General features: G+C 44.0%; 1 protein-coding gene across 2 annotated transcripts; it reads left to right on the forward strand.

Annotated features, from left to right (window-relative positions):
* The first annotated feature begins 11,418 nt into the window (after positions 1–11,418).
* LOC132823776 (signal-regulatory protein beta-1-like) lies at positions 11,419–33,062 on the forward strand. 2 transcript variants are annotated; one of them, XM_060837793.1, is made up of 6 exons: positions 11,419–11,448; positions 16,904–17,221; positions 20,485–20,790; positions 26,752–26,868; positions 29,564–29,598; positions 30,841–33,062. In XM_060837793.1, the coding sequence occupies exons 1-5, from the start codon at positions 11,427–11,429 to the stop codon at positions 29,596–29,598; spliced, it is 798 nt and encodes a 265-aa protein (XP_060693776.1). In that variant the 5' UTR covers positions 11,419–11,426; the 3' UTR covers positions 30,841–33,062. The 2 variants fall into 2 exon arrangements, with proteins under 2 accessions (XP_060693776.1, XP_060693775.1); XM_060837792.1 differs by lacking the exon at positions 11,419–11,448 and adding an exon at positions 16,602–16,704.
* Positions 33,063–72,089: the final 39,027 nt, after the last annotated feature.

Raw genomic sequence — 72,089 nt, forward strand, 5'->3', positions numbered from 1 at the left:
GTGTGAGACACATTGTTACCACTTGCAATCTCCACTTACAGACGTTCAATATTTTCTAAGAGGAGAGCCTGCCCAAGAACCACACCACAAGCTGGTAAGTTTTGAACAATAAACTGGGCCAGTGTGTTTTGAACCCATTTTGTGGGCAGCGATTGGGTTGTTTTGATGTCATGTTCATCCAAATCCTACCGTGGAGGGAATTCTGTTCTGATATGGATGGGACACCAGAGTTTATTATTTGTTCCCGGGATGTGGGTGACTCTGACTCGGTCAGCAGTTATCTGTAAATGTTCTGGGGAAGCTAGATGGTGAACTGCCTTTCTGACCGGCTGTTTGTACTGGGTTAGGTACACCACACAGCTCTGTGAGTGAGGGTGGTTAACCCAGCGACGCCGCAGGAACCGCAACGTATTTCCAATAAGAACAGAAATTGCTGGAGAAACTCAGCAGGTCTGGCAGCATTTCGCAGAGAAAGCAGACTTAAGATTTTGAGCCCTGTAACTCTTCATCAGAACGATATTATCGCGATATATTCTAACAGTGAAGTTGGTGTATAATTTAGGAGCTCATTACTACAGATGCTGGAATCCTCATAGAATCCCAACAGTATGGAAACAGGCCATTCGGCCCAACCAGTCCACACTGACCCTCCGGAGAGTATCCCATCCAGACCCATTCCCCTACCCTATTACTTGACATTTCCCCTTATCGATGCATCTAACCTACCCATCCCTGAACACTAGGGGCAATTTAGCATGGGCAATTCACCTAACCGGCATACCTTTGGGCTGTATCTGTACTGAAAACAAAAATAATACAATGTCCTCTCAGCGGACATCCATGAAGAGAGAGCAAGGTAACATTTCAAATCTAGATGACTCTTCAGAGATGACAGTGAGTGTGGAGTGGATAGCATTTATGCAGTGGTGCTGGTGCTGGGGGGTAAGGGTGCTGATGGTGCAGATTAAGTGATGGGAATGTGAGGATGGTAGAACAATGGGATCTCACTGTCAGATAGAAAGGAGAGTTGGTCCCGCTGGAGGGAAGGGGAAGGGAGAGAGGACATGGTGACAGCGAATGCAAAAGGATGGGAAGGAATAGGAGTGGGTTCACAATCTGAAAGTGTTTAATTCAATATCAAGACCAGAGAATGACCTGCTGTTTTACTGAGAGAATTAGGGAGTGGGACAAGACTGTAAATTCAGAAGCACTGAGAGACTCGTGAACACAACGTGGGGTTAAATGGTAATTACCTCAACTGGGGTTAATGATGCAAACTTGTTAACCAAGTGGATGGGAGTTAACTTTCCACTCAATCAAGCGAAGAGTTGATTTCTTTTTGAACATCAGCCAATTGAAATAATCATTTTGGGGACTTTTAAGAAGATTTTGCCTCAATGTTATTTCTGGGCCACGGAAAGGTGGTTCTGTCCCTGACAGCGCCGGTGTATTGAGACTCACTGCGGGGTGGGGGTGGTACCTGGTGTGAATTTGTGAAGCGCCTTTATTTAACCGTTTGTGACACTGTGCTTGGTGTAGGATTAAAGCAAGGAGGGTGTGTGAAGTTTGGATGAATGTTAGTGAGTTAAAAAACTATGAGGATACATTAGGTGTCAGTTCTTCCTGCAGCTGGTCCCTTACACCGACCGCACAGAACAGTGATGGGAAATAACATGGTGAGTCTGAGAGTGAAACACAGGGCTCTCCGTCTGGGGACAGAGAGAGACAGAGACAGAGGCGGGGGGCAGAGAGACCCTTTCAGGTTGGTACTGTCTGTCTGAACACAACCCGGATTGAATAATTCTGCTTCGAGCTGCTGTTCGGACAGAGCCCTGTCCCCACTGCACTCCCGGTGGAACCCCATTCCTTCACATTGTTTCGGGTGGCAGTTGTTTTTGTGTGGGCTCTCAGTTATTGTTAAAGTGTTTGATCAGCTCTCACCAGCTCTCTCGCCCTGTTTGAATTTAGGGCTGTGACATGACAGGGCAAGAGTCTAGTACAGGAGAAAGTGAGGACTGCAGATGCTGGAGATCAGAGCTGAAAATGTGTTGCTGGAAAAGCGCAGCAGGTCAGGCAGCATCCAAGGAGCAGGAGAGTCGACGTTCAGGAGTCTGGGACACCTTGTTTGTAACATGATACGGCAGGCAGCTTCAATAAAGACGGGGAGATTAGATTCCTTACAGTGTGGAAACAGGCCCTTCGGCCCAACAAGTCCACACCGACCCGCCCCCACCCCGACCCATTCCCCTACATATAATTGGCACAGCATCTCCACAGGCAGGACCGCAGCTACAGACTGAGACAGCTACCTGCCTGTTAATCCCGCTCTGAGCAATATTAATTATTTCCATTTGTTATCTCAATGGGAATATATACCATCTCTATTTATTAACAGTCTGTATTATGGGCCAATTTCCCTGAAACATTTATCCATACATTTAAATCCAGCCTCGCGTGCCTTACTCCGATCCTGAGCATCAATACAGAACAGTAGTGTTTGTATGTCCGCCTCCCTGTAAAACAAGGAGCAGAAATCCACTCACTCACATAGTTCCCCCATTGCCTTTTCGAAGGGGTGTCTCAGGCGTGGGTTCCGAGCGGCCAGCCCGCTGTTCAGCAAGAACACGGTGAATGCTCCCTCCCCGTGGGTGCTGCCTGAGCCGCTGTGATCTCCAGCACTTGTTGTGTTCAGTGAAAACTAGTCCATTCCCTGACTGCGGTTCAGCGGCGCTGCTAATGTGTATTGTACACCTCAACCGGATTGTGTTCAACCATTCCCCAGAGGAACATGGTGTGGAATACAGAGGAATTCTACTGCACTGTAATTGTCGATTTGAAATGTTTTACCCTCCGGCTCATTTTTGACATTACCGCAGCGAATATTTAAAGTTAAAAATCACCCAACACCAGGTTACAGTCCGACAGGTTTATTTGGAAGCACTAACTTTCGGGGCGCTGCTCCTTCATCAGGTGGTTGTGAAACAGGATCATAAGACACAGAACTTATAGCAAAAGGATTATTTAAATTTGTTTAATATATCATTTCCGTTGACACTCACCAGTTTGTTATAAATCCTGTGTCTATGATCCTGTTCCACAACCTCCTGGTGAAGGAGCAGCGCAAGGAAAGCTAGTGCTTCCAAATAAACCTGTTGGACTATAACCTGGTGTTGGGTGGTTTTTCACTTTGTCCACCCCAGTCCAACCCCGGCTCCTCCAAACAGTGAATGTTCAGACCGCGACAACTCTGACATCTGGGACATGTTATGAATCAAGTTGAATTTGATTGCAAATTCTGTCAGTTCCAAGTGGAAATGTTTTGTGATGCATGTTTGCAAATTTTGTTCATAAAATATATTTTATCTATAATTCTTCCACCCCTCACTTCCCAACTTCGAAATGAGAACCTACGGGATTGGAGATCTTGCGATTACCGAATAGGATTGACTGTTTTAACACATCCCATCGCCAGAGAAAAACAGCTTCCAATCAATCATTTTAATATTTATGAAGGAATAAGTTTTCATTTTAAGAAAGGTATAAATGGTTTTCATGGAAACACAAACATGCAATGTTGCAGATATGATTTTAAGAATAATAGTTTATTATGCAAAAGAAATGAAGATAAAATAGAAGAACACAAACACAAATTTGACATTTAGAAATAGCCAGTAAAATAGAATCCAATTAATCCCAAATGTTTCAGTGGGAGAGTAATTTGTGCACAGTGACCCCAATTTTGTGAATGTTCAGTTACTTATGGATAAGGATAAGAGTAGTCCTCAGGTGAAAACATTAAATTCTGGGATGGCCAACTCCACAATGTTAAGCAGGAACTAATAGATTGGGAGGCAGCAGTTTGAGGCTTTGGGAATCATCTGACCTGTGGAACTCTTTTAAAAGCCAGTTGATTCGAATTCAGGATCATCTTGTGTTTGTGAAAATAAAGGATAAGGATAGCAAGTTTGCAAACCTTGGATGTCAGGGAAATGGTAAGATGGAGCAGAAATCGAATGTGAGAAAGGTGCAATAAAGGGGTGACAGGTAAAGGAAAAGGAGGTATACGTAATGTTTAGGAAACTGAAGACAGACAGAGCCTTTGAAGAACATTAAGAAAGCAGGAAAGAACTTAAACAAGGAATTAGGAGGGATATAAGGGGCCATAAAATATCCTTGGCAAACAGGGTTAATCCCAAGGTATTTTAAACGTACAAAAGGAGCGAGAGGGAAAGGGTATGTTCACTCATGGACAAAGAAGGGAATTTACATGTCAGGCTGGAAGAAGTGGATAAGGTCCTTAACAAATACTTTGCTTTAGTATTCACAAAGGAAAAGGACATGGTGGATGGTGTGTCTCAGGAGGGGTATATTGATATTCTGGGACATGCCCTAGAAGCTGTTGGGTGTTTAGAAAAGCACTAAGGCTGCAAAGTTCCCAGGACCTGATGGAATCTATCTCAGAATGCTGAGGGAGGAAAGTGAGGAAATTGCTGGGACCCTGTATGAAATCTTTGTATTCTCTTTTGTCATTAGAGGTCTCAGAGGCCTGGAGAATAGTCAATGTTGTTTCTTTGTTTAAAAAGGGCAACAGGGATAATCCGAGAAATTACAGGCTGGTGAGCCTTACATTAGCAGTAGGGAAATTATTATTGAAAATTCTGAGAGACAGGATTTACTCACATTTAGAAAAATATGGGCTTATTAGCAATATGCAGCATAACTTTGAGCGAGGAAGATCGTGAGTCACAAACTTGAGGGAGTGACAAAGATGATTGCTGAAGGGCAGGGCAATAGATATTATCTACAAAGACTTTAGTAAAGCCTTTGACAAGGTCTCTCATGGCAAACTGATTCAGAAGGTGAAGTTACGTGGGATTGGCGATGAGCTGGTAAGATGGATGCACAACTGGCATAGTCATAGAAAGCAGCTGTGGAAGGGTGTTGTTCAGTTTGGAGATCTGTGACCAGGGCTGTTCCACAGGGATCAGTGCCGGGACCCCTGTTGTTTGGAATATATATAAATAATGTGAAAGAGAATGCAAGTGGTCCAGTTTGTAAGTTTGAGGATAACACAAAAACTGGATGAGCTGCAGCTACTGAGGAAGATTGCCAGAGGATGCAACAGTATATAGATAGACTGGTGACTTGAATGGAGAAATGGCAGATGGAATTTAATCCTGACAAATGTGAGGTAATGCATTTTGCAAAATCTAATGCAGGAAGAAGTATCCAGTAAATGGAGAATCCTTAGAACCATTAACACACAAAGAGATCTAGTCAACAGGCCCACAGTTCCCTGAAAGTGGCAATTGAAATGGGTACGGCATGTAACATCTTTGCCTTCATTGGTCAGAGCATCTGGGTATAAACAACTGATGAGCGATGTTTAGAATTTTATTTGGTCACACTTAGAATATTGCATATACTCTGATTGCTATGGAGAGGTACAGAAAAGGTTGAACAGGATATTGCCTGGTTTGGAGGATATTAGCTAAGAGGCAAGATGGGAGAAACTTGGTATGCTTTTACTTGAATGTTGGAGATTGAGGGGCGACCCGATAGAAGTTCACAAAATTATGAGAAACATGGAGAGAAAGAAGAGTCAGGGTCTATTTCCCAGGGTAGGAATGTCAATCACTAGGGGACCTGGGTTTAGAGTGAAAGGAGAAAATTTAAGGAAGATGTGAGAGGTATGTTTCTGACAGAGGGTGGTATGGGCCTGGAATGCATTGCCAGAAAAGGTGGTAAAAGCAGATACAATAGTAATGTTTAAGAGACATCTTGGCCAATACATGAATAGGCAGGGAATAGAGGTAAAAGGCTTTTTCTTTTAGTAAGGTGTCATGTGTCAGCAAAGACATGTTGGGCCGAAGGGCCTGTTGCTGTATTATACTGTTCTGTTATTCCTTTACAGTAGTCTTGTCAGAAAGAATTCCCGTAGAGTTGTAGAGATGTACAGCGTGGAAACAGACCCTTCAGTCCAACTTGTCCATGCCAACCAGATATTCCAACGTAATCTAGTCCCATTTGCCAGCACTGGGGCCATATTTCTCTAAACCCTTTCTATTCATATACCCATCCAGATGCCTTTTAAATGTTGTAATTGTACCAGCCTCCACCACTTCCTTGGGCAGCTCATTCCATACACACACGACCCTCTGCATGAAAATATTATCCCTTAGGTCTCTTTTAAATACTTTTCCCTCTCATCCTAAACCTATGCCCTCTAGTTATGGACTCCCCCACCCCAGGGAAAAGACTTTGTCAATTTATCCTATCCATGCCCCTCATGATTTTATAAACCTCTATCAGGTCACCCCTCAGCGTCTGATGCTCCAGGGAAAACAGCTCCAGCCTGTTCAGCCTCTCCTTATAGCTCTAATCCACCAACCCTGGCAACATCCTTGTAAATCTTTTCTGAACCCTTTCAAGTTTCACAACAACATTCCTAAAGGAAGGAGACCAGAATTGCATACAATATTCCAAAAGTAACTTAACCAGTGTCCTGTATAGTTGTAATATAACTTCCCAATTCCAATACTCAATTCTCTGACCAATAAAAAAATGCAGATCAAATGCCTTCTTCACTATTCTATCTAACTGAGACTCCACTTTCAAGGAACCTGCACTCCAAGGCCTTTTGGTTTAGCAGCACTGCCCAGGACCTTACCATTAAGTGTATAAGTCCTGCTCTGATTTGCCTTCCCACAGTGCAGCATCTCATATTTAGTTGAATTAAACTCCACCTGCCAGTCCTCAGCCCATTGGCCCATTTGATCAAGATCCCGTTGTAATCTGAGGTAACCTTCCTCGCTGTCCACTACACCTCCAATTTTGGTGTCATCTGCAAACTAACTATACTTCCTATGTTCACAATGAAATCATTTATATAAATGACAAAAAGCAGTGGACATAGCACTGATCCTTGTGACACATCACTAGGCACAGGCCTCCCGTCTGAAAAACAACCCTCCACCACCACCCTCTGGCTTCTGCTTTTGAGCCAGTTCTGTATCCAAATGGCTCGTTCTCCCTGTATTCCATATGATCTAACCTTGCTCATCAGTCAACCAGTAGGAACCTTGTTGAATGCCTTACTTAAGTCTGTATAGATCACATCCACTGCTCTGCCCTCATCAATCCCCTTTGTTACTACTTCAAAAACTCAAGTTCGTGAGATATGATTTCTCACACACAAAGGCATGGTGACTATCCCTAATCAGTCCTTGCCTTTCCAAATACATATACATCCTGTCCCTCAGGATTCCCTCCAACAACTTGCCCACCATCGATGTCAAGTACATTAGTCTATAGTTCCCTACCTTGTTCTTTCCACCTTTCTTAAATACTGGCACGTGTTAGCCAAGCTCTAGTCTTCTGGTACCTTACCTGTGACTATTGACGATACAGATATCTCAGCAAGAGGCCCAGCAATCATTTCCCTAGGTCCTGGGGATTTATCCACTTTTATGCATTTCAAGACATTCAGCACCTCCTCCTCTGCAATATGGACATTTTTCAAGATGTCACCATCTAATTGACCCCATTCTATATCTTCCATGTCCTTCTCCATAGTAAACATTGATGTAAAATAATCGTTAAGTATCACCCGCATCTCCTGCGGCTCCACACAAAGGCCGCCTTGTTGATTTTTGAGGGGCCTTACTCCTTCCATGGTTACCCTTTCATCCTTAATGTATTTGTAAAAACCCTTTGGAGTCTCCTTAATTCTATTTGCCAATGCTATCTCATGTCCCCCTTTTGCCTCCTGATTTCCCTTTTAAGTATACACCTACTGCCTTTATATTCTTCTAAGGATTCACTCGATCTATCCTGCCTCTCCCTGACATATGCTTCCTTCTTTTTCTTAAACAAACCCTCAATTTCTTTAGCCATCCACCATTCCCTATACCTGCCAACCTTCCCATTTACCCTAACAGGAATATATTGTCTCTGGACTCTTGTTAACTCATTGCTGAAGGCTTCCCATTTTCCAGCTGTCCCAGATGCGAACATCTGTGCCCAATCAGCTTTTGAAAGTTCTTGCCTAATACCGTCAACATTAGCCTTCCTTCAATTTAGAACTTCAAATTTTAGATCCAGTCTACCCTTTTCCATCACTGTTTTAAATCTAATAGAATTAATTATAGTTGCTGGCCCGACAGTGCTCCCCCACTGACACCTCAATCACCTGCCCTGTCTTATTTCCCAAGAGTAGGTCAAGTTTTACATCTTCTCTAGTAGGTACATCCACATCCTGAATCAGAAAGTTTTCTTGTACACTCTTAACAAATTCCTTTCCATCTAATCCCATAACATTGTGGCAGTCCCAGTCTGCCACAAATTAAAATCACCTGCCATAGCCACTCTATTGTTCTTAGAAATAATTGAAATCTTCTTACAAATTTGTTTCTCAATTTCCTGCTGATGATTCAGGGGTCTATAATACAATCCCAATAAGGTGACCATCCCTTTCTTATTTCTCAGTTCCACCCAGACTGCTTCCCGGGATGTATTCCCAGGAATATCCTCCCTAAGTAATGATACCTTTTATCAAAAATGCCACTCCCTCTCCTCTCTTGCCCCCCTTTCTATCCTTCCTATAGCATTTGTATCCTGGAACTTTAAGCTGTCAGTTCTGTCCATCCCTGAGCCATGCCTCTGTAATTGTTATGTTTCTAACCATGCCCCAAGTTCATCTGCCTTCCCTGTTAAGCCTCTTGCATTGAAGTAAATGCAATTTAATTTATCAGTCCTACCTTGTCCTCTGCCTTGTCCCTGCCTGCCCTGACTGGTTGACTCGCCTTCTGTTCTCAACTGTACCACTCTCAAATTGATCGCTTTCCTCACTATCTCCCTGGGGTCCCAGCCCCTACCTTATTAGTTTAAATCCTCCGAGCAGCTCTAACAAATCTCCCTGCCTGTATATTAGTCCTCTTTCAATTCAGGTGCAACCCATTCTTCTTGTACAGGTCACTTCTACCCCAGAAGAGCTTCCAATGATCCAAAAATGTGAATCCTTCTCCCATCCACCAGCTCCTCAGCCATGCATTCATCTGCTCTATCCTCCTATTCCTGCTCTCATGAGCTCATAGCTTCAGTAGCATTAGGGCGGCTCAGTGGTTAGCACTGCTGCCTCACAGCGCGAGGGTCCCAGGCTTGATTCCAATCTTGGGCGACTGTGTGGAGTTTGCATATTCTCCCCGTGTCTGCGTGGGTTTCCTCTGAGTGCTCCAGTTTCTTCCCACAGTCCAAAGACGTGCAGGACAGATGAATTGGCCATACTAAATTGCCCATAGTATTAGGTGCATCAGTCAGAGGGAAGTGGGTCTGGGTGGGTTACTCTTTGGAGGATCAGTGTGGACTGGTTGGGCCGAAGGGCCTGTTTCCACACTTAGGGAATCTAATCTAATCTAGTCCAGATATTATTATCCTTGAGGACCTCCTTCTTAAATTTGTGCCTAACTTTCTATATTCCCCCTTCAGAATCTCATCCTTTCCTCTTCCTATGTCATTAGTTCCAACATGTACACTGACCTCCTGCTGGTCCCTCTCCCCTTTGAGAATATTCTGTACTCTCCCCGAGATATCCTTGCTCCTGGCACCAGAGAGGCAACACACCACTCTGACATTTTATTGCCGGCCGCAGAAATGTCTGTCTGTGCCTCTGACTAGAGAGTCCCCTATTACAATCAATTGTTTGGAACCTGACATGCCCCTCATTACATTAGAGCCATTCTCAGTACCAGAAATTTGGCTGTTCATGCTACATTCCCCTGAGAGTCTATCACCTTCTACATTTTCCTAAACAGCATACTTGTTTGAGATGGGGATAGCCACATGAGACTCCCACACAACCTGCCTACCCTCCTACCTTACTTAGAGTTAATCCATCTCCCTGACAATATCTGCAGCTTTTATCCCTTCCTATGACTGCCATCCATTGCACCTCCAAGCTCTTGTAAATTCCTCATTACATCCAACTACCAGTCTAACCAATCCATGCAATCCAATAGGATTCTCAACCTAAGTCACTTCCTGCAGACATGATAATCAGTAACATGAAAACGCTCCCTAATCTCCCACATCAGACAGGAAGAGCATATCACTCTACTAAAGGCCATCTTTGTTCCTTCACAATCTACAGACCCAGAAAATAGCACTGTCTTATTGCTCTTTAAAAAAGTGCTCCAAGCTAACTTAGTACTTGAGGTTTATAATTTTAAAATTTAATCAAGAAACAGATCTCAATAAAGCATATAATCAAGGTTACACTTAAAGACTATGTACTTACCTGTCCCTGTGCTGTGAGTTCTCCCACGCAGGTTCCTCTAAGATCAATTGTGAATTTCACTGTTTGTTAATTTTTCCAAGACATACTCCGATGTCCAGAGATACATGAACTCAAACAGCAAAGGCAGTAACTGTGCAGATTCATTGCGGTGTCAGTTAGCATTGTAGGTTGCTTTCTCTCTCTTCTCCCTCACTGACCATGTGGTCACTGACTTTTGTCTGTCTTCCTCCTTTTAAAAGTACCATTGTTTTGATCTTTTCTCCTCAAAGTTCCAAAACAATGCAACAGTATATAAAACAGTAATTGCAGCTCCTGAAATTCAAGGAAATCACCTCCAACACCTCAAATACCTCAAAAAGAGCAGCTCTTACAGCCACAATTGTTCCTGACCTCCATCTTGGATTACCCAGAATCCTCTTTTTTGACATCTCCAATGCTTCATTTCATTATGGCTTCAATTCATTGGCTTCCTGGAGCCTTCATATAATTGAGCTTACACATCCTCACCTTCAAATTTACCTTCAATTTGTAAAGAAACACCTCTGGTCCGGAACCATTAAAACTAAACTTTTTGCACTAAGATAATCTGTGTCTTCATGGTTATAATCTTCCTTTAGGAGCAACTGTCTTAAACATCTAACTTCAGTGCAACTTCTATAAAACCTGCCAAAATGCAACTTAAATGCTTTTTCCTAAGCTGTGGGTGTTCTCCATCATCAAAAGAAAAAATAAATCAACCTCTGATCTTTTGACTAAAAGCAATTGCTGACCTGTTTACTCTATTTACTATCAACTCGGCCAGTGGAAAGAAGACTCTGACACACCATGAATGCTCCTTCCAATATTATGTTTTAAAATGAATCACCAAGGCTCCAGCAATATTTATAAGATAATTGTAAAAGTTCTTCTCAGATCCAGCAAAAAGCCACATGCCACTAGTTCCAAATTCAAATTCTAAATTAAATTACATTAAAATATATATCAATCACACAGCTTGTACCACAATTTTATTTTTGACAATGTGCAACTAAAGTTATGAGGAAAGTTCTCTTTTTTTTTTCAGGTGCATTCAAATTCTATACAAGTAAATGGTTCTTAAATTCAAGAGCTCTTTGAGTGAGTAATAAGCGATATGGGTAAAGGAGAAGCTGCAGGTATGACGTACTTGGATTTCTCAAAGATATTTGATGATGTCAGAGCTGCATGGTTATGCTGTAGGTGATATCATATTGGCATTGATAAAGAATTGGGTGGCTAACCAAAGCAGAAACTGTGGAGAAATGGGAAAAGTTGGGGAATCTTTGGATTGACAAATTGCAATGACTGGAGTCTTAAAGGGATCAGTATTGAAACCTGAACTATATACAATCTATATGAATGACTTGGAAGGCTGCATGGTAGCTAGATTTGCTGATGACACCAAGTTAGGGAGGAAAGTAAATTGTTGATCGTAGCTAAAAGGATGTAGACAGACTGTGAGTGTGCAAGCATTTGGCAGAATGGGTATAATCTGAGAAAATGTGAACTACTCCACTGCCTCAGGAAGAATAAAAAAGCAGTGTATTTATTAAATGGAGAGCCTGTGTATAGAGAGATCTGAGTGTCCTCATACATGAATCACACAAGGTTAGTATTCATCTTTTGCAAAATAAAATGTACAAAATCCTGAGGGGATTTGATGGGATGAATACAGGGATACTTACCCCTTGTGGGAGATGTGAGAGTTAAAGATATAGTTTCAGAACAAGAAGTCTTGCTTATACAATGGCGAAGAGGAGAATATTGTTCGCTTGTCGAGTTAGTGGTTTGTGGCATTCTCTTCCCCAGACAGCACTGGAACTGTACGATCTATTTGTATACCAGACTGATTTAGCTCAATTTTTGATGAACAGGAAAGTGAAAGATTGTAAGGTGTAAACAGGAAAATGCTGTTGTGAACACAGATTTCCCATGATTTTATCATATGGTAAAGCAGGCTTCAGGGGTCAGATGGCTATTCTGTTCCCACGCCACCTAGCTGTCGAGGGATGTGTGTGCCATTTGCTTGGGAGTGCCTCTTGGATATTTCTGACCAAGGACAAACCTGTAACTGAGGAACAAGTTTTTAGATTAGATTACTTACAGCGTGGAAACAGGCCCTTCGGCCCAACAAGTCCACACCGACCCGCCGAAGCGCAACCCACCCATGCCCCCACATATACCCTTTACCTAACACTACGGGCAATTTAGCATGGCCAATTCACCTGACCCACACATCTTTGGACTGTGGGAGGAAACCGGAGCACCCGGAGGAAACCCACGCAGACATGGGGAGAACGTGCAAACTCCACACAGTCAGTCGCCTGAGTCGGGGATTGAACCCGGGTCTCAGGCGCTGTGGGACAGCAGTGCTAACCACTGTGCCACGTGCAGATGCCTGGAGACAACTTAAGGCGGGGTTTTCCACAGGTCAGGAGGTAGCACGCGGAGCTCTGTCTGGGTAGGGCAGGAGTTCCTGTGGGCATTGGGGTGGGGGGGGGGGAGAGGGAAATAGCCGAAACCCTCATCTATCTGCTCTTTGTCAACCCTCCCTCTCCTGAGCCAGTCTCACTTGCCTTTGAGCTGAGAGCTGGTGATTTCTTCCTTTTTGAAAGCATCATCTTCCCCTCCCACCATGATTCCTGTGCCTTGGATGGGAGGGTTCCTCAGTAACCACACATCAAGTACTTGTGGTGTTTAGTTGCTCCAGGGGATGCACTTTCCTGTTTACCCCTACAATCTTTCACTTGTTCATCAAAGATCTAGCTTACTCAGCCTTGTATGGTGGATGGTACAGTTCCACTGCTTTTTGGGGAGGAGAATTCCACAGACCAGTGACCTGATAAGTGAACAATATTCTCCTAACCTAGCCTTGAGGAGCTGAGGCAAGGGCTGACACAGGGTGAAGCAATATGAAGGAGCAAGTAATGGAGATGAGGGCAGGGTTAGGTTCTCCCCCCATTAGAGGAGGAATGAATTACCGAGTTCTATTCACTTGGATGGAGATGCTATACCACAGGGCCATCAACACACAGGATTATTCTGGAGCAATATCAGGAAGAAAAATGTAGAGTTCTCCAGCCTTTCCCAATTCCCTGATTGGAGAGAGACTGGAGGAGCCTGTCTCTAACAAGAGGAACATGATGTCTTCAGCTTTTCCCTTGATGTCTCCATCCACAGGAAGAGTGGCCGCTTGAAAGGAGTATGGAACACAGACACCTACTGAGTGTACGTCAGTCTTCATTCAGCAAGAGCCTCTCTATTCAAACTGACAGCTGGAACAGGAGGAAGCACAGTCTGCCCCTGGACAGTCCAGCACCTGAATGGAGGGCAGCAAGGTAATCACCAGCTCTCAGCTGGAATAATGAGGCCATGCTATATTGCCCATTGTGTTAGGTGTATTAGTCAGAGGGAAATGGATCTGGGTGGGTAATTCTTTGGAGGGTCGGTGTAAACTTGTTGGGCTGAAGGGCCTGTTTCCACACTGTAGGGAATCTAATAAAAATATAAGAATATGGCAGCCTCATTATTCCACCACTCTTTTCTGTGTGCATTTTCCCATCTTAGGTTCTTGTTGTCTCCAGGGGTCAGTGTGTACCATGGCATTCTTGTTCCTTTATACTATTTAGTTCCAGTTTGATTGATTTTGCTTCATATTCACAGAAATTATAGAATCCCTCCAGTGTGAAAGCAGGCATTGGCCCATTGAGTCCACACCAACCCTCGGAAGAACATCCCACCCAGTTCCTGTAACTCTGCATTCCCCATAGCTAACCAACCTAGCCTGCACACTATGGTCAATGTAGCAATGGCCAATCAACCTAACCTGCACATCTTTGCGTTGTGGGAGGAAACCAGAGCACCTGGTGGAAACGACAAGGGATGAACTCAGATTTCTCCAGTTTCCTCATTTCCCTTCCCCCCACCTTGTCTCAGTCAATTCCCTTGAACTCAGCACCTCCCTCCTAACCTGCAATCTTCTTCCTGACCTCTCCGCCCCCGCCCCACTCCGGCCTATCACCCTCACCTTGACCTCCTTCCACCTATCACATCTCTATTGCCCCTCCCCCAAGTCCCTCCTCCCTACCTTTTATCTTAGCCTGCCTGGCACCCTCTCCTCATTCCTGATGGAGGGCTCTGGCCCGAAACGTCGAATTTCCTGTTCCTTGGATCCTGCCTGACCTGCTGTGCTTTAACCAGCAACACATTTTTCAGCTCTGATCTCCAGCATCTGCAGACCTCACTTTTTACACCTGGTGGAAATCCAGGCTGGTACAGGGAGAATATGCAAACTCTACACAGACAGTCACCTGCAGCTGAAGTTGGACCTGGATCACTGAAGTTGTGAGGCATTGAGCCACCTTGCTCATTACTTCTGAGATACATCAATGTTTGATCTCAAATCATGTAAAGCCAATGAGGACATACTGAATAATGCACAACTTTCATCACTTAGGATCTAGCAAGACGCTCCATGGGCCTCCGAGCATTATCCTACTTGAGATTCAATAAGAGTGTCCCAGAAGGATCTAACATTTATCCGGAAGCCAGATTTCCAGCAGGTATTCCCTGGATTGGAGGATCACTCTCTGCTCCCAAGAACAGTAGCAGAAGAGAAATCAGGACTGTTGATACACAAGAGTTACCACAACCCCAGCTCTGAGTGGGACTATCAATCCTTTGGCAGCAATGTATCTGGAGATTACAGCAAATCACTGAATGGTGGAAATGGACATTGGCCAGGGCTCTGGCAGGTTAAATGGTGATATATTTCCAGCCTTTCATTCAGTATATTGTTTTTCATATTTTTTCTTCTTTTTTACCCCCACACCACCACCTAACTGTGGTCGTGCTTATATTTAGCCCAGCACCCATGTTGTGTGTGTGCAGGTGTGAGACACAGTGAGAGACGACATCAGGTGTATAAATCTTTATTCAGTTTCCACCACCAGGAAGAAAGGAAACTCCCGAGTGGCCAGTGACAAGCAATGCCCTTCTCAGAGGGCAAAGCTGTGTGGTCAAACAGTGAGGGGGAGGGCAGGGATCAAATCAAAATAGAGTTGGAGGGAGAAATAATACACTCCACTCCGCGTGGTGCCCACTTCTCCCTGAACAGCTCCAGGGTGTTGGTGGACACTGTGTGCTCCTTCCCCAGGGATACCCAGGCTCTGACATATGTGTGGAAGAGGGACAGGCAGCTGGCCATATATTCTCTATTGGGGATGAAGTTGTGAAATTAACTAATTGTTGACCGTGATTTCCTTTTATTTCTCAGTAAAGAAAAGAGATGAATTAAATATACAGGTTTCTGATGATAAGGAAGCCTTTGTGTCACACCTGCCCAGAGACTTACTCTGGGGTTTTACACAGCACGTTGCAATCAGGCAAACGGCTAGATGGTATAGTGCCCTCCACAGGGGGCACCCAGCATCCGTGGGAAAGGGCACCCACTCAGATAAAAGTGTTCATAAACAGCTCAGAGCCTGAAAGAGGGAAAAACAGTCTATTGAATGTAATATTACATTCAACATCAATCGGTACAGAGGAAAATGGGATAGGAGAGAATGGACTGGAAGGTTGGGGGAGGCGGAGGGAAGACAGAAAGAAATAAAGAACAATTCACTGATTATTAAAGTCTGCAGCAATGATTGGAGGCTGGAGGAATGGGACTCTATAGCTCTGTAAAGGTGTTCATGTTCAGTGCTGGAACTGGTGAAGAAACACTGCCCTGCTCGCCCCGAGTGGACCAGAGTGCTCACCTCTGACCAGGTTCAGTGTGTGATCGCTGCAGTGAGGGGGGGGGGGGGGGGGGGCAGCGTGAATTACCCTGGCGGAGGAGCTAGACATCACCCAGTGAGAGGAAGGGGGGAGGTGCCAGAGGGGGGGAAGAGTTTGTGGGAGCAGCTGAGGGAGCTGGAGGAGGGGTCTGATGGAGGGAGTCAGTGAGAGCTGCTGAGAGACAGGGGCTGGGCTGGGCGCTGAGGGAAGGGGGAGAGGTCTCACCGCTAACTGGTGGGGAAGGCGGGCCATCAGCAACTCTGGGCTGTGGAAAGCGGTGGTTTCGCTCTGAGTTATACAGAGTGGGGGGGGGGGGGGGGGAAGGTTTCTGAGTACTGGGGGCGGGGTGACTGATCCTCTGCTAACATTTCTGCGTTGATCTTTCCGGGAGATGTGACAGTTTCTCAGCTATGTGTGTGTGTGTGGAGGGTGGGAAGGTGATCCTGGGAGAGGACCTGGGAAACCGCAGTTTGAAGCTGGGGGAAGGGGGGGGGGGTCGGGGAGGGGGTGGTCAGATCCCTTTTGGGAAACAGCCTGGCCCCTGGTTTGGAACATGAGCAGCCGGTTGCCCGTTCCCTGTGGGCTCGCTATCGTCCTGACCGTTCTCTGTGAAGGTGGGAACCTCTTCCCTGCTCCTGGCTTGAGAGAATTCCTCCTGTTCTTCCAAACTCTCTCCAAGATTTTCAGGACATCCCGCGGCTATGGGGGCAGTAAAAGGCGCCATATAAATATTTTGCCAGCTCTGTCTGGCCCGGGACGGCTGTGTTGAGTGTTTCTGTCTGAAGGATATTTTTTTTCCCTCTCTCTCCACAGTCTCTGGGAATTCCAAGTTCAGCGTGGGTCAGTATCCGGAAATTCTGAACGCCACAGTCGGTTCCAACGCAACTTTCTACTGCAGTTTCCCGTTTGCTCGGGATGTTTCCACGGTCCAGGTGAACTGGTGGAGGGACGGGGAGCGGGGCTTTCTCCTGAGAAGCAGCGATTCCAGGTATCACTTCGAAATCCGGAATAAAGCCAGCGCCGCCTTTCACCTTCTGCATGTGGATGTGTCCGATACCGGGCTCTATTACTGCCGCGTTAGCAACCAGGGCAAAGCGGGGCAAGGCAGCGGCTCCCGGCTCCTGGTCACCGGTAAGTGAGTCACATTCTACACCCTCACCCCAACTCAACACAGTGCGGACCATTCCGCCGACGTTCAAATCTGAGGGAGGGTCCAGATCACTCGGAGAGGGTCTCAGCCAGGACAATACTCCGAAAACATTACTCATCACCTTCCTGACCTCCAGCTCCAGGGAACTGGGACCCACTCAATCCTGCTATCATTTCACACCCGGGCTATTGGCTGGAGGATGGGGTGGGGTAGTGGGGGGGTGATTACAAGGTGTTTAAGGAATGATGAGCCGGTGTTGGACTGGGATGGGCAAAGTTAACAAATCACACAGCACCTGGATATAGTCCAGCAGGTTTATTTGGAAGCACTAGCTTTCGGAGCGCTGCTCGTGTTCCCAAACAAACCTGTAGGATTATAACCTGGTGTTATGAGATCTTTAATTAATGAGTTATTCCGTACTCCATGGCAGCATCAAACTGGAAAACTCTTCACAAAAAAACAATGTAAATGAGCAATTGAAATTGTGGCTATTTAATGACCAAGCAACACGGTATCAATGTTGCTGAGTCTGTCCAGGGCTTTAGTGAGACTACACCCGGACTACTGCGGACAGTTTTGGATTCCTTAAAGAGGGGTGTAGATTTAAGGCAGTTCCGAGGTGGTTCCCTAAATTGATCCCAGAGATATGGGGTTTGTTTAATGGGGGGAGATTGAGCAGTTTGAGGTGACACTGTCTGGGGTTTAGCAGAATGAGAGTTGATCTAACTCAGGTATCTAAGATGCTCAAGGAGATTGAATGGGAGAGAATGTTTCCCCTCGGGGGTAATAAAGGAGAGAGTTAAAAATCACACCATATCAAGTTATAATCCACATAAACCTGTTGGATTATAACCTGGTGTGGTGTGATTTTAACCCTCTCCTTCCTGATGTGGAGGTGATGGTGTTGGACTGGGGTGGACAATGTTAAAAATCACACGACACCAGCTTATAGTCCAACAGGTTTGAAAGCTACTGCTTCCAAATAAACCCGTTGGACTATAACCTGATGTATGATTTTTAACTTTACCTAATAAATGTAATGAGGAGAGAGATGTTTAAATGAATAACGTGTTAAAGGAAGGTGAGTGGGGTCGAGGCTGGGCCAGACCAGCGCTGATGATATTGAATGTTGGTGTGGATTTTTCCTCCTTCTCACAGGCTATTTTTTAAATGAGCCGTGTCTTTTGCAGTAAACCTGGATTTGATGGGAATATTTGAGCAGGGATTAACCATCCCGGGGCCGGAGAGTCGTTTTGGATAACCGGCTGATGGCGGCTCGGCGCCCATTCAATCTTCATCCCTTTCTCCACCGCAGATTAACCCCGGGCTGGGCTCTGCAGTAAATGGGATCTCACTGTGTGTTCCTGAACCCGGCGGAATATCCCAGTCAGCTCCAGACTTTCCCTATAATCCCTGAAAGGCAGGTGAAGCCGGGATTGAAATCCTGTGGAATATGAGTGGATTCCCCCTGAGCTGTAATGGATTGCCTTGCTTTCACTGCAGTGTTACACCGGTGTAGTCAGGACAGAGAGGAATAGACCTGCGAACGATTAAACATTAAAAAAAACACTTTAGACTGAAATTTACACAGTGGGAGGTCTGTATTAAAACTAATATATGTTAACATGAATATAAAATCAAACTCCGTTAATTAGCGGCTTAATTTAGTCGCTTATATCTAGGAGTGAACAATAATTGAAGGCTGTAATAAGTGAACCCATTTTAATAATCTCACAAACGCTTCGCGACTTTTATAACATTATCTCTCTTGTGTCACTTGCATGTAATGCTGGAGATTTATTCCCTCTCTTTATCCCTACATTCCATTCCCTTTATTCCATCCCTTATCACATATTCCCTTTACAGTATTCCTATATTGCCTCCCCTTTATCCCGATATACCAGTCACTTACGCCTATATCCCCTCCCTTTATCTAATACTGCTCTCCCCCGCCGCCCTATATTCCACCCCCTCCCCCCTCCCCCTTATCCCTCCCAGGAGCCCAGCTCCTGATCTTCCATAGAGTTTAGTGACAATGGAATCGGAGTCAATGTCAGGAAGACAGTCTCATTGCACGGGAAGATCCCAGGAAGGGGCCGGCTCTTCCACGGGACACTGACCCAGGGTCGTGCTCTGACCTCCCCCACCCTCTCCCTCCCTGACAGGTTGAGGACACTGTTCTCTGGGTGCGGGTGGCCCTGAGAGGTGGCTGGACTGTGTTGCTGGAAAAGCGCAGCAGGTCAGGCAGCATCCGAGCAGCAGGAGAGTCGACATTTCGGCTAAAAGCCCTTCATCAGGAATCCTGCTCCTCAGATGCTGCCGGACCTGCTGCGCTTTTCCAGCACCACATTCCCGACTCTGATCTCCAGGATCTGCAGTCCTCACTTTCTCTGGTCAGCAGCCGCCTGTTGCCCTGAGCTCAGAGACCTGGACACTCCGGGGCCCCCGGACAGACACCAGGCGCGGGGCTTTGACCAGGCAGCGGGGCTATTTATTGTTAAAATGGGGAAGGGGGAGGGGGGGGGCGAGGTTGGTGATTGACCGACCCCGACTTTCCTTATGAAATGAGGCGCTCCCACAAAACAGAACATTCCCGGCCGCGACATCATTGGGAAAGGTCAGTGTCTTCGGAATTTCTTCTGTACAAAAGGTATTTGGCGTTTGTGTGGCGCCTACCCCTAGCACAGACTGAGAGGTGGCTGAGGGCTTTTCCCAGGAGTGGAGAGTGAGCAGGGGAGAGAGAGAGATGGAGACAAGCAGAGCTGGGGAGTGTGAATGGGCTGGCCACAGGGTCCTGTAGGGGGGCCGGAGAGGGACTGACTGAGGGGTGACCCCGTGATGAGGCGCAGACCCAGAGAGGCACAGGCATGTGGATGTGTCCGATTCCGGGCTCTAATCCCAAAGTCTCACATTAGCCTCTACTGAAAAGTGCTCCCACTTTGACCCACATCCTTAGCCTCTCGATATCTCTGAGTATAACTATCCATCCACATGGCTAACCTTCACCCCCATCTGCAAACGGGCAAAAGTATTGCTCCCATTGCACAGAAAGGAAAAACAACAGGTCAGATTTAGACTCGTGTTGAGAGAATGTGGCTTCCACTGAATCCGAAAGGGGCGATTCAAGTGAAGGTGGCAATAATAAAAGGGGGCAGGTTGGAACTGACCCCAGTGGGACTGACTCCCGCTGGGAAGTGCCCCCCCCCCCCCGAATGGTATTGACTTGCTGCCGTCTCTCCCCAAGCCCCCCCGAATTCTCCGCAGATTGCCGCCACGCTGCTCGGGAGAGGCTCCGGGATCTTCCTCAGACTTACCTGTCTCTCTGGGGCCTTTCACTCGGACCAGCTGAGTGTCCGATGGTTTGTGAACGGCAGCGAGGTGCTGAGCGGGATCCGCAGCCAGGTCGAGCCGAGGCCGGGCCAAGGGTTCGAGGCTTCCAGTTCCCTGGAGGAGAGGCGGCCGGTCCGCAATGGGACGCTGTACAGCTGCCGGCTGTCGTACAGTGGGAAGCAAGTGGAGGTCCGGTACACCTACATCTCCGGGGCTGAAGGTACGGCGCTGTCCTACACATTGTTCGTGGGCTTTGGTGCCAGTCTGACTCCTCTCATCCCATGTGCCCAGCACTTGGCCCCTTACCCTTCCATGTCCTCGTGTCTCAGGTGCTTTGGTCAATGTGCTTTCTGAAACTAGTGGGAACCGAATGTGGGTCTTCATTATAAACTGACCATACTGTACACGGACACACCTCAGTCAGAAAGGCATTGCCTGCTAACAGCCTTCTCAAGGGAATGCCATTGAAGGTTGAGAAATGATATCCAGGGCTTACAAAGACACAACCAGACTAATTACCCCCTCAAAGGGAAGGCCTCCTCCAGTGCTATCGGATTTCTTCCTTCCCCCTGTCAGTGGCCTTTCCAAGTTTGAGAAGGAGCAGTTAATGGAACTTGAGAAATAAGAAAAGGATGATTATTGGAATTGTACTATAATCGCCCCCTCCCCTCCCCAATAGTCAGTTGGAAGTTGAGAAAACAATTTGTAAGGAGATCTCAGTTATCTATAAGAATACTGGGGTGGTTATGGTAGAGGATGTTAACTTTCCAAACATAGACTGGGACTGCCATAGTGTTAAGGCTGTGGATGGAGAGGAATTTGTTAAATGTGTACAAGAACATTTTCTGATTTAATATGTGGATGTACCTACTAGAGAAGGTGCAACGCCTGACCTACTCTTGGGAAATAAGGCAGGGCAGGTGACTGAGGTGTCAGTGGGGGAGCACTTTGGGGCGAAATGGATGTTTTCTATTTGGACTTCAGGAAGGCCTTTGAATAAAGTGCTGTACAGAGGCTGCTGAGTAAGATAAGGGCCCATGGTGTTAAAGGCCAGGGGCTAGCATGGATAGAAGCTTGGCCGTCTGGCAGAAGGCAGAAATTGGGGATAAAAGGGTCCTTCTCAGGATAGAAGCCAATGACTAATGATGTCCTGCAAGGGTCAGCGTAGGGAGCACAACCTACATTAACATCTAGATGAAGGGACTGAGAACATTCTGGGTAAGTTTGCGATGATACAAAGAGGGGCAGGTAGTATTGAGGAGGGGGGAAGGCCGCAGAAGGATTTGGACAAGTAAAGAGAGTGGGCTAAGAAATGGCAGATGGAGTACAGTGTGGGAAAGTGTGAGGTCATGCACTTTGGGAGGAAGAATGGAGGCATGGAATTTTTTTTGGGGGGAAAAAATTCAAAAATTCTGGAGCACAAAGGGATTTGGAAGTGCCAGTCCAGGATTCTCTGAAGGTAAATGTATAGGTTGTATCAGGCAAATCATTAGAAAGGCAAATACAATGTTGTCATTTACCTTGAGAGGACTGGAATATGAAAACAGGGATGTATTTCTTAGGCTTTACAAGGCTCTGGTCAGAACACATTCAGAATACTGTGAGCAATTTGGGGCCGCACATCTCAGGAAAGATGCATTGGCCCTGGAGCAGGATCAGAGGAGATTCACGGGAATGATCTCAGCAATGAAAGGCTGAGGAATATGAGGAACATTTGTGGACTCTGGGACTATACTTGATGCAGTTTAGAAGATTGAGAGAGGGACCTGATCGAGACTTAAAGAATACTAAATAGCCTGGACATAATGGATGTTGGGAAGATGTATCTATTGGCAGGAGAGACAAGGACCCGAGAGCACCGCCTGAGAGAAAAGGGAATATCATTTAGAACGGAGATAGGGAGAAACTTCATTAACCAGAGGGGTGAATCTACGGAATTCATTGCCACAGAAGGTTTTTGGGGCCAGGTCATTGAGTATATTTCAAACAGAGATAGTTAGGTTCTTGATTGAAAGGGGGAAAATGGGGTTGAAAACCTATCAGCCATGATTGGATGGTGGAACAGGTTCAATGGGCCAAATGGCCTAATTTATAATTCTATTAGTTTTAAAATAGTGATGGAAAAGGATCAACCAGATCTAAATGATAACCTTCTAATTTGGAGGAGGGTTAATTTTGACTGTTTTAGGTGAAAATTCTCAAATGTTGATGAAGGATAGACATTCGCAGGTAAAGGGATGGCTGGAAAATAGGAAGCCATCCAAAATGAGAGAGTGAGAGTGCAGAGACAGTATATTTCTGTTGGCATGGAAGGCAAGGCTGTTAGGTGTAGGGAACGTGGATGAGGAGGGAAATTGAGGTTTTGCTCAAGAATAAGAAGGAAGCATGTGCCAGGTATAGATAGCAGAGATCAAGGGAATCCCGAGAAGAACAGAAAGACAGCAGGAGTATATTTATGAGGGACATTAGGAGGGCAAAAAGGGCACATGAGAGAGCTTCGGCAAGTAGGATTAAGGAGAATCCAAAGGGATTCTACAAATACATTAAGGACAAAAAAGTAACTTGGGAGAGAATAGGCCCTCTTAAAGATCAGCAAGGCCACCTGGGTGTGGGACCACAGGAGATGAGGGAGGCACTAAATGAGTATTTTGCACCAGTATTTACTGTGGAGAAGGGTATGGAAGAGAGAGAACATGGGAAACAAATTGTGACATCTTGAAAAATGTCCATATTACAAAGAAGGTGGTGCTGGACATTTTAAAAAGCGTAAAAGTGGATAAATCCCCAAGATCTGATCAGGTGTACCCTAGGACTCTGTGGGAAGCTAGAGAAGTGATTGCTGAGCCCCTTGCCGAGATATTTGTTTCATTGGTAGCCACAGGTGAAGTATCAGAAGATTGGAGATTGGGTAATTTGGTGCCACTATTTAAAAAAGGTGGTAAGGAAAAGCCAGGGAACTATAAACCGGTGAGCCTGACATCAATGGTGGGCAATTTGTTGGAGGGAAACCTGAGAGACAGGATTTCCATGTATTTGGAAAGGCAAGGACTGAATAGGGCAAGTCAGCAGGCTCTTGTGCGTGGGAAATCATGTCTAATGAATGTGATTGAGTTTTTTGAAGAAGTTACAAAACGATTGATGAGGGCAGATTGGTAGATGTGATCTATATGGACTTCAGTAAGGCATTCAACAAGGTTCCACATGGCAGCCTGGTTAGCAAGGTTATATCACATGGAATACAAGAAGAGCTAGCTATTTGGCTAGAGAACTGGCTCGAAAATTGAAGACAGAGGGTGGTGGTGGAGGGCTGCTTTTCAAACTGGAGGCCTGTGACTAATAGTATGCCATAGTATCCACTTCTTTTTGTCAGTTATACAAATAATTTTGATGTGGCATTGGAGATATGGTTAATAGGTTTGCAGATGATACCAAAATTGGCGGTGTAGTGGACAGTAAAGAAGGTTACCTCAGAGTACAACAGGATCTTGATCAGATGGGCCGATGGGCTGAGGAGTGGCTTATATTAGATAATGTCAAGTGCTGCATACTCTTAATGGTAAGGTCCTGGGGTGTGTTGCTGATTAAAGAGACCTTGGAATGCAGGTTCATAGGTCACTTTTGCATGCAATTCTGGTCTCCCTGGTATAGGAAGGATGTTGTGAAACTTGAAAGGATACAGAAATGATTTACAAGGATGTTGCCAGGGTTGGAGAGTTAGAGTTATAGGAAGAGGCTGAATAGACCGGGGCTGTTTTCCCTGGAGTGTCAGAGGCTGAGGGGTGACCATATAGAGGTTTATAAAATCATGAGGGGCATGGACAGGGTAAATAGACAAGGTCTTTTTCCTGGGGTGAGAGAATCCAGAACTAGAGGGCATAGATTTAGGGTGAGAGGGGAAAAATATAAAAGAGACCTAAGGTGCAACTGTTTCACACAGGAGTGCTGTGTGTATGGAATGAGCTGCCAGAGGAAGTGGTGGAGGCTGGTACAATTACAACATCTAAAAGGCATCTGTATTGGTATATAAATAGGAAGGGTTTAGAGGGATATGGGCCAAATAATGGCAAATGGGACTAGATTAATTTCAGATATCTGGTCGGTATAGATGAGTTGGACCAAAGACTCTGCTTCCGTGCTGTACCGACTCTCTGACTCTATGTCTTGAGGGGTTTATGACCTGCAGCAATAACCATTTCCCATTCTGCCATCTCTGAGGAATAGTCCGTGTAAGGTATAGAAATGAGGTGCATTGCCCAAAAAAGATCATATCATTTTGACCAAATTCCTCGAGCCAATGGAAAGGACCCAGTGGAATTAAACCCATAATTTTGTATCTTAACACGGGCTTACGTTCCCCACCAGCTACTTCATTCAAAGTCACTTGGATGATCTTCATTTTCAAACTAATTCATTTCCTTCAGTAAGTGAGGACCCTAACGAACCCCAATTGTTGCTGCAGCATTCTATTTTGGGATTTGTAGGAGAGAGATTCCCCCGACCAGAGAGAAAAACTGGGAGGCAGACAGGATATGGACACATAGTGGACTTTTATTCAAGCAAAAACCTGCTAGTACAGGGGGATGGCCAAAAGATCTTCCCTGAATCTGGCTTTGGCGTGAGAACATAATCATTTTCTTAATCTTCAGCTCCGATCGGAAAAGAAATCAATGACGCACTCTGATTTTACACTAAAAAGCAATATTTTTATACATTGTGTTACAATAATCAATGTGGTTACTGTACACCTGATCAATGGACAGTCTTAAGTTCTTAGTTTTTTTATGATGTTTAACAATTATTGTAATCTCTAGGCCTTGGGATCTTTCTATGCTGCATTCCAAAGTTGCTGGCTGTCCACTTTTTAATCATACCCCTCATTGTTTATCTCTAAGGGCTGCTTGAATTCTATTGTCTATTGTACTGGCTATCTGTTATCAAATTCCATTACCTCATAAAAAAGCTGATTCTGTTATAATTATTATTAATATTACAAGTTTTCTAATTTTATTTAGCTAATCAGACAACTTATGCCAGGCATCTCTTCAATGTTCATAATTATGTTGAAATCTGTGATTATTTAAAGAATCTTTAATTGTAATCTATTAATATTGTAAATAGTTTCAAAGAGACAGCTAATTTTTGCAAGATAACTTTAACTGCTGTTTTTATGGCTAAACACATTGTTAATGAAACTAGAAATAATTACATTTCATGGTGATCTTTGAAGTTTTTGAGTTGCAATTTCATTTTGTTACAAATCTAAATGTTTTTTTAAAACCTTTTTTTATTGCTGTGTTTGTATTCTTTCGAATTTTGCCATTCAGATAATGCTTTATTTTGCCTTGGAATAATTCCCTTCTCAAAGGCCCTTTTTTTTCACTTATGCTGAAGCAAGATTTTTTAAAGTCCAGCTATTTTTGTATCTCTCTGAAAAAGGCAATTGAAGCAAACTTGTAAGTTCCAGCCATCAAACAAGGCAGCTTCAACAGGATTGCAATGTAATGTGTATTATTCCACCTGTGCCTTGGCAGAAGATATTTGTTTAACAGAGAAATAGCTTGCTCACAAACTTGATGGCTCTTAAAGGTCACAATATTTCTACATTTGGGATAACTCCTGCCACCACAATTCAGAAATTAAAGTAGAAATTGATCAAATTTAAATGGCGTTGATCAGTTACAGTCGCTGTGAAAGCTGAGATTGAGTGCAGCTCTGTGAGAGAAATGTTGGTATTAACCCCAATGCCTTCAGTCCTTTGAAGGGACAGAGAGTGCAGACAGGTCAAAAAGAAGCTCCTCTAGTTCACGTCTAGACAAGGACCAACATCAATGATGAGCTTATTCAGACTAAAAATGGGGAAATGCAAGTTTGTCACAGAGAAGACTTTTGCAGTGAATGAGGACACAGTTAGAATAGTAGGGGACAGAAAAGGTCACTTAAAGTATTTCTCCTCTACCCATTGTTCCATAGCCATCCTGACAATTTTACGATACATATATATTTCTAACCAGAAAGTATTATTTACAACCGCTATGTTTGCTTATCTGGATGTGGTATTGTCAGATTAAATCACCTTCTTGTTCAATGTATCAGTGCTGAAGTATGCCATATATTGTATTGTTCACACATTTCCTGTGGTGCGATTTTGCTATCACATTGGATTGTGTATTTGCACTTTGAGCTTTTGCAGAGCCAGACTCAGGTGTTCTGCCTTGGTGGATCGATATCGCTGTCGGGAGTGGGGTTTTCCTCCTGCTGCTTCTGATTATTACAATAATACGTTGTAAATTCTGCAGAGGTGAGCATATCGTTCTTTGCTAATCAGTTTAAATGTAGAATTTTCAATGCACAATTTTTAAAAATACAAATTACAGTGAATTGAAGCAATAGTGCAAATGAATTATGTTTGGCTGAAACACCAGTACTATGAATTGAACAATCAATTCGACACTGAGGAAGTTGATATTCTCCTCTATCGATAAATAACAAATACTTTACTCCATTAGTCAGTTCCCAGTTTGACATAGAAATGGAATAATTGGTTTGGCATTTCAATTAATGCAAGGGTGAATGAACGATTCAATGCCATAGATTGTTACTTGTGGTGCATCAAGTATCCTGACATTACAGCTAGCACATTGCAGCACTGTAGTCTAATTCTGTCCTGTTAATGGTAGGTATGATAGAAAAAAACTGGTATGTAATATACCCAAGTTTGATAGGTTTGCCACCCTGGAATCCTGCAGTTATCTTGTAAGTTTTCAGATAAATCTATGCTAACTCACCTTTTCAAAGTGTTAGGCCTTCAAAAATCAGTAAATTCTGCGCTTAACAAATGCAAAGATTGAGGGATTGATAATGGGAAATTGGGAAATCACAGATCAAACTAATGCCATCAGAAGATTTAAACACAGTACATCTACCAGACTCCCTTCATCAACCCCTCAAAGAACTTTAGCAAATTTATCAAATGAGATCCATTTCACAAAACCATATTGACTCTGTTTGATTGTGGTAAGCTTTTGCAGAGGAAGAATCAGGTATTCTGCCAGCCATTCAAACCAATATTTTGTATTGGTCTTCACAGTGGACGGCATTATAAAAATTCTGGAAATAACAGATAAGCAAGATATGGGTGAAAAGATTTTGGAACAGTTTCTAATGCAAGGGACAAATTAGTTGACAAATGAATGGGACTAGAAGCGCCAGGATCTGATGGCCTGCATCAGAGGCCTTTAAAGAAAGTGGCTGCAGAGATATTCATCAAAATATTCCAGCGATTACTGGATTCCAAGCAGGTTCCAGCAAATTGGTTGCTCCTATTCAAGAAGGGAAAGAACCAGAAAACAAGAAACTATGGTCAGTTTTTCTAATGTCTGTCACTGGGAAGATCCAGAGTCCATTCTTAAAGAAGAAATGGCGGGCATTTAGAACAGCTTAACACAATCAAATAGTATCAACATGGTTATGTGAAAGGAAAACCATGTTTGACAAATTTGCTGGCATTCTTTAAGAATACAATAAGCAGAGTTGATAAAGGGGAACTGTTAAGATGCATTTAAATTTTCAAATGACATTAAATTAGGTACCACATAAAAGGTTATTGCACAAAATGGGAGCTTGTGGTATTGGGAATAATACATAACATTGGTTAGGATTGGTTAACATACTGAAGTCAGTCAGGACGAATAGTTCTTTTTCAGGTTGGAAAAACAAAGCTCTTGGATTGTCACAACATTCAGTCGTAGTGCCTCAATTATTTACTGTCTATATTGGTGAGTTGGGAAGGGGGCAGAATGTAACATATTGATATTTGTGCATGTTACAAAAATAGATGGGAGAGCTTGCTATGATGAGGACGTAAGGAATAGCAAAATGAGACAGAGAGGTTGAGAGAATGGGGAAAAATATGGCCGATGGTGTTTAATGTAGGGAAATGTGAGATAATAAATTTTGGTAAGAAGAATCGAAAGGAGAGAGACTCCATAAAAGTGCAGCACAAAAGGATTTGGAGGTCCTTGTACTTGACTCTGAAAAGTTTAGCATACAGCTGCAGGAAGTAATTAAATCAGTGAATTTTGGCCTTTATTGTAATACGGTTGGAGTTTAAAAACAGGAAATTTTTCTTACAACTGTCCAGAATGTCGGTGAGGCCACTTCTGGAGTACTGTATGCAGTTGTGGCCCTTGTATTTTTATAAAAAATGAGGTATAATGCCATCGGAGGCTGTTCAAAAAAGACTTAGCAGGCTGGTTCCTTGGATAAAGAGATTGATTTTTCAAGAACAGCTCAGAACGTAGTGCTTTATTTATTAGAGTTTAGATAAATGACGGTAATTTTAATGAAACATACAAGATTCTGAGGGTCTCGACAGGGTAAATGTCGAGACGATGTTTCCATTAATGAGGGATTCTTAAACTATGGGACATCATTGCAGAATAAGGAAACACTCTCTCAGAGGACAGGAAATGGTTGCAATTCCCAACCCCAGGGAATTGTAGAGATTAGATCACTGAAAGCATTTAAAGAAGAGGTAGACAGGTTTTTGAAATATCAGTGTTGACGGTACGCTGAACTAGCTTGAAGGAATTGAACCATGGGTAAATCATCCAATGAACTCGATGAATAGTAAACCAGGCTTAAGGGGCAGAATGGCCTATTCCTGCTCCTTTTTTTTCATACTCTTATCATTACAGTAATTATAATAAGACTCACATTACTCTGACTGTATTCATAATGATGAGAAATAATTGGCAGCAAAAAGAAAATCACTACCAGTCAGTAGTGATCTGGTTAAAAACTCAAATATTTTGATTGCTCAAGCTCTGGGATCTGTTAAATTAAATGAAACAGAGTGATGTCATACACATTCATTGAATCATTGTGTCAAAAGGCAGTTATACATTGAAGGACAATTTGTGATCTGTCTGATACTACTCTGGTGGAGAATTTATTTAAAAATCATGTTTTTAAAATCTGTTTATTCTTTGTAGGCAGAAGACAAAAAAGAGAACACAGATGTGTTTAGGTAATTTTTCTATTAGCTCCTCTGTAATACTTTGAAAATGCAGGAGAGGGTTCTCACTGTATTTTTCCTTAGACATTCCATCTTGGATGTTGTCTTTATTGATTCTTTATAATTCACATTTATTGAGCGATTATATATATATGTATGCACATTTAATTATTCGACTATTCGGTTATAGGGTAGCACAATAGTTAGCGCTGTTGCCTCACAGCGTCAGGGATCCGGGTTTGTTTCCTGCTTGGGCGACTGTCTGTGTGGAGTTTGTATATTATCCCTGGGTCTGCATGGGTTTCTTTCCAGTTTCCTCCCACAATCCAAAGATGTGTAGGTGAGGTGGATTGGCCATGCTGAAGTTACCCCATATTATCCAAGGAAGTGTAGCTTAGGTGGATAATCCAGGGGAAATGCAGGGTTACAGGCATAGGGATAGTGAGTTTTGAGAAGATTTGTAGGTCAGGTTGAGGTTCTGGATGTAAGTTTGCTCAGTGACCTGGAAGCTAACCTTCCAGCTCAGCGAGCCAACTTCCATCCAGTGATAGGGTGCCTGTGTGGTGGTGTGGTCTCAATGGGCCGAATTGTTTGCTTTCACACTGGAGGGATTCTGTGATGATTCTATAGACTTATCCAGCATGGAAACAGACCCTTCAATACAACTCGTCCAGACCAACCATGTTCCCAAACTAAACAAGTCCTACCTGCCTACATTTGGCCCATGTTCCTCCAAATCCTTCCTGTTCATGAACTTAACCAAATATCTTTTGTAACTGTGCTCGCATCCATCACTTTCTCTCGCAGCTCATTCCCCTCACGAACCACTCTCTGTGTAAAGAAGTTGACCCTTATGTCCTTTTTGAATCTTTCTCCTTTCTCTTGCCAGTATCTTGTTAAAGTGACACTGCAAGTGTGTACCTCCACGGCATGGCCCCAAATTTAACGAGGGGATGGTGGAACTGATGTCCACCAACACCAAAACAACCAGCAGGTTTGCTAACAATGAAATTATTCAGCCCACCTAGTTAAGCTCACCAAATCCAGTCCCTGGCTTGCTGATGGAAGATGCAATTCAGTGCGTTTGGGACATGCAAACAAACATTAACAGGAAAGGTAACTTGCAGTCAGGTAAATAGTGAGGGGAGTGAAAGCCTGGGGACAAGTACAGTTTATTTCTTTATGGGGCACAGAAGGATTTGGTACTGTCAAGTTCAATGTCTTGCTGATATCCTTTGTACTCTTGGCTTCCAGCATACGCAGAAACCAACTTATGTCACGATGGCATATACAGCTATGGATTCCAGTGGCCCTTCAACAGGTACAAAGCACCAGTACGTGGAAAAGAAAACAGCCCGTCCCCACGTCCCACCAAGAAACCCACAGAGAGACAACAAACTTATTTATGCCTCACCACAACTCAGAAAGCAATAGGGCAGAAAATGAACCACACTGTGCAGTGAGCACACATGCAGCACAGCAGTTACTAGCAAGGAGTTGGTTCTCCAATCTTAGCTCGACATGAATGAACATGCCAATGCAACAGCATCTTTTAAATGGTTAATTAAAATGATAATATTGTCAGTAAGTTTTATTTTACTTTGTCCCCTCAAGAATGTTGCTGAATAAGAACTTTTGTGTGATAAATATAACAAATGATGTGACAATAACTGATGTCAGTGACAGTAGCTTCATTAATATGAGGCGACCGTTGGCTGAGTGCAGTGCTTGGTAAAGGAATTGTGTAGTCTTCATAAATTAAAACCAAAAATTGAAATTGGATTTGAAAATTACAACGAAAGTTATCCAATTCCCTCTCCAATCCCTCCCCATCGCAACATCCTTACCTTGAACAGCACAAAGTACATTCGCAAACACATCATGCACAGCACTTTCCTGTGATCATTTGACAATTCTGCTGTTCTTGTTTGATAGTGCAGGATTGATAGAAAGCCCCACCGAGTCAGTGTTATCATATTTCAGGGAAATAATTTGTGAGGGCACACCTGAGATTTTTCAAACAATAAAAAGGGACAATGATTATGTGTATAGGAAGGCAGTTTATGCAGAGCCAGCTGAGAAGGACATAAAATAAATAATGTTATCAGCTAACTATAACACACAGATTTTACATGAAAACAAAGTTTGTGAGAAGATTTGTAACTCGGGTGCTCGTTGTTGTGATTCTGTTCGCCGAGCTGGGAATTTATGTTGCAGACGTTTTGTCCCCTGTCTAGGTGACATCCTCAGTGCTTGGGAGCCTCCTGTGAAGCGCTTCTGTGATCTTTCCTCTGGCATTTATAGTGGTTTGAATCTGCAGCTTCAGGTTGTCAGTTCCAGCTGTCCGCTGCAGTGGCAGGTATATTGGGTCCAGGTCAATGTGCTTATTGATTGAATCTGTGGAAAAGCGCAGCAGGTCAGGCACCATCCAAGGAGCAGGAGAATCGATGTTTCGGACATGAGCCCTTCTCCTGCTCCTTGGATGCTGCCTGACCTGCTGTGCTTTTCCAGCAACACATTTTCAGCTCTGATCTCCAGCATCTGCAGTCCTCACTTTCTCCCTGAATGGAACTCAGCAAAACATCCGTTCAACTGTTCACAGTAATTTCCACCATTCCATCCCAGATGCAGTCAACTAAAACTCCCTTTCACATTACCTTAAGACATTGGAATGTGTTCCGCATACTGCTTGCTATATTTCCAGAGTTAACCATATATTACTTGGTTTCTCACAGAATTGTACAAATAGGGGAAATTGGCCATTCATGCCATTGTATCTGTGCTAGCCCTTTGAAACAGTTATTGAATTATTCACACTCCTTTCATACTCGAACCTATATCTTAGATTTTATTTGTATGCAAACATTAGTATATTTTAATCTCAGTGATTTTATTGTGTCGAACTAATTTACTTTCTGTCCAGTTTCCTCCATTCATCAGCATTGCATATTTTCTACTACCAGACCACTTTCCAAAGTAGTTGAGGCACTTACCATTAATTTCAAGAACATTGTTTTCCGTGGAACTGGGTAAAACTATAGCTTGAGATGCTACATATCTCAGATCATCAGACAGTTCCCACTAATGCACAGACAGCATCAATTCATTGTGGATGCTCCAATAGAGATGATTTACAAGGACATCTCACTTGATGGCGTTGATTGACATGAATTGGTGGAGGAACCCTGACTACAGAAAGAAATGGGGATTATTGGGCAATAGACAAAGCAGCAGTTTTTTGTTTTGATGTTTTAATAATTAAACTAGTTTATCCCACAGGATCCCAGTCAGTTGGGGCAGAAATTACAACAGCACATAGCTTTTTTTAAAATAAAAAAAATTTCTGTTGTTTGATCTGAAAATTAAAACATTCAAGATGAGAGATTAAAGTCAGTGGTTTTGATCATTGTTCGGTATGTCCTGTGCACTGGTTGTGTGTAGAGTTTAAAAGATGTTTATCTCTGCATTGTAAGTTCTCTCGGCAAAATAAAGGCTTTTATTTCTGCAGCTGGAGCCGCCCGTTGTAATTTTCCTTCAGTTTGAGTTAAATAGTCGAGTTAATAAGCCCGAGTGATTAGATCCGTCTATTTGCAGTTTTACCTTTCTTAAAATGAAAACTTATTCCTTCATAAATATTAAAATGATTGATTGGAAGCTGTTTTTCTCTGGCGATGGGATGTGTTAAAACAGTCAATCCTATTCGGTAATCGCAAAATCTCCAATCCTGTAGGTTCTCATTTCGAAGTTGGGAAGTGAGGGGTGGAAGAATTATAGATAAAATATATTTTATGAACAAAATTTGCAAATATGCATCACAAAACATTTCCACTTGGAACTGACAGAATTTGCAATCAAATTCAACTTGATTCATAACATGTCCCAGATGTCAGAGTTGTCGCGGTCTGAACAATCACTGTTTGGAGGAGCCGGGGTTGGACTGGGGTGGACAAAGTTAAAAACCACCCAACACCAGGTTATAGTCCAACAGGTTTATTTGGAAGCACTGGCTTTCCCTGCGCTGCTCCTTCATCAGGTGGTTGTGGAACAGGATCATAGACACAGGATTTATAACAAAATGGTGAGTGTCAACGGAAATGATATATTAAACAAATTTAAATAATCCTTTAAATTGGGTGATTTTTAACTTTAAATATTCGCTGCGGTAATGTCAAAAATGAGCCGGAGGGTAAAACACTTCAAATCGACAATTACAGTGCAGTAGAATTCCCCTGTATTCCACACCATGTTCCTCTGGGGAATGGTTGAACACAATCCGGTTGAGGTGTACAATACACATTAGCAGCGCCGCTGAACCGCAGTCAGGGAATGGACTAGTTTTCACTGAACACAACAAGTGCTGGAGATCACAGCGGCTCAGGCAGCACCCACGGGGAGGGAGCATTCACCGTGTTCTTGCTGAACAGCGGGCTGGCCGCTCGGAACCCACGCCTGAGACACCCCTTCGAAAAGGCAATGGGGAACTATGTGAGTGAGTGGATTTCTGCTCCTTGTTTTACAGGGAGGCGGATATACAAACACTACTGTTCTGTATTGATGCTCAGGATCGGAGTAAGGCACACGAGGCTGGATTTAAATGTATGGGTAAATGTTTCAGGGAAATTGGTCCATAATACAGACTGTTAATAAATAGAGACGGTATATATTCCCATTGAGATAACAAATGGAAATAATTAATATTGCTCAGAGCGGGATTAACAGGCAGGTAGATGTCTCAGTCTGTAGCTGCGGTCCTGCCTGTGGAGATGCTGTGCCAATTATATGTAGGGGAATGGGTCGGGGTGGGGGCGGGTCGGTGTGGACTTGTTGGGCCGAAGGGCCTGTTTCCACACTGTAAGGAATCTAATCTCCCCGACTCTATTGAAGCTGCCTGCCGTATCATGTTACAAACAAGGTGTCCCAGACTCCTGAAGAAGGGCTCATGCCTGAAACATCGACTCTCCTGCTCCTTGGATGCTGCCTGATCTGCTGCGCTTTTCCAGCAACACATTTCCAGCTCTGATCTCCAGCATCTGCAGTCCTCACTTTCTCCTGTACCAGACTCTTGCCCTGTCATGTCACAGTCCTAAATTCAAACAGGGCGAGAGAGCTGGTGAGAGCTGATCAAACACTTTAACAATAACTGAGAGCCCACACAAAAACAACTGCCACCCGAAACCATGTGAAGGAATGGGGTTCCACCGGGAGTGCAGTGGGGACAGGGCTCTAGCCGAACAGCAGCTCGAAGCAGAATTATTCAATCCGGGTTGTGTTCAGACAGACAGTACCAACCTGAAAGGGTCTCTCTGTCCCCCGCCTCTGTCTCTCTCTCTCTGTCCCCAGACGGAGAGCCCTGTGTTTCACTCTCAGACTCACCATGTTATTTCCCATCACTGTTCTGTGCGGTCGGTGTAAGGGACCAGCTGCAGGAAGAACTGACACCTAATGTATCCTCATAGTTTTTTAACTCACTAACATTCATCCAAACTTCACACACCCTCCTTGCTTTAATCCTAAACCAAGCACAGTGTCAGAAACGGTTAAATAAAGGCGCTTCACAAATTCACACCAGGTACCACCCCCCACCCCGCAGTGAGTCTCAATACACCGGCGCTGTCAGGGACAGAACCACCTTTCCGTGGCCCAGAAATAACATTGAGGCAAAATCTTCTTAAAAGTCCCCAAAAATGATTATTTCAATTGGCTGATGTTCAAAAAGAAATCAACTCTTCGTTTGATCGAGTTGAAAGTTAACTCCCATCCACTTGGTTAACAAGTTTGTATCATTAACCCCAGTTGAGGTAATTACCATTTAACCCCCCGTTGTGTTCACGAGTCTCTCAGTGCTTCTGAATTTACAGTCTTGTCCCACTCCCTAATTCTCCCAGTAAAACAGCAGGTCATTCTTTGGTCTTGATATTGAATTAAACACTTTCAGATTGTGAACCCACTCCTACTCCTTCCCATCCTTTTGCATTCGCTGTCACCATGTCCTCTCTCCCTTCCCCCTCCCTCCAGCGGGACCAACTCTCCTTTCTATCTGACAGTGAGATCCCATTGTTCTACCATTCTCACATTCCCATCACTTAATCTGCACCATCAGCACCCTTACCCCCCAGCACCAGCACCACTGCATAAATGCTATCCACTCCACACACAGTGTCACCTCTGAAGAGTCATCATGATTTGAAATGTTACCTTGCTCTCTTCATGGATGTCCGCTGAGAGGACATTGTATTATTTTTTGTTTTCAGTACAGATACAGCCCAAAGGTATGCCGGTTAGGTGAATTGGCCATGCTAAATTGTCCCTAGTGTTCAGGGATGGGTAGGTTAGGTGCATCAGTCAGGGGAAATGTCAAGTAATAGGGTAGGGGAATGGGTCTGGATGGGATACTCTCCGGAGGGTCAGTGTGGACTTGTTGAGCCGAATGGCCTGTTTCTATACTGTAGAGATTCTCTGAGGATTCCAGCATCTGTAGTAATTAGCTTCTAAATTATATACCAACTTCACTGTGAGAATATATCGAGATAATATCGTTCTGATGAAGAGTGACAGGGCTCAAAATCTTAAGTCTGCTTTCTCTCCGAGATGCTGCCAGACCTGCTGAGTTTCTCCAGCAATTTCTGTTCTTATTGGAAATACGTTGCGGTTCCTGCAGCGTCGCTGGGTTGACCACCCTCACTCACAGAGCTGTGTGGTGTACCTAACCCAGTACAAACAGCCGGTCAGAAAGGCAGTTCACCATCTAGCTTCCCCAGAACATTTACAGATAACTGCTGACCGAGTCAGCATCACCCACATCCCGGGAACAAATAATAAACTCTGGTGTCCCATCCATATCAGAACAGAATTCCCTCCACGGTAGGATTTGGATGAACATGACATCAAAACAACCCAATCGCTGCCCACAAACTGGGTTCAAAACACACTGGCCCAGTTTATTGTTCAAAACTTACCAGCTTGTGGTGTGGTTCTTGGGCAGGCTCTCCTCTTAGAAAATATTGAACGTCTGTAAGTGGAGATTGCAAGTAGTAACAATGTGTCTCACACCTTTAAAATATTAATCTGTCCCATTCCTGAAGACGGGTTATACCCGAAACGTCGGCTCCTCTACCTCCTGATGCTTGCCTGGCTTGCTGTGTTCCTCCTGCTGGTCTGTCATGGTGTTTCTTGGGCAGGATTGTACACTGAGATATTCAATGTCATCTTACAACAGTTGGCTGGCCCAATGGAAATAAATAAATCTGAACCGCCCCCGCCCTCTGCTGGTAATTGATAGTACTTCATGCATGTCATGCCTCTGTTGATCTTATAAAATCGGGATGTGTCAGCATTCCCATTAGAGTTACTGAGGACTGACAAACAGTGAGCGCAGGAATCTGTGAAGATCCCACTCCCCGTCCCATTCTAACATTGTGTTGGATGCCAGGAAGTCATTGGAAGACCCCAAAAAAAGGAACCGTACAGGAAGAATTTGAAGATGTCCCACAGAGATATTTTAATTTTTTGTCATCAGACTCTGAGATTTGCCATCTACAAGGTATTGACTGCTTCAAGGGAAACGAATCTGGGAGAGGGGTCATTGAATATCATCTGGCCCCTCACAAAGTGGTCATTCTAACTGTATGAGCTATGGCAGTAGCTGTTGTGATGCAATTCCACTAAGGAGGGCATCGTAACTAAACCAATGACCATTATATTCAACATTGTCTTATTGTTTGTGTTTGAAACGCCAGAAACATTCTTAGCTTTAGGGTCATTAGCCCCTCCCAGAAATGTGTCTGGAGTTTCCTGCTGTTTGTTTCATTCGGTTTATGAAGCAGATCAATAACAACGAGACCCAGGCATCATGAGAAAGAATCACATTTCTCCTTTTCTCAAAAATCAAACTGAAGCTGTGGGTTCTGTCAGATCAGCAGATAACTTTATTTCATTCAGACAGGTGAAGGAACAGTAGGTGAAATAAAACAGTAAATTGTATACATGAAGTACAGAAACCCATTATTCTCAGTCTTTAAACAACCAGGTTAAAATGTAAAGGACATTTCCCACATTATGGCAAATATGGCTCCCTTTGTTAACAGTAATAACGCTGTGATTGAGAAAAATGTCTCAACCGTGAACTGAACAAGGTCTTGGCTGGGACAGAAGTTTCAATCACACACACACACACAGACAGACACACGCACACATACACACACAGAGAGACACACACACGCATACACACACACACACACACACACACATACACACACACACACACACACACACCTCTAAAATAGTGGCTGCAAGTTTAAACTGACTGTGAAGTCTTTATTTCCAGGTTTGGTTATACTGAAGTTAACACTGTGGAAAACTGCATTTTTCATAATTACAGCAGATCAACAGCCAAAGAATGAAGCCAAACTTAAACAAAGATTTAACTGTTTGTGATGGAACATGACGACTGACTGATGGTTGGAAGCTTCTTGGACATTGCATCTGTGGTTGCTATAGAAATGTTTAAAAAGTCATAGAGTCATTGAGATGTGCAGCATGGAAACAGACCCATTGGTCCAACTCATCCATGCTGATCAGATAGCCTAAATTAATCTAGTCCCAGTTGCTAGCACGTGGCCCATACCCCTCTCAACCTTTCCTATTCATAAACCCATCCAGATGCCTTTTAAATGTTGTAATTGTACCAGACTCCTCCACTCCCTCTGGCAGCTCGTTCCATACATGGACCACCCTTTGCATGAAAAGGTTGCCCCTTAGGTCCCTTTTAAATTTTTTGCCTCTCATCCTAAGCCTATGCCCTCTAGTTCCAGACTCCCCCACCCCAGGGAAAAGACCTTGTGAAACCTCTGCAGCCAGGCTGAGCTGGTTAAAAACCCTGAATTGCCACCACATGCACTGACTAATGATAATAAAATCTGAATCAAACCTTTCACAAAGACAGAGTCTCCACATCTCCTTCCAACACGGCTTACTGGATCCTAAGCCAAAAGGCTAGATGATCTATTCCTGCTCCTGGTTCTTATGTTCTCCTGGATGGCAATCCAAGCAGGAATACTAATTGACTTCCTCTTTCCCAGTTTCAGGCATTGAGGCTGGAATAACTCGCTGTAAACATGGATCGTGTGTGGGATCTCCCCAGTCCATGTGGTTCTCCTGCTGCTGCTGGAGTTTTCTGTCTAAAGGAAGTCCTTGATGGTTATTTGTGGTCCCACAGCAAAGTGCTGTGATGTTTCCTGCAGAAAGGGTGAGGGAAAAGCCCCGAAATCTACCCCAGTTAGTTCAGTGACAAAACAAATCCATGAGATATCAAGAAATCTACTGAACAAGTTCAAAATAAATTGATTTCCCTGTTATTTTATCCCTCCCCTTTACCTCAGGATTTCCTCAGCTGGATCTTGAGCCGGATGATGTTGTATTGCAATGTTCAAAAAAACATCTGAAAAAATGATTAGTAAAAGTCATGGAGATTTTGAAAGGTTGGTTAGTGGACCAGTGAGAAATAGCAGGGTGTCATCATCATGACTGACCAGTATAACCTTTCAACCTGGTCACGGGAGTAAATTGTTGCAGTTTTCAAATGAGTTGATTGTCTCAGGAAATGGAAAACTTTGAGGAAATGTATTTCATCTCAACAGCTATTTATCAACTGGGCAGCTTCATGCTCTGCACCAAATGCAGGTAAATGGGTTTAGTGTAATCTGGTGTTTGTTGGTCAGCATAGACATGATAGTCTGCAGCACTTGTTTCTGGGCTGTATGACTCTATGGCACTAGATACAGAGATTGAGGTAACACCAATTGATGCAAATGATGGTGATTGGATGCAAATTTCAAATTCAATTCAATGAATCAGAAGATGCTGCAGGAGATTCACGAATATAAATTGGGTTTGTACTGGAATTGGACTGAGAAGCAAGGATGAGTTTAGAAGGACAGATTTGAATCCTACAACCTAGGATTCCGAGGAATTGGAGGAGGAATACTTAGCTGGAAAAGTTTTACTTTGAGGGACCATCTGTTGTTCTACTGTCTTGTGCATTCAGCCTATTGTTGTGTCAGGCATGCCTGGTCACCATGATGAAGGTGTTTGAGATGTTGAAGGATTTCGATGGAGTACATGAAGAGAAACTGTTTTCCATGACTGGACTAGGGCCCAGATTGAAATTGTTTGAAAAAGAGCAGGAAGGACATGGGGGTAATCGATTTGAAGCACTGCCTGGTGGAGTTTTGAAATGCATGACCTGATCAAACGGTGTTTACACCTTCAAGGTACAGTGGTATAAATCGAGCTGCCCACAAGAGGGACAGCAGGTAGGGACAGGCCGAATGAGTAAGAAGTCACACCATTAAACAGTCATTTGACCTGGAAAATACATCATCCTGCACTGAACAGTCGTCTTAAAACCAGTTAGAAAGAGGGGATTTAGCAGGAGCTGTTGCCCTCACTTGTGACCCCTGAAGATATGATTATCACAAACACAGGGCAGAATCCCAAAGTACTGTGGACACTTTTACATTGTTATTCCCACATGTGCTTTTTAAAGCAGAATTGATGCAGCCAAAAATGGAGTTAACTTAAATGGGTGTCTAGATATTAAAAGGCCCATGAAATTTCACGCGTACAGATATAAAGGGAAATTCAAACAACTGCTATCGACGGGGTGGAGAGATAAACCATAGCAGACTGGACTGGGATGGTTTGTGACTACAAAGGTAATGAGGGTCTGACAATCCCCTGTTACCAGCAACCCGCCTCATCTTCTTCCTTTTTACTATCCAAGCTTATGACCACTTAACACAGAGTGCACTGGGGAGCTGCTGGTATCTGCACTGAGAAACAGCCGAAAGTCTGGGGAGAGTGGTTACAAACTCTGCTTGTAGAAGGCAGCAGGGATACGGATAAAACTGTCACATTGAAGGAAGCTTTTATTTTGTGTCAGTGGGATACTGACTAGGACCGTACCCAGCACAAAGTTTGGGAAATTACACCAGGTTTCAGACTGTTGGTTTCTCTGTTGCTATAAATGTAAATTTATTGCCCGACTGCATCTTTGCTGCTCCTGAAGAAATGTCCCCTTTTTATTCTGCTAAGCTCGCTAGCTTAGGGAAGCCATCCTCATCCCAAGAAGCCCTCTGTTCTTGCAGACCGTTTCGCCAGTCAGCTTTTGCCTTTTAGCTAGATGACAATTTGTATCGCATTCTTCAAAGCCAAGGCACCAGTAACAAAATTGACAATGGCAATTGGGACGGAATACATCTGGGCAGCCATTTAGACAATGCTGTGTTAATGGCTCACAGTTGGGGCAGGCCTGAGCTGTGGGACACCCATACACTTCACTAGCTTTCTGTTTGATTGTGTCGCAACTCAGAAGCAGAGCTGTCAGACTGCAGGATTTATTCCCACAGCTATCACTCTGCACATCAGCATTCTTCCACTCCCTCAGACACCCCCAGCAAAACTTAAAAGGTTTTCCTGATTTCTCGGACCAAGGCAGACACTGTGCACACAGCTTCTCCGGATCCATCCTCTGTACCTAGAGACGGCAGGTTGGGCACTGAGGAACAAAGTGAGAATTTGTGACACAAATGCATACATTTATAGTAGGCATGTGCATTGTAAGAATATGAGTTCAGATGTGAAAAATAGAGAATGCTATCATTTACATTTTCTCCTGATATTTCCTGTTATTCCACATTAACCTTAACTCTGATTTTGCAATAACTGTTTGCAGATATCTCTGCGAATGAGTTATTTATTCATAATATCATTGTAACAGGAGCTGCCTAATCAGCCCATTATAGTTGCTCTAACATTCAATTAGATCATGACTGATGAATGAAAATTAATTAATCTCAGTCTTAAATATCCCAATTGTCCAAGTATCAACGGTCTTTGAGAGAGAATATTCTGAATTTCTATTCAACTTAAAAATTTACATTCTTTAAAACTTCCTGAAACTCCAGTCTCAAGCTCATTCTGTTTCACAATGAACTCCTTTGACCTGTTGTTATGGCTTATAAATTCATGATCAAAGTTTGCCATAATTAAAGTATGCTTTCTTCATTCTTTTATAGTCAGTATTACTCAGCAGACTTCCCTTTTATCTCAGAACATACGCTCAGTTTAGTAATTGCTACCGGATTCCAGAATTGCAACTGTTGCTGGCGTTATGCTGATGATCAAGGATGGATCCAATCCATTTAGTTTAGCATCCCGGTTATTTAAAAGCTGTATGAGCAGATGCTTATGGAATGGATATTTGTGGAATTAGGTCACAAGTGTCACACAATGAGCTGTTTATGTTACTGCATCAGTCCCTCTGTGATTACTGTGCCCAGCCTCCTCCTCAGAGCTATCCAACTTACACACTGCCCATATCTCCTGGTCCATTCTTGTCTGATCTGACTGGCCAGTGATAAGACCTTTCCATCAGTGATTTCACACAAAATGTGACCAGCTTCCTCTAAACGAGTTTGGTTCAGGGAAAACTAAATAAAAGTCTGTGAATGAAATGTGGATCCAAGAAGACCACAAAATAGTGGGGCAGAAACAGGCCAATCTGCCCATTGATCCTGCTGTCCCATTCAATGAGATCATTGGCTGATCTGACCATCCTCAACTCCGCCTTCCTGCCTTTTCTTCAGAAATTCTTGATTCCCTTACAGATTAAACATCTGTCTATCTCAACCTCAAAGCTGCTGAATGACCCAACCTCTATAGCCGTCTGCAATAAGAATTCCACATACCCAGTATCCTCTGATAGAAAAAAATCCCTCCTCATCGTTGTCTTAAAACAATGACCCTTCTTCTGAGATTCTGCCCTCCGATCCTAGACTCTCCCACAAAGAGAAACAAACTATCCTGTTAAAGTCCCATAAGAATCTTATATGTTTGACTAAAGTTGTCTCTCATTCTTCTATATTCCAATGAGTACAGGCCCAGCCTAATGGGATTCTATTCTATGATTCTCTGGTATTATTGGTAGTACATTAGTATGGATAGAGGATTGTCTAACAAATAGAAAACATACAGTTGTGATGGGGAGGGGGCATTAACTAATGTAGTTCCCCAGAGATGAGTGCTGTGGCCACAATTACTTACAGTCTAGATTAGAGTCGTGCTGGAAAAGCACAGAAGTTCAGGCAGCATTGAGCACCAGGAAAATTGACATTTCGGGCAAAAGTTCTAATCTGGACCCTAATCTCCAGCATCCGCGCTCCTCACTTTCACCTAGCAATTATTTACAGTTTATATGAATGACTTGGATGAGGGAAGTGAATGTATAATAGCCATGTTTGTAGGTGACACAAAAATAGATGGGCAGGCAATGAAGATGATCCAAAGAGTCTGCAGAGATAATACTATATGCAGTTTTATTTGACTTTTGTCATGAAAAGAGCAATGTTTGGAGGAACACATTTACACTGATATTGTTCCTTAATCCAGGAACTCTGCTGTGTTTTCAGCTCAGAGACAAAAGCCTTTAAACTTAAACAATAACCTTGGGATGAGATAGCTGACTCCGTTATCCAGTGTAAAGTAGGCTGTAGGCCATAACATTCCACAGACTGGCTCAGTTAACTTCAACAAACACGTCAAAAGACATCAGTATTTTGACTCAAACGTTTGTAATCCCGTTGATTTGAATACAAAGAAATTACTCAATTCTAAATCATTCATGAGAAAATGCAGAAATCAAAAGCCCAAAACACTCAGGTTACCTTTTTGTAAGACTCTGTTTTGGGTTTTATTATCCTGTGAAGTTGTGCCTCATGCGACTTATATTTGTCTTGTGTCAACTGCACAATGTTCCGTACTTCCTGCCACGGCCAATCCTTTGCACACTTCGGGCAATTAAATGTGAAGCCATCCTGCAAAGACAACCAATTACTGTGGTCAAACTCATTCCCAGCTCATAGAGTCCCCAGACAGTCAGAAGTGGACAGCAACCAGATCACAGAGTCTTGTGACAATCTGTGTGAGCATCACTTACAATGAGACACTCTTAAAAGTAGGAGAACGTGCAGTATTCAGGCAACTCAGAGTTTCACCTTTGTAAAAAAAATTCCAGATGCCAGAAATGCGTACTTGTATGTGAGAAGCTGGAATATGGAACTGCACGGGACTTTATTGCGTAGAAGAGAGACTTATCACATGATTTCTTGGGAAATGCAAAGTTAAAGAGTCAAAGAGAAGGTGGTTTACTCGTTGTTTACAAAATCCAACTGACTTTGGAAAGAGTGTCCTGCTAAGCTTTTGAGACGAGATAAGAGATGGGACTTCGAGCTTAATTGCTGGCAAACAGATTTAGAGAAAGCAAATAAAGACAATATACCACAGGTCTGAAATAAAAACACTGGTGCTCTGACAAAGAGTTTGATGGAACTGAAACATTAACTGTGTTTGTCTCTCCACAGATATTGGAATCTAATGGAATCGTTCATGTAATTTACCGATAAAATACATTGAAAGATAAAATCGAGCCGTGTAATTTAGGTGAGTTGTTCAGAGTTCTTACATAAGACCATCAGATATAAGAGCAAAATTAGACCATTCGGCCCATCAAGTCTGCTCCACCATTCAATCAAGGCTGATATATTTCTCAACCCCATTTTCCCTGCATCCTTGGACCCTCTTGTGAATCATGAACCTGTCTATCTATGTCTTAAATACAATGGCTTTGCCCTCACAGCCTTCTCCAGCAGTGAGTTCCACAGATTCACCATCTGCTGGTGAATCTGTGGAACTCCACCCCTCAGTTATTGAACAAAGGCAAGATCACTGACAGCATATCTCCCACTGCAGTCATTTTCTGCTTCTAACAGGAATGTGGGATTGCTTACCTTTAATGGGACAGCTGGAGAAATGTAAGTTTGAAGGAAGGATAAATTAACCTTCAGTTAAACAGCTCCCTTCACTTTCTCAAGAAGTTAACTTTATTTCTGTATCTGGTGTATTTTTGTAATATTGTTGCACTGATCGAAATTTCCTATAGCTGACAAGGAATCCAACACCAGGTTAGGAACATTAAACTAGACATTCAGCCCCCTTAAGCCTGCTGTGCTATCATAGATCATGACTCATCATCTAATTTGACACCATACTCCTGTGTCATGCTCAGATCCTTTGTTGTAATTAGTAACGAGAAATCTGTCAGATTTTCTTCTGAAAGTGCTTAATGAGTGAGCTTCCACAGTCCTCTGGGTTAGAGAATTCCAAATATTCCCTCTGAGCAAAGAGGTTTCTCCTCATCTCAGTCCGAAATGGTTTGCCTTTTATATGAGTCCACAACTGCTGGTTTTAGACCCCAGAGCCAGGGAAACATCCTTTCCACATTTGCTCTGTCTCTCCCTTTAAGATGTTTGTAAGTTTCTAACAGATCGCTGTATTGATTGTAGCAAGGTCAGCCAGGTGGATCTCAGAGAATATGCGTTCCCTGATTGGGTCTGTTAACCTGGTCCAATCAGGAAGCCCTCACTGACAGATATAAGCAGGAGGGTCAGGGGTTCTGTTCACTCTGAGAGCTGGTTCAAAGGGACTCTCCATGTGTGAATAAAGAATGACTTAGTGATAGTATATTTGCTTCTGAGGAATTATTTCAGTGATGACAACAGTAGAGCAGAGTCCTGAAGAGGCGTTTTGAGTTGGGATCAGCATTTCTGGCATCGTGCTGCTCGTTGGGAAGTTTGACTCATTAAATCCTGCCGTCGAAACTGGGACCAGTATCGGGAAAGAATACAATTTTTTTTCTGGGCAATTATCTTGGAGCAGATGAAAAGGAATCTGTAATTCTCCTGACAGCCAGTGGACCTGCAGACTTTCCACTTGTTAGGAGCCTAACTTTCCCCGAGGCACCAGATACTAAAACGTTTCAAGACTCTATGACTCTAAGAGTAGACAGATTTAGTTAATGAATATTGTGGTCCTAAGCCTCCTCTAATTCTGAGGGGCTATCAATTTTACTCAAGAACCAGAGGAATCTGTATCAGGATTTTTGACTAGATTAAGATGACAGGCACAGGCATGTGACTTTGGTCTAACCCTTAATGAGACGTTGAGAGACTGTTTGGTGTGTGGGCTTTATGAGGTGACCTTGCAAAAGCACTGACTAGCTGAAGCCCAACAGGACTTCAAACAGGCACTACTACTTGCTTTGTGGTTAGAAAATGCAGCAAGTGGAGCTTGAGTTACAGGGTATGTTGGTGGAAGTGGACAGCCTCACCAGGCCGACTGAGCTTGGGGAACACCACATGAGGGAAGGCCATTGCACAGCCTCACTCAGGACATATCCTGAACAGAGGGACCCTTGGACAGCCCACAGCAAAACACCAAAACAAAGCCAAGCCTCAGACAAATGGTTAAAAGCTTCTGCAGGATCCGGATGCACAAGCCATTGTAGTTACTGCCAGTGTTTGGACTTGAGAAAACAAAAAGGTCCCACTAAAACTAAATTGAGTAAGATAACTCATAGACCAGTATCCAGGAGAATGCACATCCTGGAAAGCCTACCTATATCTGGTTTGGAACAGTTCAATTGCTTAGCAACATCCAAATCGGAGCCAGTCAAAACAAACGTCTGGTTAAATGGTCACCTGGATCTAATGGAGGTCAACACTGGTGTGACTGTCTCAGTGATCACAGAACCAGTCTTTAACAAAGTTCACTCTGGACTCCAACCCTTAAGAGTTTGGTTCCGATTCTTATGAGAAGCAGCTCTCACTGATTGTAGTAAAAGGCTTGAGTTAAAGCTTAACAGGACAAAATTGGTTGAGAAAGATTCAACTTGCTCGGCTTAACATTTTCGATTAGAAAATGGCTGCCTGAGTGAAGTCCTAATTAAATGCACAGTCATTTTTCAGGAAGGTCTGGGGACTATCAAAGGGGCCAAAGCCATGTGACATGTTGACCAGGAAGTAATTCCACAATTCTGTGTAGCCCGCCTGGTGCCATTTGCATTATGGAGGCAGGAATCAGGAGGTTGGAAAGTGAAGGTATCACCAAACCGTTTGTGGAATGGGCAGCACCGGTCGTACCGATGGTGAAGTCCGATGGATTGGTTCACTTTTGTGGGGATTTTAAACAAATGGTGAACTGCTTTATGCAGCTGGATAAATAGGCAATCCCACAATCCTTCAGTCATCAACAAAGGCTCTTCTCACATACAGTAGTGAATGTTAATATTCTATCCAAGAGAAGAAGCTCCCTACGATCTGTGGACATAGTTTCATTTCCTAATTTAAAAGTTAAAAATCACACTACACCAGGTTAGAGTCCAATGGGATTATTTGGAAGTACAAGCTTTTGGAGCGCTGTTCCTTCATCAGGTGACGAGTGGGGCGGGGTCATAGCACACCAAATTTATAATAAACATCCTCATCATCATCATCATCATCATCATCTCCTAGTTATCTTATACATCTGTCAAAATTACTTTGCTAAACTCATTGTGATCTTGTCCCAGCTGTTTCTTAAAATTTGAAGTCTTTTGAAGCCTGCCAGCACTAACTCATCTGCACATAACGAGGAGATTGGTTTTACACTGACCTTCAATGTCAGCCTTCTTCTGACAGTGAAACATCAATTTCTCGTACCTTACCTGTGAGTATATCCTGTGCTGGCATTGTCCAGGTGCCCTCTGGACAATTCATATGTCTCTATTTTCTCAAAGGATATGAAGAATACCTCCATATCCTTCTCTGCAAACTTTAGCAGGACCTTTACAAACATAAATATTTCCTGACTGGACTTTCAATTCTGCCTCAGGTCAGTCTGATCAGAGCCAGCACCAGGATCTGAAGTGTCTTCTTTTACACAAATCATTCGAAGCTGAGACCCATGCTCCCTGTCTTTCTCTTTATCTCTGGTCATCCATTTCTTTCCCGTTGTAATTCTAATATTTAACATTGCCATTGCCTCCCCAGTGTAAATAACACAAAAGTGGAAATGGGTATTAGATATCTAGTTTCTCTCATTTCCATTTCCTTTTTCTTCCCTCTGGAATTCCATCTCCAGCATTTTTATTTCAAGTTGCTTTCATTTCTCCTCATGCCCAAGCTGTTTTGACCATAACTGAATATCACCAGATTCCAGTGTTTCATTATCCAGAGAATGAGATATATTTCTGGTAGCTCCAAATGCTGAGCTATTACTTCAAATGTCTTCTTAGCCTTAGCAAGCAAAGCTACCCCCAGCTTTCCTGCCATTTTAAGTAACCTGGTTTTCATCAGTTCACTCACCAGTGCCAAGGACAACTCTGCCACCCTGGTCATTTCCAGTTCTATTTCTTATTTAGAGTACAGAACGCGATGTTTTCTTTATCTTTATCATTCACTAATACCACAGCTAAATCCTTGAGGTCTCTTTTTCACTATAATCTGTCCAAAAACCCCTCATCTCTAGTTTTGCCCGAATTGGGAATGTGCTTGATTCTCAAGCCCCACTACTCCCATGTCACCACAAAAGGTAATGATGCAATCAAAGCACATAAAGCCCCCAGTTTACCTCTCTGTTGGAATCAGTGAAAGAAAACACTAAATAAGTTTGTGTACTTAACAAGGACAACTATTAATTACAAGTAAGCACATTCTAATCACAAGAAAACAACCATAAACTATCACCACTATTTGTTAAATTCTTTCCTCATTTTAAAATGCCCACACACATATAGACAGACATAGACAAACAACAAAACCATTGGGTTTATGGGTAAATGGAAAAATAGGAAACACAGCTCATTAGCACCAGGCCCACAAGGTTCACTGAGTCAAAAAGTGTGGCACTGGAAAAGCACAGCAGGTCAGGCAGCATCCGAGTAGCAGTAGAGTCGACGTTTCAGGCATAAGCCCTTCATCAGGAATGAAGGCTGTGGGCAGGAGGCCCAAGGGTGATGAGAGGGGAAGGTGCGACTGAGGGGAAGGTAGCTTGGAAGGTGATAGGTAGGTGAAGATAAGGGGTGATGATGATAGGTCGGAGCATAGGGTGGAATGGATACATGGAAAGGATGATGGACAGGTAGGACAGTTCAAGAAGGCGGTGCCAAGTTGGAGGATTGGATCTGGCATGGGAGATGAGATGAGATAATCAGCTCGGTTTGTCAGGGCTTTCTGTTCCTTGATTTAATTCACCAGTTTTCTTTTTAATTTCTTCATAGGAAGTCCACTAATTAGTACACTACCTGGAAAGCCTCTTGTTCCCAATCAGTGGTGGTCCTCGAATTGCTGGTTATTCTTCCCAGTTGTTAAAAAAAACCAAAATGTGACATAACACTTCAACCCTTCACCTGGCAGGGGAGATACCAGGATCAAGAGTGGAGCCTCGAGTCATCAGAGCGAGTGGAGATCATCGCTGGATCATGATTGGACGTTGGAGGAGTGTTTGGTTGTGCTGACCTGTTCTTGGTGGATCTTCATGCTGGCTTCGGCCTAATGCCAATTCAGGGACCAGTCAACCTTAGAGCTATGGCCTCAGCAGCCGCTCGCAGCCCAGGGCAGAGCATTCGCAACACAGTCAGACTGACTGTGAAGAAGGTGAAGGATCGTACACCTGTCGATCAGACTCTGTTTGTCAAGAAGGTTTTGCTGGAGTGTTGTGGGTTTGATGCTTTGGGCAGGTCCATGAGTGAATCCATGAGGAAAGGCATCATCACCCTCATCTACAAGTGGAAGGGGGAGAGGGAGGAACTCAAAAATTGGAAACCAATCTCACTGTTGAATGTGGATTACAAAATTCTGTCAAAGGTAATCGCCAACCGGGTCAGGTCTGCTCTGGGGTCGGTGATTCACCCTGACCAAACCTGTGCTGTGCCAGGCAGGAAGGTCGCTGAGAGTCTCGCACTCCTCATGGATACGATCGCCTACGTGCAGGACAGAGGGTTGGACACCTGCCTGATCAGCCTGGACCAGGAGAAAGCCTTTGACAGGATTTCACACAGGTATATGAGAGACGTTCTCTCCAAAATGGGCTTTGGGGAGGGAATCTGCAATTGGATCAGACTGCTCTACACCAACATTGTCAGTGCAGTCTCAATCAATGGGTGGGAATCAGATAGCTTCCCAGTCAGATCTGGAGTTAGGCAGGGCTGCCCTCTCTCTCCTGCCTTGTTTGTGTGCTGCATAGAGCCACTTGCCGAGTCCATCAGGAAGGATGCGAGCCTGAGAGAGGTGACTATTCCTGGCAGCGGGAGCCTGCAGATTAAGGCCTCCCTGTACATGGATGATATTGCCGTTTTCTGCTCGGATCCGCTGTCCGTGCACAGACTCGTGCATATGTGACCAGTTCGAACGGGCCTCGGGGGCCAAGGTAAACCGAGGCAAGAGTGAGGCCATGCTCTTCGGGAACAGGGCCGACCAACCCTCGATCCCCTTCACCATCAGGACCAGCCACCTGAAGGTGCTGGGTATTTGATTTGGGGGGGCTGGGGAATGCGCCAAGTCTTGGGAGGAGCGTATCAGCAAAGTGAGGCAGAAACGGGCAGATGGAAGCTATGGTCGCTCTCCATCGCGGGAAAAAACCAGGTCATCAGGTGTGAGGAACTGTCATTGCTGTTACACATGGCACAGGTCTGGCCTATTCCCAGAACCTGTGCTGCTCAGTCACCCGGGCCATCTTCCAGTTTATATGGAGATCAAAGATGGACCGGGTCCAAAGGGATTCTCTGTACAAAGATCTGGGCATCGGGGGAAAAAATACACCCAATGCCACCCTCACGCTGATGGCCACCTTTGTGTGTGGCTGCATCAAGCTGTGCGTGGATCCCCGGTACGCAAACACCAAGTGTCACTATGTACTGAGGTTCTTCCTGTCCCCGGTGTTGCGAAGGATGGGCCTGGCCTCGCTGCCGCGGAACGCTCCGAGTAGTTGGACCATTCCGTACCACCTGTCCTTCGTGGAGAAGTTTATGAATCAAAACACCTTTGACCACAAGTCCATCAGGAAGTGGTCAGCACGGAGTGTCCTCGAGACCCTTCGGGAAAAGGAGAGGGCGGATCCTATCGAGCGGTTCCCTGAGCAGACTGTCAAAGCCATTTGGCAGAATGCCTCATCACCAGAACTGTCCAACAAGCATCAAGACATGGCTTGGCTGGTGGTGAGAAGGGCTCTGCCTGTGAGATCCTTTATGTACACCCGGACTCTCAGCTGCACCGCACGCTACCCTCGAAGTGGCTGTGGGGGGGAAGAGACTGTCACACACCTCATTCTGGAATGTGCCTATGCAGAGGAAGTCTGGAGAGGAATGCAGTGGTGCTTGTCGAGGTTCATCCCGAGCGGCACCGTGACGCGGGACTCCATGCTCTATGGTCTGTTCCCCGGGATGCACACCGAGACGAACATCAACTGTGCCTGGAGGATCATCAACTTGGTGAAGGACGCTCTCTGGGCGGTCTGAAACCTGTTGATCTTCCAGCTGAAGGAGTTGACCCTGACTGAGTGTTGCAGACTGGCTCATTCCAAGGTCCAGGACTACGTGTTGAGGGACGCGCTGAAGCTTGGGGCAGCTGTCGCCAAGGCGCGGTGGGGAAAGACCACCGTGTAACATCTGCCTGCCTAAGAAGAACAGGGGGCCCACCCAGTCACTTGGGCTCTGCTGACTCCTCAGCTAAACATGTGGATGGTAAATGTACAGACCTGTATAAACGAATGATTAATTTCTATCTCTGTATGCAAAGAAATGGAATGTTTACGTATGTATGGCATGTCCAATTGTACAGATCATCAAAATATTTTATGAATAAAGTATATTTTTGAAATAAAAAAAACACATCAACCCTTCAATCCTCTAATAAACTCTGATCTATTCTATACTTTGATAACTTACTCCAAGGCTAAAGGGGTAACTTATTAGGATGCAGGAACTGATATAATAGTTCAAAACAGTGACTATTCCTTTTATCATCTACTCCCTCCACTGTAAGAGACCAACCTTGGAGCTGCAAGTCCATATGGCCCGTACTGGAGAATAATTGTGAACTCACCTCATCTAAAAGTGCTTTGCACCATTCCTTCAGACCACTGGACTTTATCACATGGCCACAGGATGTTTTATGATCTCCTACAAGAGACAACAGACAGGGGTTGAATTTGCAATTAATTCAAACATCCAGACTTGTTGGGCTGGAGGTTTACTTCTATGCTGTAAATACTTTGTCATTTCCACTGCAGATTCAGATACTCAATGCAAATTGTCTGGATTGGCAGCTGACTCCATATGGAGAGCCACTGGAAAACACGAGGAAGCAGTCAAAATGTACAACATTGAGAAAATGCATGTAGCCCCACAAGGGCAGAAAGGCCTCAGCAGTGAATTATTTACTTCTTATCCCTGTGTGTTAGACGTGAGTGTAACTGGCAAGATGGCATGTGCTGCTCATCGCCACTTGTCCCTTGAACAGTGCGGCTTCCTCAGCCATTTCAGAGGGCAGTCAACAGTCAGACACATTGATGTGCATCTGGAGTCACCTGTAGGCCAGACCAAGTCAGGATGGCACCTCTCCTTCCCTCTAAAGAGATTGGAGAACTAGCTAAGTTTTGGTAACAATTGTTTTGCTGTGGTCATCAGAACAGCATTTAATTCAGATCTTTTTAAATTCAAATTTCATTGCCTGTGACGGTGGGATACAAACTTAGGTTTGTGGATATCTAATCCAGTGATGTTACCACTATGCCACTGCCTCCCCAGTTTAAACACAAGAGGAAATAGGTACTAGATGTACAGAAAGGGGGGGCATGGAGGCTCAGTGGTTAGTACTGCTGCCTCACAGCACCAGGGGCCGAGGTTCATTTCCAGCCTGTTTGTGAGGAGTTCTCCCTGTGTCTGTGTAAGTTTCCATTGGATACACTGGTTTCCTCCCACACTCCAAAGATGCTCAGGTTCGGTGGATTGGCCACGCTAAAGTGCCCCATAGGGATGTGCAGGTGAAGTGGATTGGCCAATGGAAAGACAGGAAGTACAGAGCTAGGACAGGAGGGTGGGTCTAGGTGGGATGCTGTTGGGCAGGTAGGTGTAGACTCAGTGGGTTGAATGGTCTTCTTCCACATTGTAGGGATTCTATGGAAAGAATGATTTGATACAGCACAAGATGAAACTGAAAGAAGCACAGGGATCTAAGGGACTTGATGATCATAGCACGCTGTACCAATGCAAAGCAGAAAGTGGTCCAGCTAAATAGATTGCTAAACCACCGAGAAGTATAGTAAAGGTTAACCCAAACTGTTTCGATGTCACTGTACGGTTCTGGTTGTTAAGGCCTGACAGATATTCAAGAGGTTGAGAGGTCACCTGATAGAAGTTTATAAAATCATGAGGGACATCGATAAGCAGATATATTTTCCCCAGGATGGGTGATTTCAAGACTAGAGGGCATATTTGAAAGTGAGAGGAAAACGATATGAGTCATACACAGACAGTGGGTCGTGTGTGGAGTGAGCTTCCAGAGGATTAATGCAGGTCTGTTAAGATGGTTAAAAGACATGTCGGTAACAACATGAAGAAGAAATATTTGGAAGGATATACGCCAATCACAGGCAGGTCCGGGATTATGGTCAGCATGGACTGGTTGGACCGAAGGGTCTTTTTCAGTGAAGAATGACTCTATGACTCTAATGAATGGATCCCGGGCAGGTAAGGAGCAAAGAGGCTGGTCCCTACTGACAGGGGTCAGATTATGAGAAGGACGGGTAGAATTGTGGTATGGTCTGTCCCAAGGAGAAATCTGGGATATGATCTGAAACTAGCTGATAAAATGTTTAATAACATTGAAATGATAAATTTGGAATGTCATTTTCAAATAAATTGATGACGGAATGGGGAGTCAGGAAGTTGAAGTGAGTAAATTTGGAACAGATCAGCAAGTTGTTTGCACAAAAGAGTGACCATTGCTGGGAAAGGACACTGGAGGCAAAAAAACACTGAAATTCATTTTCACTGGATACTGGAATAGAGAGAATTTGGAGTATTTCTAGAAGACTTTAAAAAGCCATCAGAAATGCCCCCCGTGTTGTCAAATACTTGCCCAACACCATCCCATTTAAAGCAACTGAGGTTTTCTGTATAGATGGAGTTTAATTTAGATAAGTGTGAGGTATTGCCTTTCAGTAAGGCAAACCAGGGGAGGACTGAACAGCCGGGCCCTGGGGAGTGCTGCCGGACAGAGAGATGTAGGGGCTGCAGGTCCATAGTTCCTCACAGATAGACATGGTGATGAAGATGGCATTTGGCACACTTGCCTTCATTGGTCAGTACTTTGAGTATAGGAGTTGGGACATCATTGTTAAGTATGTACAGGACATTGATGAGGCCACTTATAGAATATTGTTTTCAATTCTGGTTTCCCTGCTATAGGAAAGATGTTGTTAAGCTTAACATAGTTCAGAAAAGATTTACAAGGATGCTGATGTGACTGGAGGGTTTGAGCTGTAGGAAGAGGCTGACTGGGCTGGGACTATTTTCCTGGGGCATCAGAGGCTGAAAGACGGCCTTATCAAGGTTTGTAAAATCATGAGGGGCATGGATAGGGTAAATAGACATGGTCTTTTCCCTGGGGTGGGGGGAGTACACAATTAGGAGGGTGGGTCTGGGTAGGATGCATAGGTTTAGGGTGAGAGGGAAAAGATTTAAAAGGGATCTGAGGAGCATCTTTTTGACACAGAGGGTGGTGTGTGTATGGAATGAGCTGCCAGAGGAATTGGTGCAGGCCAGTACAATTGCAACATGTAAAAGGTATCTGGATGGGTACATGATAGGAAAGGTTTAGTGGGATATGGGCCAAATGTTGGCAAAAGGGACGAGACCAGTTTAGGATAATTGGAGGCATGGATGAATTGGACCACTCCAGAGTGGAGGGAAGATGTTGCTGCTGCTCCTGAAGGTGATATATTTACTCATAGGGATTGTATTGCAAATTAAAATTGCAGAGGTAAAAAATCATGCCAGAGGAATGAATGTAACCAGAGCTTTGTATCCTCCACAATAAATAGAGCTGATGGGTCTGATCAGTCACTTTGTGAATTACAGATCACACAGCATGATCTGGAAGACGTCACCATATTAGTGCGCTCTGCTCTCATTATAAACTCCACAACATACCATGCTGCCAAGCAAAAATCTACTGAAATATTTCCAAAATATAAATGATGGATCAGGCTGGAAATTAAAGCTGAGTCACATCTATTTTGGAAAAGCAAGTTATGAAATGAATATTGTCGGTACTGATCAGTCACAGTTAGGATTCAATCAGGCAGGTTCAGTCGAGGGATTCAAGAGGGCTTCAGGTAATTATTTTAGTAGAAATAAAGTCAGAAGTCACATGACTCCACATGACAGTCCAATAGGTTTATTTGAAATCACAAGCTTTCGGAGAGTTGTCCCTTTGTCAGGTGATGGAGAAGCAGTGCTTCGAAAGCTTGTGATTTCAAATAAACCTGTTCGCCAATATCCTGGTGTCATGTGACTTCTGACTTTGTCCACCCTAATCCAACACTGGCAACTCCACATCAATAGAAATAATATGTAAGGTTGATGCAATTTACTGCGCCGAATGGCTGTCTTCCTCACAATAATAATTCTGTGATTCAGTGATCAGTACCTGGATAGATATATTTTAATAGTGTATTTCTCCAAAGGAATGTGTTTGAGTCTCAATCCTACAGGTTTAATACATAAATCTCTTTAATCAAAAACACTTGCTGTTTAGTTGTTCCAACGATATTTCATAGCCTCTGTTGAAGTGCTGAGGGCAGTTTTTCTCACAATTCATTTACTCTCCCCTCTCTCTCCATCATCTCTCAGTCTCAGCATTAAAATGCAGCACAGATGCTGGTCAGTGCAAAGCCCACTCAGTGTCACCTGGACTTGGAACTGAGCAACACTGGGTCTATGTCCTTCCCTGCCACATGACAGTCAGTAACTCTACCAAATGGTATCAGGAAAGAAAATATTTATTATGGTGAAGATATTGTGATAAACTATTGATGTAAACAAATATTCCCATACTGTACAGGTACAGCCTCTCTTTGAAAATGGGTCACAGATATTCTAAAAAAAACCCCAAAGAACTGTGAATGCTAGAATTCAGAAACAAAAACAGAAATTGCTGGGAAAACTCAACAGGCTGGACAACATTTGTGGAGTGAAAGCAGCGCTAACATTTCAGAAAGGTTAAGTGCATTTCAAAATGTTAACTCTGATTTCTCTCCATAGATGTTGCCAAGCCTCTGCTGAGCTTTATCCAGACATTTCTGTTTCTGTGACATATTAACCATTCTATTTTTGTCATGTCTTGTTACAGACAAGCCTATGGAGTATTTTACACCACACAGATTACCGACAGGCACAGAAAGAATGTGCAATCTAGTTTACAGTTACCAATTCTGTTCTAAAACTCAGCAGAGCGTCTCTTACCTGTTTCCAAACTTGTCTCTGTGACAAATTGAAACCTTCTTTCAGTCGCTTCATAAACAATGATTTCCATTATCTCGTATTGTTGCAGAATGTATAAATCTCAATATTGGTGCATAATCACTTCTTTAATTTCCTGAAGGTCACTTGCTGTCAGCTTTGTTCAGTCTCAACGCCCTTGGAGTTTGGACAGCTGGGAACAGGGATGTTCCAGAGATTTACAAACTGAAACTGTTGTCTGATCATACAAGTTGTTACACTAGGATCATTAACAAAATAAAATCAGCACATTTTTAAAAGTCTTGTCAGTATCTAGCTGTCAGCAAATACCATTCCAACCTATAAAAGACTGGGTTATTAATAAACTGAATTCGCTACAACTGAAAGGATTCAATCAGTTTTGATTAGTTAAGCGTTAAATTTTCAATCATATTGTGAAAGCAAATGGAAATAATTGATGTACAAAAGTCAAAGAGTGTGGTGCTGGAAAAGCACAGCTGGTCAGGCAGCATCCGAAAAGCGGGAGAGTTGATGTTTCAAGTGTAAGCTCTTCATCAGGAATGTGATGAAGGGTTTATGCTCGAAACATCAACGGTCCTGCTCCTTGGATGCTGCCTGACCGGCTGTGTTTTTCCAGCACCACACTCTTTGACTCTGATCTCCATCATTTGCCTTCCTCACTTCCTCCTAATAGATGTACGAAGGCAGGCCAGGAGTGAAGGAACTGCAGAATGGCATCAGCCTTGGATAGAATACAGTCAATCCATGTGAAACTGGTGATAAAATAGGAGATAGTGTGGTATCTATGGTGTAATATTTGAATAAAATTTGGAGGTGTTAGTAACCGACTAGAGTCAGTTTACACTTCATGGTGATAAGACTGGCTCTCCTTGTGTACACATGAAAATGCTGATGACATTGTCAACTCCTCTTATCAATTTTGTTCGGCTGCCTGATAATACCTGAACTATTCAGCAGATGGTCATATCACATCCCCAGCATTGACACTACGTGTGGTATGTTTTAATATCCCACCTGTAGTTAGAGCAGCCAGCCACACTGGACAGATGTGAGTGAGACCCAAAGAACCTGATGGTGGACTCAGGGTTTAAGTACTTGGAATAATTTATCAGTTTGTCACTTGACTGGATATATTAGCTGAGATTTTGTTTAGTGTAGAACCCATACTGGCAGAAGGGATAGCAGGAGAGATACAGACCAGACAAAATGATCAGACCACTCCGAAGCTGCTAATGGAATAGGTCGGCTGAAATTGGTTGGGAATTGGGGGCAACACAGGCAGGTGCGATAATGGCTATACCTGGAGTTGGGTGAGGAAATGGAAGGCAAAGTTTAAAATAGTAACAAACCAGCTGGTGCAGAGCTACATATTAGGTAAGGTATCTCGCTTTGTCATCCATTGCTGAAGGCAGCCAAGGGGAGGAAAAAAAGATACACACGCATGTGCATGCACACACACACATCCCTACACACACACATGCATACCCACAAACCCACATACACACCCACGTGCACACACACACCCACACATACATGCACACACCCATACACACATGCACACACAAGCACACACATGTGCATACACCCACACACACATACACCAACACCCACATGCACACATACACACACGCACACACGCACACCTCTGCACCCACACACTCACATGCACCTTTTATAGAAACAACCAGTTGGTTTGGATTATGCAGATACTTTGATGTCTGGAATCAAATAGAAATGTTTGATTTCTATTTTAAGGGTATAGAAAGATGTTTTATTGGACAGTAAAATTCACTCAGATTTATGAATAAGTTAAAGTAATGAGATGCCTTGATTAAAGGAGAAGATAGAAACAGGAAATGTGTTCTTTTTCAAACGTGGAATAATCAGGTTGTCACTCAATTGACTATATCAACTTCAAATTTCTCAAGGTTACAAATGAAGACAAACTCAGCGAAGATCAGAATATAAGTTTGGATTTGAACAATTAAAAACATGGGAACCATAAAAATAACATGGGAAACACACAAGTTAGATACAGTCTGAGATAAACGGTAAGTTTTGGTCGTTAAAACTTAAAGCCAAAATGCTAATAATTAAAGATGAATAACAATTTCTGTCAGGGAAAGTAATGAAGCAAAGTAATCTGCAGCTGAGTAATCCCATTCCCAGATAGATGGTAACATCCATATCATCAGGCATGGAGCACAGAAGAAATAGTCTTGAAAACCAGTTGAAATGTTGGATACAGATCATTACATACACGATACTGAACTTAATGGGCTGACATTTAGGTAGGTAAAAACAATGACTGCAGATGCTGGAAACCAGATTCTGGATCAGTGGTGCTGGAAGAGCACAGCAGTTCAGGCAGCATCCAAAGTGCAGCAAAATCGACGTTTCGGGCAAAAGGGCTTTTGACATTTAGGTAGACAGTTGCTAAGTCTTTGGTACATGATCATATGGTGTTGAAGGTGGCCTAGCACCTTGCTGGAAGGGCATACACAGCATGAGACAGTAATTAAGGAATTGTTGGGAGTTATTAGACTACCACTTGAGGCCGCAGTTAAGGCACATTAAGAGGGAACACACCCCATCCGATTAGGGAACCATCAGGACAGATGAAGCAGCTCAGAGGACAGTCACAACTGACCCTGAGCATCAGGTGGCAACAAATAGTGGCATTGGTTTGGAGCAAATAAACACGATACTTTCATGCAGGAATATGGAGGAGAAAATGGCGGAAGAACAAAATGGCATTTGATGAAAATGGCAGCAGCATTCAGTATCGTCTCATGACAATGTACCATGGAAATGTACCCCATGGGAGTGAGGCTAATTTTAAGGAGGATGGGCCGATGCTGGCTGTGGTAAGAAATGGGAAGAGCTAATGCAAACCACTGCCAGCGATACCTGTGCCCAGCATAACCCAGAACAATGAGTAAAGGTCTACATGCTGCAAATGTGTTGCTGGTCAAAGCACAGCAGGTTAGGCAGCATCTCAGGAATAGAGAATTCGACGTTTCGAGCATAAGCCCTTCATCAGGAATAAGAGAGAGAGAGCCAAGCAGGCTGAGATAAAAGGTAGGGAGGAGGGACTAGGGGGAGGGGCGATGGAGGTGGGATAGGTGGAAGGAGGTCAAGGTGAGGGTGATAGGCCGGAGTGGGGTGGGGGCGGAGAGGTCAGGAAGAGGATTGCAGGTTAGGAGGGCGGTGCTGAGTTGAGGGAACCGACTGAGACAAGGTGGGGGGAGGGGAAATGAGGAAGCTGGAGAAATCTGAATTCATACCTTGTGGTTGGAGGGTTCCCAGGCGGAAGATGAGGCGCTCCTCCTCCAGCCATCGTGTAATTGTGTTCTGCCGGTGGAGGAGTCCAAGGACCTGCATGTCCTCGGTGGAGTGGGAGGGGGAGTTAAAGTGTTGAGCCACGGGGTGATTGGGTTGGTTGGTTCGGGCGGCCCGGAGGTGTTCTCTGAAGCGTTCCGCAAGTAAGCGGCCTGTCTCACCAATATAGAGGAGGCCACATCGGGTGCAGCGGATGCAATAGATGATGTGTGTGGAGGTACAGGTGAACTTGTGGCGGATATGGAAGGATCCCTTGGGGCCTTGGAGGGAAGTGAGTGTGGAGGTGTGGGCGCAAGTTTTACATTTCCTGCGGTTGCAGGGGAAGGTGCCGGGGGTGGAGGTTGGGTTGGTGGGGGGTGTGGATCTGACAAGGGAGTCACGAAGGGAGTGGTCCTTGCGGAACGCTGATAGGGGAGGGGAGGGAAATATATCCTTGGTGGTGGGGTCCGTTTGGAGGTGGCGGAAATGGCGGCGGATAATACGTTGTATGCGCAGGTTGGTGGGGTGGTAGGTGAGAACCAGTGGGGTTCTGTCTTGGTGGCGGTTGGAGGAGCGGGGCTCAAGGGCGGAGGAGCGGGAAGTGGAGGAGATGCGGTGGAGGGCATCGTCGATCACGTCTGGGGGGAATCTGCGGTCCTTGAAGAAGGAGGCCATCTGGGCTGTGCGGTGTTGGAATTGGTCCTCCTGGGAGCAGATGCGGCGGAGACGAAGGAATTGGGAATATGGGATGGCGTTTTTACAGGGTTCAGGGTGGGAGGAGGTGTAGTCCAGGTAGCTGTGGGAGTCAGTCGGTTTATAATAGATGTCTGTGTTGAGTCGGTCGCCCGAGATAGAAATGGAAAGGTCTAGGAAGGGGAGGGAGGAGTCTGAGACAGTCCAGGTGAATTTCAGGTCGGGATGGAAGGTGTTAGTAAAGTTGATGAACTGTTCAACCTCCTCGTGGGAGCACGAGGCAGCATCTGCAGACCTCATTTTTTACTTAAAGGTCTACATGCCACACCAACACTGACCAGTGGGTCATGGAAGCAGCTACAAATAATTTTACAGGACCTTTCCCACTGAAAGGGGACAACTTATTGTTTGGTCATTGTTGACCGATGTATGGAATGTGAATATACATGAGAGTATTCAGCATCAAATGTTTCTTGAATAATGTAAGAAGAGCCAATCTACACCATTACAAATGGTTTAATATCAGAGAACACGTTTTACAGGATCAGTCATTAAGGAATACAAAACAATTACAGTGCAGCAAGTAATTAAAAAGGTATGTAGAACTTTGATCTTTATTACAAGGGCATTTAAAAAATAAGGAAGTCTTGTTACATAAATGCAAGTTATTGCTGAGGTCACACCTGGACTACTAAGTACAGTTTTAGACCCCATCGTTTTTAAAAAAGGATATATTGGCATCAGAGGCAGGTCAAAAGAGATTTAATAGGTGAATTCAATAGGATAAAGGGGTTAAGTTACCAAATTCAGCTAAACAGGTTGGATCGTTATTCATTAGAGTTTAGACAATGACGTCATAAGAAATAGGAACTGGAGTCGATCGTCGAGCTCCTCAAGTCTGCTCTGCCATCCGACTGGATAATGGCTGATCTGACATTCCTCATGTTAACCTTCCTGTGTTTTCCCCATCATCCTGATTTTCCTTCTGGTCAGAAATCTGTCTATCAGCCTCAAATGTACCTAAGGACTCTGCCCCCACCTGAGCAAGGAGTTCAAACTATTCTCAACCCTCTGAGAGAAGCAATACCTCCTCATAGAACATAGAACATAGAACAATACAGCACAGAACAGGCCCTTCGGCCCACGATGTTGTGCCGAACATCTATCCTAGGTTAAGCACCCATCCATGTACCTATCCAATTGCCGCTTAAAGGTCGCCAATGATTCTGACTCTACACTCTCATCTCCATCTTAAATTGGTGACCCTTTATTCTCAGACAACAGAGCATGGAGAGAGGTTTTATTGAATGAGGCAGGATTCCAAAGGGACTTGACAGTGCCGACAGTGCGGAGAAGATGTTTCCATCCCTGGGTAATTTTGAAAGAGGGGATTTATATACAGAACAAGGGATCACTCAGTTAAAACTGAGCTGGAAATGGATTTCCTCTCCCAGCGGGTAGTGAAAATCCTGAACTCTCTATCCCAGAATGCTTTGGAGGCTGGATCACTGAAAGTATTTAAAGGGGATGTATTGCATTTATCCAACTTCAACTCCATCTGCTACTCTTCAGCCCATTGATCCAAATGATCAAGATCTCTGACATCTTAGATAAAGGTATTGAATTTGGGTAAAACAAACACAATTAAAAGTAAGTAGCTGGGATGGTGTTTTAGGACAGAGAGACTGAGGGAGTCATGCACATAATCCTTTGATGTTTGTATCACATATATATAGATTGGTTAAGAAGGCATTTAGCACACTGGCATTCATTGCCCAGACCTTTGAGTGTAGGAGTTAGCACGTTATGTTGATGTTGTACAAGATGTTGGTGACATCTCTTTTAGAGTACTGTGTCCAGTTCTGGTTGCCTTGCTATAGGAAGAATAGTATTAAACTGGAGAGGGTGCAGAAAAGATTCATCAAGATGTTGCTAGGAATGGAAGGTTGAGTTATAAGGAGAGGCTGGATAGGTTCGGACTGCTGTCACAGGAATGTAGGAGGTTAAGGGATGACTTTATAGAAGTTTATAAATCATGAGGGGTAGAGATAAGGTGAATGGCAGGTGTCTTTTCCCTCAGGCTGGGAATTTCAAGACTAGAGGTCATATTTTTAAGAGCTCAAATTGAAGAAGGTGGAATGTGAGAACGTTGGTAGGGATAAATCTCCAGGTTAAAAACAGGCTGGATCAATGAACATCACAGTAGCCACTAGAGATGGAGGAGATATTATAGCAGTGATAGCCGCTGTCCAGGTAATGAGAACCACACAGGATAAAAAGGGAAGGTTCCGGTCAATTGGAATTTGTCAACTGTGTGCAGTGACAGTGATTAGGCTGGTTCAACCTCGTTCCTGGGGAGTCCATTCCTGCAGAGAAACTCAGTCACGATCCCCTTGGAGACAATGACATTTTTCACACAGTTTGTCAAGTTCCAATCAGATGCTTCCTGCAGGACCTGCCAAATAAAGACACGAGGTTTGAAGTAAAAACTGCTGGTGAAACACAGCAGCTCCGGCAGCACGTGTGGTGTGAGTGAGAGAGAGAGAGAGAGAGAGAGAAGGAAAGTCAGTGTGTCAAGACCACTATAGCTTGTCTCCAGAACTGATTCCAGTTATGTGCAGGACATACAAAGTCCCTCATACTGCTGTTCCTGCAATCCACACTCAGTGCATACATTACCACATACACAGTCACTGCCAGCACTAATTCATACCTTCTCAAAGCTAGCCCAGGCCCCAGGTCCATCTTAATCTTTGTCTCATTCAACACGTGTAAGAAGAAACTGTTCTTCTTCCCTTCAACTCTTAAGGAATAGTTTGGAAGAAGAGTCAGAGGATCTATCATTCTACCTCTCTCCCCTCCCCCATATCATCTCGACACAACTTTCTACAGCATTGTTTTCCCCATTCAGAGGTAAACCACAGCTCTCTGGGATGCAGGCTGTGCCAGATCCCACACAATATTTTTCCTTACCTGTGATCAGTCACATCCTCAGCAGCAGATATTCCTGTCATAGAGGATACACTTGCTCCAGACCCCAACTCACTCCTAACTCTGTTGCTGAGTGAACAGGAAGAGGTAGAAACCCAGAGGGCTCCCAAAAGAAGATTTAAAAATAAATTCTTCATGCCTCTCTCCTACCGCATCCCTCTCTCTCTCTCTCAGTCTGGCCCTCTCCCTCTTCAGTTTGTTTCATGACAATGTGATAATGGATCTACTCTATGGACTCCCTGTTTTAGGCTCAGTGCTGATCCTGAGCAGTTCTGTCTGATAACTGAGATAACTCTACAGAGGCCAGTACCCCATCACCAAGTCCCCCTTTATTTATACATGGAGAGTCCCTCAGAGTGTCAGTGTCTGACACTCCTGTCTATCTCTGTCAGCCAGGGGTCCCTAGTTGGACCAGGTTAACCACCCCCAATCAGTGAACTTATATTCTCTAAGGTCCACCTGGCTGACTTTATTACAATCACCACTATAATGGAAGATATTGTTACTTCCAATTCACACAGCCACCCAGTGACCTTCATCAACGATAGTCAGAGGCTGATGTAGTGACCCAGACCAGCCTGTTTCAGAGCCATTGTTTAAAGAAACCCTACAGGCTCAAGATGGAAATTTCCAAAAGGATGAAACCAGAGCCCAGGAGTTTCGCAGGTGGAGGGTCAATATGGGAAGGTACCATCACCATTCTCAGATCGATCCTATTCCATAGCACTGAAGGCCATTCTGGGAGATTATATTCTCTGGGGATGGGAGGAGGAATGCAGGGTCAGCTAGCACAGACGATTGGCTCCTTCTAGGAGGTGACTCACTGTGAGTAGATCCTGGACCAGGAGTCACATATATCCTCCAGCAGCTCAGACTGGGGCTGACGCAGGGTGAAGCAATGTGAAGGAGTAAGTGACTAAGACAAGGGGGATTCTCCCAGTGATGGAGGAAGGGGTTTCCAAGCTCTGCTCAGCTGGATGGAGCTGCTGGGCCTTAGGGGCTGTTGGCAAACAGGATTATTCTGGAGCAACATCAGGAAGAAAAATGTGGGGTACTCCAGCCTTTCCTAATTCCCTGATTAGAGAGAGACTGGAGGAGTCTGTCTCTATCAAGAGGAACATGATGTCTTCAGCTTTTCCCTTGATGTCTCCATCCACAGGAAGAGTGGCCGCTGGAAAGGAATATGGAACATAGGCACTTACTGAGTGTACGTCAGTCTTCATTCAGCAAGAGCCTCTCTGTTTAAACTGACAGCTGGAACAGGAGGAAGCATAGTCTGCCTCTGGCCAGTCTAGCACCTGACTGGAGGGCAGCAAGGTAATCACCAGCTCTCAGCTCAAAGGAAAGTGAGGAGAGGGAGGGTGGACAAACGGCAGATAGATGAGGGTTTTGGCTGTTTCCCTCCTCCCCCCCAATGCCCACAGCAGCCCCTGTCCCCACCCAGACCGAGCTCCACGTGCTACCTCCTGACCTGTGGGAAAGCCCTCTACAGACTGTGACTGTCTGGTAGCTGGTGACTGGAGAGCTGCACGGGTAGGGATTGGGGGGATGTTGTTGAGGTCTTTTGGGCCAACTCCAGCAAATCTCTACCTCGAGGGACCCACCGGCTCAACCCTCAGGGAGATGTCCATCTGTTTCCAGAAGGATCACTGGTCCATTCCCAGTCACCGACAGATAATGTATGCCCCACAGATTGGCTACGTTCAAAGCTGGTGGCCAAAAGACCAGACCTTGCTCCCAGGTACATTGTTAAACTCTCCATCAATAAAACAGTGGTTAGCTCTGCTGTCTCACAGTGACCTGAGTTCGAATCCACCCTCAGGTGACTGTCTGTGTGACATTCTCCCCTTGTCTGTGTGGGTTTCCTCCCACAGTCCAAAGATGTGCAGGTCAGGTGGATAGCTCATGCTAGAAATTGAAATTTTGTTGAATGAAGGCCTCCCAACACTGAGCGTGAGATTGAGGTACAAATATGTAAACAGATTATGGAAAGATGTAGGAGCAACAGGATGGTGGTGATGGGAGATTTTAACTTTCCCAACATTGACTGGGATTCACTTCATGTTAGAGGTTTAGATGGAGCAGAATTTGTAAGGAGCATTCAGGAGGGTTTTATAGAGCAATATGTAAATAGTCCAACTTGGGGAGGGGTCATACTGGACCTGGTGTTGGGGAATGAGCCCAGCCAGGTGGTTGAAGTTTCAGGAGGGGATTACTTTGAGAATAGTGATCACAATTCCATACGTTTTAGAATACTCATGGACAAAGACGAGAGTGGTCCTAAAGGAAGAGAGATAAACTGAGAGAAGACCAACTATACCAAAATTTGGCAGGATCTGGGGAATGTGGATTTGGAGCAACTGTTTGAAGGTAAGTCCACATTTAATATGTGGGAGGCTATTAAAGAGAGGTTGACTAGAGTGCAGGACAGATATGTCCCTGTGAAAGTGAGGGATAGATTAGGGAATCATGGATGACAGGTGAAATTGTGGGACCAGATGAGAGGAAAAAGAAAGCATACATTAGGTCTAAGAGACTGAAAACAGATGAAGCTTTGGAAGAATATCGGGAATGTAGGACCAATCTGAAACAAGGAATTAAGAGGGTTAAGAGGGGTCATGAAATATCTTTAGCAAACAGGGTTAACGAAAATCCCAAAGTCTTTCCCAGAAAACTGCTGATTGTTCTCATTTATCTTTTTATTAGACAAGAACACAAGTTTCTCTTAAAAATTCAAAACCATAAGGGTTATGATCCATTGTCATGGCTCCCCCCAATACCACCCCCCCACCCCCCTCCTCCCCCCCCCCCCCCCCCCAAACCCCCCACCTCCCAACCTCTTGTTAAACTCCGGTTGTAGTTGAGATTACATTTTGCTTTTCACATACTAACTCACCCAAGTTTATTTAATGCAGCCTAATGAGAAGTGGCTTGAAATTTACCAAATAGTTGGTTTTTTTCAAATAAATTCTTATTCTGTGGATTTCTTTGCATCTTTTCCTGATTCAATAATTTGAAATAACTGTTTTTATTAGGAGGAGATCAAGTATCAGATGGTAAAAACAAATTAGGAAAAAATATTTATGATGTTGCCTGCTGAAGTTGGAGGAAATAAAATGAATTAAATGGAAATATAGGCAACGCCCAGATTCCAGACCTAACAGGCTGTCATTGATGCTAAGTAAAGACTTCAGTAAATGATGTTGGTTAATACTGTATTGTACTGATACTGTCAAGGGTCAGTATCTTTCAGAACCATTAAATTGATAACTTGTTTGTCCAACACAGTCCTTGTTTCTTTTTGGAAAAGTTCAAGGTGCAGGTTCAGCTCTCAGAGTTGAAAGAGAATTGGTTAATTACCTGAGCAGCAAATATTTGCAGGGCTACGGGGAAAAGCAAAGGATTGGGGCTTGGTGAGTTGCACTTGCAGAGAGCTGACACTGACAGAATGGCCTCCTGTGCTGTAACAATTGGATGGTGCTTGCGATTTCCTGGCTGATGCTTCATCCACAGCTCAACGTTGATAATCTGGACAATCAGACTGTCTAGTCATTACTCGTTGGGATCATGTTGTGTACAAATGCGCATCTGCATTTCTTGTTATGCAACAGTGACTGGACATCACAAGTGCTGCAAAACTCTTTTGGGCGTTATGAAGAAATGAACAACAGGACATAATCACAACCCTTTCTTTAAAAATTACCTTCAATTCTAATTTCAAACTCCTGACCAGAAGATTTGTTAATGTTTGAATTCTACGGTTTGAAGTAATTGCGATACTTGCATTGATCTTTCTGTAACTGCAGTTCTTACAAGAAAAGGAATAAAGTAATAGTTTCACATTTCCTTCTGTAAGTATTTATTTGGACCACTGACTGTCTCAGCCCCATTCCAACTCTGCTCCAAACTGCACAAACTATTCTCAATTCCACACTCAGAATTGTCAACCTGTCCCTTATTTCTGGTTATTAGTTGAACACCCTTCTACCTCTACCCTCTATTCCTTCACACTGCCATCAATTTCCAAATAGTTAAACACACAGTGGTCACTTCATCATCATAGTCCCCTCTCTCTTTATTTAGAATCTCAGTGAAGAGTTGACCTTCTGGCCTGTCCAGGGCACTGAATCTGTGCTGTTAGAAGTTCCCAGCTTAAAATTTGACTATGGGGTCAGTTAGCTGAAGCGCTGGTTTGCAACGTAGTGTGATGCCAATGAAGTGGGTTAAATTCCTGCACCAGCTGAGGGTGCTATGAAGGGCTCTTCTTCTCAACCTCTTGGCAGGAAGTATGTTTGGTTGCAAATGCTATCAGATTGCATGGATTGGTTGAAGTGGCAGTTAGAGACAATCAGGAATTTACAGGAACCAGTGGGTGTGATGGATGGCAATTTGAGGAAGCTAGAAAAACCACAGCTACAGTCAGGTAGATGGGTTACCCATCGGAGAGGAAAGTGGGTACTGCAGGAATCTCCTCTTGCTATCCCCATCTTTAACAAGTATGCTGTTTTAGAAAATGGAGGGGTGATGAATACTCAGGGGAATGTAGTACTGACAGCGGGTTTCTGGGACTGAGACTAGCTCAACTGTAATGAAGGGTACATCAGGTTCCAGCTGTTTGATTGTGAAAGGGGACTCTCTAGTCAGAGGCATAGATAGATGTTTCTACAGCCAACAGCAAGACATCAGAATGGTATGATGCCTCCCTGGTGCTAGAGTCAAGGATGTCTCAGAGAAGGTGCAGATTGTTCCCAAAAGGGGAGAGTAACCTGCAGGAGGTCATTGTATGCATTGGAACCAATGATATAGGAAGAGAAAGAAACAAGGTTCTGAAGAGAGAGTGGAGGAAATTAAGCAGGAAGTTAATAATGGATCCTCAGGAGTAGTAATATCTAAATTACTCCCAGTGCCACATGAAAGTGAGGGCAGGAATAGGAGAGTAGGGCAATCAATGTGTTGCTGAGGAGCTGGTGTATGGGAGAAGGATTTTCATTTTTGGATCATTAGAAGGTCTTGTGGGGTAGAGGCAACCTGTACAAGAAGAACACATTGCACCTGAATTGGAAGGGGACTAATATACTGGTGGGGACATCTACTAATGATACTGAGGACACTTAAAGTAGTAAGCGGGGTATGGGGGATCCCAAAGAGATACTGAAACAGAGATCGGTCTGTAGTTAGTATGGTTGAGAAGAAGAGCAAGTCAAATAGTCAAAGCAGGTAAGAGCAAGGCAGAAAACAAAGTAAGATTGCTCAATTAAACTGCATTTATTTTAAAGCAAGAGGCCTAACAGGGAAGGCAGATGAACCCAGGGTATGGTTGGGAACATGGAACTGGGAGATCACAGCAATTATAGAAACGTCACTCAGAGAAGGGTAGGACTGACAGTTTAATGTTCTGGGGTCTAGATGTTGTAGGAAGGAAAGAAACAGAAGTGAAAGAGAAGGGGGCATAGTATTTTTGATGAGGAATACCATTATGGCTGTACTTAGGGAGGATATTCCTGGGATTATGTTGAGCAAAGTTATTTGGGTAGAAGTGAGGAATGAGAAAGAGATGATCACATTATTTAGATTGTACAACAGGCCCTTCCAGCAGGAAACTGAGAAAAAAGAGTTATGAGATCTCAAATATCTGTAAAAATGATAGGGTTATCATGGTAGGGGATTTTAACTTTTCAAACATAAACTGGGACTGCCATAGTGTTAAGGGGGTTGGATGGAGATGAATTTGCTGAGTATGTTCAAGAAAATGGATGTGAATTAACCCACAACAGTCGGAGCAAAAGTTGACCTTCTCTTGGGAAATAAGGCAGGAGAAGTGACTGAGGTGTCAGTCGGGGAGCACTTTAGGGCTAGTGATTATAACGATTAGTTTTTAAATAATTATGGAAAAGGATAGATCTGATCTAATATTTAAAGTTCTAAATCTGAGTCACTTCAACCACTTCCCCTCATACTCCCCAAGGACATGCAAACCCTTGGCCTCCCCACTGCCAAATCAAAGCCACCCAATGCCTGGAGGAAAAATGCCTCATCTTCTGCCTTGGGGCCCTACAACCACACGGCATCAATATTGACTTCACTAGTTTCCAAATCTCCCATCCCTCCACCTCATCCGAGATCCAGCCCTCCAATGTGGCACTGACGTCTTGATCTGTCCGACCTGTCATCTTCTTTCCCACGTTTCTGCTTCACCCTCCCCACTGACCTATCACAATCACCTCCCACCAGCATCCACCAATCTCCTTCCCAGCTACCTTCTCCCCACTGACATTCCAACTTCCCCATTTATCACTCATCCACATTCCCCCTCCACATTCCCGATGAAGGGCTTATACCCGAAACATCAATTCTTCTGCTCCTCGGATTCAGCCTGACCTGCTGTGTTTTTCCAGCACCACACTTTTAATATGAAGGATTTGGATGAGAATATAGGAGATATGGTTAGGAAATTTGCAGACAGCACCAAAGGTGGTGGCATAGTGGACAGTGAAGCAGGTTATCCCAGAGTACAACGGCACCTTGATCAGATAGGCCAATGGGCCGAGGAGTGGCTGGTGGACTTTAATTTAGATAAATGTGAGGTGCTGCCTTTTGGAAAGGCAGATCAGGGCAGGACTTGTACACCTAATGGTGGGGTCCTGGGGAGTGCAAGTTCTTTGTTCCTTGAAGATGGAGTCACAAGCAGACAGTTATTGAAGAAGGCATTTGGTATGCTTGCCTACAGAGCATTGAATATAGGAGTTGGGAGGTCTTGATGCAGCTGTCTAGTACATTGGTTAGGCCACTTTTGGAATACTGCATGCAATTCTGGTCTTCCTGCTAAAGGACAGATGTTGTGAAACTTGAAAAGGTGCAAAAAGATTCACAAGGACTTTGCCGTGTTGGGAGGGTTTGACCTATCGGGAGAGGCTGAATAGACTGGGACTGTTTATCCTGGAGCATCAGAGGCTGAGGGTTGACCTTTTCGAGGTTTATAAAATCAGGGGAATGGAAAGGATAAATAGACAAGATCATTTTCCTAGGAGAGGGGAGTCCAAAACTGGTGGGCATATGTTTAAGGTGAAAGAGGAAAGATTTAAAAGTGACCTACAGGGCAACACTTTCATGCAGATGGTGATGAGTGTATGGAATGAGCTGCCAGAGGAAGTTGTGGAGGCTGGTACAGTTACAATATTTTAAAGGCTTCTGGATGGGGACATGAAGAAGAAGGGTTTATAGGGATATAGCCAAATACTGGCAAATGAGACTAGGTTAATTTAGGATAGCTGGTCAGCATGGACAAGTTGGACTGAAGGGTCTGTTTCCATGCTGCATAACTCTATCACTCTATTACTCTCCCCTTGCCTAGGCATGATGACACTAGCAACTTTCTCTCTCTCTCTCTCTCTCTGTCTCTCTCTCTCTCTATCTATCTCCATCTCTATCTCTACCTCTAGCTCTCTCTCTCTCTCTCTCTCTCTCTTCCCTCCCTCCCTCCCCGCAATGGACCGGTCAGACTATGGTGACTTTACATTGAACTCATTGAATATTGTCATCCTCTACCACTTTCTCCAAATTCCTTGCTAAACCCATGACAAATGCCTCCCATGTTTCTAACATGTACAAACATCCACAGGGCTCCCTGCCTTTAAAATGTTTGAGCTCAGTGTTAATTTCCAGCTCCTTCGCCATTATTGACTTTGGATCCATTAGTCCAACACAAGGGCAGGTTACAATCTGAATCTGACACATTCGAGTCTGAGTCCCAGTCAAGGGAGGAGCAGCTGAGTCACTTTCCCACTGCCCACCTCACAGTGTTTAATCTCATGGATGGGACACAAACAAATCAGAAGAGTCAGACTTTGTGTTTATGATGGAGGTGGAGGTTGGGCACAGGTATCTCACCGCATTCAATGTAAGTAATTATTATATTTCCCTCGATCCTTGGCCTCCTCCTTTCTCATCTTCAAGATTATTTCTAGTCCATCCCTGACCCTGTTCAATGAATTGGAGAGACTTTACACAGCTGTATTTCCTCATTTTGTCATTTACATAAATGATTTGGATGTGAGCATAAGAGGTACAGTTAGTAAGTTTGCAGATGACACCAAAATTGGAGGTGTAGTGGACAGCAAAGAGGGTTACCTCAGATTACAACAGGATCTTGACCAGATGGGCCAATGGGCTGAGAAGTGGCAGATGGAGTTTAATTCAGATAAATGTGAGGTGCTGCATTTTGGGAAAGCAAATCTTAGCAGGACTTATACACTTAATGGTAAGGTCCTCGGGAGTGTTGCTGAACAAAGAGACCTTGGAGTGCAAGTTCATAGCTCCTTGAAATTGGAGTCGCAGGTAGATAGGATATTGAAGAAGGCGTTTGGTATGCTTTCCTTTATTGGTCAGAGTATTGAGTACAGGAGTTGGGAGGTCATGTTGCAGCTGTACAGGACATTGGTTAGGCCACTGTTGGAATATTGTGTACAATTCTGGTCTCCTTCCTATTGGAAAGATGTTGTGAAACATGAAAGGGTTCAGAAAAGATTTACAAAGATGTTGCCAGGGTTGTTGGCAGATCTGAGCTACAGGGAGAGGCTGAACAGTCTGTGGCTGTTTTCCCTGGAGCGTCAGAGGCTGAGGAGTGACCTTATAGAGATTTACAAAATTATGAGAGGCATGGATCGGATAAATAGGCAAAGTCTTTTCCCTGGGGTTGGGGAGTTCAGAATTAGAGGGCATAGGTTTAGGGTGAGGGGGCAAAGATATAAAAGAGACCTAAGGGGCAACTTTTTCATGCAGAGGTTGGTATGTGTATGGAATGAGCTGTCAGAGGATGTGGTGGAGACTGGTACAATTGCAACATTTAAGAGGCATTTGGATGGGTATATGAATAGGAAGGATTTGGAGGGATATGGGCTGGGTGCTGGCAGGTGGGACTAGATTGGGTTGGGATATCTGGTCGGCATGGACGGGTTGGACTGAAGGGTTTGTTTCCATGCTGTACATCTCTATGACTCTATCTGTGTCCTCTCCTCCCCCAACAATCGATTTCTCCACTCACTCCAAAATGCCACCTTTCCTCCTCCCTCAAAGTATCCTGTGATAC

Source organism: Hemiscyllium ocellatum, chromosome 17 (assembly GCF_020745735.1).
Source record: "Hemiscyllium ocellatum isolate sHemOce1 chromosome 17, sHemOce1.pat.X.cur, whole genome shotgun sequence".
Taxonomy (NCBI): Eukaryota; Metazoa; Chordata; class Chondrichthyes; order Orectolobiformes; family Hemiscylliidae; genus Hemiscyllium; species Hemiscyllium ocellatum.

Coding starts and splice junctions, on each gene's coding strand:
- LOC132823776 (XM_060837792.1), top strand. CDS start 16,644: ATGAGCAGCCGGTTGCCCGTTCCCTGTGGGCTCGCTATCGTCCTGACC. Junction 16,705..16,903: donor CCTGACCGTTCTCTGTGAAG/GTGGGAACCTCT, acceptor CTCTCTCCACAG/TCTCTGGGAATTCCAAGTTC. Junction 17,222..20,484: donor CTCCCGGCTCCTGGTCACCG/GTAAGTGAGTCA, acceptor TCTCTCCCCAAG/CCCCCCCGAATTCTCCGCAG.